We start from the raw sequence: 72,089 nt of genomic DNA, 5'->3' as shown, positions 1-72,089 counted from the left end.
TGGAAAACCTGCTTAATTTCTCTGGTTTATAATTTTCGTATCTGTAAAGTAGTACTTTGTTGTAATTTGAAATTATTAATGGTTACAAAACGCTTAAATGCTCAATTAATACTAGCAAAAATATAAACACAAAAAAACTACCTCCCTTTGAAGATTTGTATTAACAGAAATAACACCTATATATATAAAGTGCCTGCTCAGTGTATGGACTATTAGGCATTCAGAAAATCACAATCTGGGGGAATATTCTGAGATTTACATTTTGTAACATGTAGATGGAAGATTCTAATCAGAATGGATCATCTCCATGTGATGGCACTATCTGGTCTATTTGTCAATTTTCTTAATATCCTGAATATACCAGCGATGTAAACTTTTTGAAGGAAAATATTCAGAACAAACGATTATTTATTCCCCAATCGGGTGTTCCCATAGGTAACTGCCTGTATTTTTGCAGGATGGTTGGCAGGCTAACCATGACAAGTTTTTGAGTATAGGTATTTTATTTCTGTAAAAGTTCTTTATAAAGAATGATAACATTTTACAACCTCATCTAAGGATAGAAATCTTACTAAATTTAAAATAAAATGAACAGACTTACAAAGCTAGTCATTATTGTATCTCTTAAAATGATATTAACTTATCTTGAAAACAGGTTTTCCAAAATATTTATTATGTTAATTTGTTTCATAAAGCTCTAAATAAATACATATCTTAGACTTCCTGTCTAGAAGAAGAAGGGGAAGGAAAAAAAAACTTTAGGTTTACAGGATACTTTATCCTAGAAAATTCCCCCTGCCAATTAGAAACTGATGCATGAAGTAGAACTATATATCATGAATCCCTGGCCATCAGTAAATTAGGATTGTGTCAGCCTGGGATGGAAAGGAAATATCAAAGCCAAGGGCCCTTTCTAGAAAATGCTTTTCATGATTCAGGTCTTAAATCTTGGAACCATTAGCAAGAGTGCTCTGGATGATCAAAATTGTCCATGGGTTACATGGGATTTTATTTATTGTACCATTTTCTACATTGAATTTCAACTCTCAGGAGCATTTTTTCACACTCTCTGATTTTCAGACACTCAGGGAAAAGTAAAATATAGGATCAAAATAAGATTAGTCTCTACGTGGATGAATCAGTCATGCTTCATGGAATGCCTAATGCAGCTTTTGCTTCACTAAATCCCAAGTAACATTTCACAGCTTTATGTGGTGCCTTGAGACTGGGGCCTTATTTGTCAATGGCTGATGTTAAGTCAATGCACATCTGTGTGTGCATCTATGTGCACACACGTATAACATTCCCGTGGTTCACTGAAGCATGCTGCAATTGGAGTCAGTATTAGTGAGACCAAATGTACATGTGACATCATCATTTGAAAGTGATGTATGGATTTACTCCAAAATTTACTCCAAAACTGTGGGTTAACACTATCTCGGCAGCAGACACAGTAGTGCCTGAGGGAACAAGTGTCTCAGGGGGTTATGCCATCTGCACATGCATTCCCACTTCAATCTCTGATAATTCAACATTCTGCTCTGTGCTTAAAAATCAAACACAGGCAATCAGATTCAGAGATAATAAAAACTGTTCTTTCCAAAATCAAATGATCCAGAAGTGGTTAGTCCTTTGAATTATTTTAAGTATATGTCTTTTAAATCAGATTTTCTTGAAATATAAAAGTTGTGCTTATATAATGTGCAAACTTTAAAAATTTTGAAAAAAAAGGTGAACAGTATTCCCTTCTAGATTTTTAAATCTACACTTTATTTACAAATTTGGAATCTATTAGTATACCATTTGTACCCCCCTTTTTATCATATCATAAAAAAGGATAATACATCTCCATGATGTTAAATGGTTTACTAAAACTTGCTTTTAATAAGTACATAGAGATTTCAAAATTTTATCACATGGATCTATTATTCATAGCATTTCACCAAAACCTTGTGTTAACGAGCCTCTGTTACCCAAAGCAAAGCAAAGCAAAGGAAAAAGGCTCCCTTATTTTAAAAGAAAAGTAATTGTCCAAAATAAAAGGTGTTATCCTACTATGTTATCCTTTTCTTAAGAAAAATAATCTCTTTTCTATTAAGTGTAATTCTCAGCTATTTTGAAAACCACACACAACAGTCTCAACCATAATTCTGACATTGTTTAAGCATATTGCTTATTTATCAGACAATTAAGAAGAAACGATATATTGGGTTAAAAGGTGGTGTATGTGTGTGTGTTTAGTTTTTATTTTAATTCCAGTTGATTAACATATGATATTAGTTTCAAGTGTACAATAGAGTAATTTAATACTTTCTACACACCCTGTCTTCATTACAAGTGCACTCCTTAATCCCTATTTAACCTATTTAATCCATTCCCCCTGCCCCACCTCCATCCTGGTAACTATCTGTTCTCTATAGTGAAGAGTCTGTTTATTGAGTTGTCTGTCTCTGTCTCTTATTTTTTTCCCTTTTCCCTTTGCCTGTTTGTTTTGTTAAATTACACATATGAGTGAAATAATATGATGTTTGTCTCTCTCTTAGTTCTCTTAGCATTATATTCATTAACATTATACTCTGTCCATGTCAATGCAAATGGCAAGACTTCATTCTTTTTTATGACTGAATAATATTCCATTGTATGTATATGCCACATCTTCTGTATCCATTATAAATCAATGGGACACTTGGGCTGCTTCTGTATCTTGGCTATTGTAAATAATGCTGCCATAAACATAGGGGTGCATGTAAACCTTTGATTTAGTGTTTTTTATATTTGGGGGGTAAATAGTAGTGCAATTACTGGATCATTGGGTAGTTCTATTTTTCACTTTTTGAGACACCTCCATACTGTTGTCCACAGTGGCCTCACCAGTTTGCATTCCCACCAAGAGTGCAAGAAGGTTTCTTTTTCTCCACATCCTCTTCAACACCTGTTGTTTCTTGTTTTGTTGATTTTAGCCATTCTGACAGGTATGACAGGTATGATTCTGACAGGTGATATCTCATTGTAGTTTTGATTTTCATTTCCCTGATGATAAGTGATGGTGAGCATATTTTCATGTGTCTGTTGGCCATCCGTATGTCTTCTTTGGAAAAATGTCTGTTCGTATCTTGTGCCAAGTTTTATTCAGATTAATTGTTTCCTGGGTGTTGAGTTGTATAAGTTCTTTATATATTTTGGACACTAACCCTTTATCAGATATGTTGTTTGAAAATATCTTCTCCCATGCCATAGGTTGCCTTTTAGTTTTTTGATTATTCCTTTCGCCGTGCAGAAGCTTTTTATTTTGATGTAGTTCTGACAGTTTATTTTTGCTTTTGTTTCCCTTGCCTCCAGAGGCATATCTAGAACAAAGTTGCTATGACCAGTGTCAAAGAACTTACTGCCTGTGGCCTCTTCTAGGATTTTTATGGTTTCAGGTCTCACACTTAGGTCTTTAATCCATTTTGAATTTATTTTTGTGTCTGGTGTACGAACATGTTCCAGTTTCATTCTTTTGCATGGGTCTGTCCATTTTTCCCAGCACTGTTTGTTGAAGAGACTGTCTTTTTCACATTGGGTATTCTCTCCTGCTTTGTCGAAGATTAGTTGTAGGTCAATTTCTGTGTTTTCTGTTCCATTTATCTATGTGTCTGTTTTTGTGCCAGTACCATATTGTCTTGATGACTGCAGCTTTGTAATTTAACTTTAAGCCCAGACTTGTGATACCTTCAGCTTTGCTTTTCTTTCTCAAGATTGCCTTGGCTATTCGGGGTCTTTTGTGGTTCCATACAAATTTTAGGATTGTTCTTCTAGTTCTGTGAAAAATGCTTTTGGTATTTTGAAAGGAATTTCATTAAATGTGTAGGTTACTTTTGGCAGTATAGATATTTTAACACTATTTTTTAGTAGGTTATTCTTAATAGAGAGAGGATGGAACCTAGAAAAAATAATATAAACCATCAAAAAGAACCAATAGTGAATATTATTCTGTTAATATAATTGATGATAGAGAAATTGAGAACAGATATTCTTGTACTTCCAAACAATATTATTGGCTTCAAACTGTTAAGAAAAAGGGACAAAGAGATTTAATGTTTAGCATTCCCAATAATACGCTAGCATGTTTAGGCATAAGTATGGGTAGCTTGCAAAAACAAATTACATAATGATGATGATCAGACACTGCATGGAGAAATATTTAGCAAAACATGGAGTCAACCTCTGTCATCTTCTTCTCTCTCTCTTCTGTCTCTGACTCTGTTTCTCTCTTCCACATAGTGATCGAAGGTTTGAGAAACAAAATCCTTGAGGAATTGCTAATTCTTTTTCTTTAACTTGAAAGGAATAATGAATAGATTCTCAATGAAATATTATTTCATGAGATTTTTTCTGTCAATACTTGAAAAAGAACAGAAAAAAATAAATACCATTTTCATGTCCATGAATAATGATGAGGCCTTCCCATGCTTCACTAAGGGAACTTCATTGTGGTTCCATGACTTACACAAGCGTAACAATCTAAAGATAAATTATGAAAAAATAAAATATACACCAGAAGTTGTGATACTATGTGCTATGACAATAGGTCAGAAAATAGAGTGATAAATGTTGACTTGTTAACGAAAAAGATATAAGGAAAGAGTTGGAGTTTGTGTTAGAGCAGTAGATTTGGGGAAGGTAAAGCAATGAGGATTAATTTTCAGAGATGACCTATGTGTATAGGAAATAACTTTCAAACATTGACTATATAACATTATTTTCTCACCTGAATAGGACTCCCCTAGTGTTTTTGGTTTCTAAATGAAAAATTTTCTGCCTTCTCTGATAATTCAGAAAAATTAGATGAGGAATAGGATTCTAAAGCTGCTGTATTGAAAGTCCTTGGCAGAACAAGAGGCAATTTGACTTTTCTAAGAGCCTTTACATTATACCGAATTCCACTAAACTAGGGGGAAAATATATATGTGAACCTAGGGAAAATTACTCTAACTTCTGAAATTGTTTAGCAAAACTCTGTAGTTTCAGAGCTTTCCTGAACTCAATAAATTGTGTTATAGGACATGTGGAATTCTAGACAGAGAATTATACAACACATTGATCTTAGAATGGCCAATATTTCAAATATTTTTCATCTTTACTCTTTCACTTCACTTCCTCTCTTGCAAATATTATAATTTTAAGGTAATTGTAATTTATTATACATCTATATGATGACATCTTGAAAATCTGTATATCCATTAAAAGTATGTTTTAGTAAAACATTTAATGTCGTAGAAAATGTCTACTCTCTAATTTTGATATTTATGAAGAGTGATATTGGTATATATATTAGGATCTCCACTTTACCTTTTTCTGTTTTTTTTTTTCTTTTTTTTTTAACTGGCATATTCCTTCTTGGACACTTACAGGTTTCTTGAGACTGTGACAAAGACACAAAACCAAACAATACTCAGAAATTGTAAACAAGGTTATGTAGCAGGATAAAAGTAGCATAGAGGATAGTATGGGAGACAATAAGCCCATCAGAATAAATTCCCATTCAGGCTACTTTACTACTTATGAGACCTGTTCAGTTTTTTAAAAAATGATCTTAAAACAGATCAATTTATATTTTCCTATATATACTGTTGTACCTGATCTTTAAACAATTCTGCTTCCCTGCCACTCCACTGAGTGCCCAGTGATCAGTGTCACTAATTCTAAATCAAATGGTCAATTCTCAGATTTATTTGTTTGTTTCTTTGTTTGCTTAGTGCTTCTCTGTTCCATCCCAGTGTCTAGTGATAGAATGTTACCGCTTCTAATGTTGGTTTGCCTCAGGGCTCATCCTCTATTTTCTCTCTTACTTGCATTTGCTCCCTTGGTCATCTCATGTAGTCATGTGACTTTAATTCATTGTGTCTGGTTTAAACTAGATTTGACCTCTTACAAACAAACAAAAAAAATCACCATAAAATATGGCTTAAGCAGGATTAATATTTTTCTCTCCAATTACAAAAAAAAAAAAAAAAAAAAAATTCCCAAAGTGGCCAGTTTAGAGCAGCATGGAAGTTTCACACTTAGCTGTGATCTGGCCTCTAATAGCAGTGCTATCATCCATCCTCACAGTCACAGTTAAGCTGCTGGATCTCCTCATGTCCAGTTGAGGAGAAGATACATGGAAGAGAAAAGCACCAAACAAAAGCGTCCTGCCTAAATTAGTGCTCTTGATGGGTTTCCCTGGAAGCCTGACTTAACAATTTACAGGAACAGCTCAATGAATATCCCAGTCTGCAAAAGAGGTGAGAAAAACATCTTGTTATTCCTGGTAATAATGGGACTCTATTAGTAAGGTAGAATTAGAAATGGGTATCACATAAGCAACCAGCAATTTTGCTATAACATCTTATATGCCAAGAGCTCCAAAATGTCATTCCTCTCATATAAGCCAACTACCTATTGAATACCTCCACTCAGCTGGCTGAGGTTTACTCAACCCTGTCCAAAATTAAAATTGTAACTATTCCCACGGACCTCTTCCTTTTGCGTGTTCCTCATTCATGTTCATTTGCCCACCTTCCTGTCCTTAAACCTCGGAGTCCCTCTTGACTCTTCTCTTTCTGTCATATTCTACATACGGTCTATTAACAAGTCTGTTCCACCTATAAAATAATAACTGAATCTAACCACTCCTCAGCACCACCACTACCAATTTCCTCTTATCTTGACTTCCACCCTTCCCTGCTAGAGTCTATCATACTCTTCTGATTATGCCACCCCATACATATTTAAAATCTCTCAATGGCATTCCAATAGTAGTAATTTCTCAATATAATTTCACTGTGTAGTCTCCCTCCAAGTATTTTTTTCTGACATAATTTATTTCTCTCTGACTCCTCATCCCCAAGCTTCATCCACTCCACCCACACTGACCAACGACATGCCATAGGCAAAGATTCCGCGGAAACCATGTCAACTTTCTACTTGACCTAGTGTGATCCACTGTTGACTCTTTCATCCACCTTGAAGCTGTCTCTTGCCCTTCCTTTGCTGACACCATGTCTACTTGATTTCTGTTCTTCTCTGGCTGTTCTGCATTGTAGTCTTCTTTGTATGGTCCTCTTTTTCATGGTCTCTTATGTGTTGGTTGTTGGTGTTCACCAGAGACATTTTTTTTGGTTTTCTTCTCTTACTGTACATACTGTTTCATGTTTATCAAATTTACTCCTGTGCCTTTAACTATTATTAATATTTGATGCATCAAAATTTTTGTTCATATCTGCTCTTAATTATATATCTTGGTCTATACCTAAATGCATATCTTTTATCTTTATTCTCATCTTTAGTTTCATATATTATCTTTTCCAGAGTTCCAGACCCATATATTCATGAGTTGAATAGAGGGTACAAAACACACAAAAAAATAATTATCAGTTGGTAAATATTTAAACAAAATAAATGTCAGTGCAATGGCATTATATGTAAAAAGCAACATAAATAATATTTTTTAAGCTTTATATACCTCACTGAATTCTCCATTCATATGTAGCAACAACAGTGGATGCTCATCTTATTCACTTTGGCACATCTCTTAGCCCATAGTGGGTGCTTAGGAAATGCTGAGTAGCAGCAAATGCAAAGACAGACTGCATATTTCTGTTCTAATCTATTTTCAAAATGATATGCAAAATCACTTCCACTAAATATTGCTCAAATTGATGATGTAGTCTCAATATTGAATTTTGTAAGATTTCTTCTTATCACAGCAAAATCAAATTTTAATCTTTGGTTTAAACAACTCTTTAGAAGCATGCAGTTCATCAACATCCTATTGGCTAAATATTTGACAAGGCTTAATCACCTGAATTTTTCCATTAAGAGCTATTTATGACTTTGATTTTGGAAGTAGAATCAAAATCTATCTAAGCAAATTGGGTATACAGCATACAGATACACTCTGGCATTTAGCTTACTTGATTCAGTTTGGATCAAAACATACTCCCATGGGAAGCTCTTGTATTATTGATATGAATATCTGAAGAGAAGAATGTCTGTGCATTTTAGAAGATGAATAATTCACACACCAAATTAAAAGATTGAGACAGCACATTTCAATTATTGCAACCAAAATGGAAATCTTTAGCGTAGCCCTCAAAGATGGGGGGAATGGGTAGTATTGAATTTTTTTTGGTATTAGGAAGAGAATATTAAAGATCAATTTAATTAATAATATATCTTTCTATTTCTATGAAATGGATATTGCCAAAGAAGCTAAAATATCTTCTATACTGAAGATTCAGTGTCATAATTCAGTTCATCAGGAGTAATTCAACCTGTAAAATCACAGTATATATTCTGGAAGAAGTTGACGTGAAAGGAGGTTTTATATACAAGATGCATCTGTGGTTTTTTAACATCAAAGACAGTTGTTGAGGATTCCATAAATAGCACAGTTTAAAGGAGACAACTTATAATTAGAATTTTACTTGTTATAAAAATGGATTGAATGTGTAAGAAGATATATAACATTTATTTTGAAATGATCTTTTGAACATCAGTGGTTTCTTTGCCAACCCCACCCCCATTAATCATGTATTTATGTCGAAGAAATTGTATTAAAGTTAGTGACCACTTATAATATTAAAATGTATTCCATTTAGAATACAGAATCATAGTCCCCTTCATGATCGCAACGCTTCCTACATCCGGAGAATGGAGATCTATTTCTGCAGCTCCTGGAGTCTTAGTTGACATTGTGACTAGCTTTGACCTACAGAATGTGTCACAAGAAACATTTCCACATGTGCCAGTTATCAACTGAAGAATGGATAAGGGTTTACCATAAATACATAAAGAGGAAGAGTGCTCCAGGGAGAGTAATACCTGTACAAAGGGCCTGAAGTATTAAACACTGTATGTATGATATATTCAGGAATACAGAACTAGTTCAGATAGACTGAATACTTTTGTTTGAAGGAGAGAAAAACAAGACTGAAACTGAAGAAGTAGACAGATTTCAAGCACATTGCCTGATGACTTTGGACTTTATCTGATATGTTTAAGGAGCTGTTTAAGAATTTCAATTAAACAATAAATTGACAGTATATTCAGTTATGAGAAATAAATTGAGAAAAGTATGAATGTTGGACTTCTGAAAGAAATACTTAGGGAAGCCATAGAGAAGACATGGCAAATGTCCAAGGAAAAGATAATAAAGATAGCAGGGGTGTATAGGAAGAGAATGATACAGATTCTAAACATGATTAGGAAGTACAAATAACAGAACTTAATAATTTATTGGCTATCCATTAGATGGTTTCTAAAATTAATTTAGTCAGATTATTTTATTCTTCTGGCTTCCTAGATTTCAGTGCGGAAGAAGACACAATCCTTCATAATGTGTGGCTAGGAAAATTGGAAACCACCTAAAAGCTTGAGAAAATAATTTTACCAGATTGGTTTGAAATTGTTTTCTCACTTGAAACTGGTGTCATTCTCAGGACTGTTTACTTTTTCTCTTTCTATCTTATCTATTGATGTTCAGTTCCTATAGTTTTACATAATAATACAAACATCCATACAGAGATGAATATTCTCCAATCTAGGGGGCAAGGTGTATTATGTACTCTATTGTAGAAAAAATTATTGGACATTTCCGTCCTGATGTACTTCAAGAGAATTTAAATCATAAAACAGAAAAAATATTAACTGACTAGAGAAAATACACTCATCTGAGGCCCAACACAGTATATTCCAAAAATCATATATTCTTTTTCATTCTGTCCCTAATTTTTGGTTCCAAGATCTGATCTAAAAAATTCTTCTAAAAGGAAATTGGAGACAGGCATTTGGGAAAATGAAAGGATAGTGAAGAGGCCAGATAGTTGGAAAATTAGGAGTAGCTGCCACAAGTTCTAGAAAATCAATCCTAAAATAAAGATATATCATATGGACAATAAACATGCAAGGAAGTTCTTAGCATTTCCATGAAATTATGATTGATCTAGATAAATAAATGCAGCTTGGTATGATACCAAATATATAATCCTTCTTATAGTGCTGACATAGTATGCCTGTAGTATGAATCTAGAACAGTAATTCTCAATGCATGGTCTCCAGACCATCAGTATCAGCATCACCTAAGAACTGGTGAGAAATGCAAACTCTCAGGAGCCAAATCAAGAAGACTTAATGAATCAGAAGTCCTGGAAGTGGAGCTGAACATGCTGTTTTAACAAGCCCCATAGGTGATTCTTATGTGTGCTACATTTGAGAACCACCCTTCTAGAGGCAGCATACTGACTGGATAGTAGAAGATGCATGTTTCTATCAGATAGCTTCCAGTGTTATCCATGTGACTTTGAGCATTTTAACATTTCTGAATTCAGTTTGCTTTATAAAATAAAAAAGTTGGATTAAGTTATCATTAATATCCCTCCAATACAAATATGTTTTGACTGATTTTTATATATTGTCAAACATAGGTACTCAATGAGCTATAAAACCCTATAGGGTCAGGCTTCTCTCCACCAATCCTATTACCTCTCTGAACACACCTCTTAGTGTTTTGTTCATTCATTCTGTTCAGTCACACTGACTCCCTGGCTGCTTTTTAAGTATGTCTGAATATTCCCACCTTAAGGTCTTCACTTTGGGTATCTTTATCTTTCTGGAATACTTTCCTCTCGGAAAAATTGATAACTAAGTCAGATGCTAGCTCCTTAAGAAGATTGCTATGCTGAACCACACATTTCAAACTGTAACCCAAACAACACCATCTATCTTCTCTATCCTGTTCTACTTTATTCTATTTTCCATAGGCCTTATCAATACTAAAATTACTTTATAATTTACATATATATTATATCTACCTTTCTTACCTGTCTCCTTCCCCCAACCTACCTAGAATGTAAATTCCAGGGACCTTTGTTTTATTTTCCCACTGGAGAATCCCAATATCTAAAATAATTCCAAATTTTCAAAAATATTTTTTGAATGAACAAAGGAACAAATGAATGAATAATAAATGAATGAGTGTAGCTCTAATGACAAAAGTGATGTTTATATAATTCAAAATTATGTAAAATGTTGGCAGTTTGGTTAACATAGACAGATTCAAGCTCTCAAACTGGCTCCTTGATGAGTTATTTAATCCAATTCTATCTAGGTCTCTGGGATAGTAGTTTATGCAGTACTTAACTTAATGCAGTATTAACACCCACTGATCTTTCCATTGCTTTGAGCATTTGGTTAATATAGACATATTCAGGGGTATAGGATGATATATTAAATACTAAGGAGTAATGGATGGTGATATATAAATATTGCCAAGGCAAAAAGAATTACTAGTTTTTATATTGTTCCCTTTTCCTTCCTTTGTTCACTCATTTCTCTCTTCCTTCCTTTTCTTCATAAAATATATATTGAGCACATTCTGTGCTATGCCCATAATTGTTTTCAGGAAGTGGTGATTAAACAGACAGACCTGGCTCAAATGCAATTACAGTGTGTAACTGTGTATCCTATACAAATACAATACAGTAATAGAGACACATATTAACAAATGAATATATAAGACATAAATAATTATAATTTGTGACATTTCCAAGGAAAAAAAGTAGAGTACAATGATTAAAACTAAATGGAAGGTAACCATTTAGAAACACTTAACAAGGAAGTCTCTTTAAGGAGATATATTAGTTTATTAAGGCCACCATGACAAAGTACCAAAAAATGAGTAACTTAAATAACAGATTTATTATCTCACAGTTCTGCTGGAGGCTAATAGTCCAAGGTCATGGTGTCAGCAGTGTTATTTCCTTTTGAGGGCTATGAGAGAGAATTTGTTCCATGACTCTCATCTAGCTTCTGGCAGTTTTCTGGTAATCTTTGGCATGCTATGGCCGTTAGAAGCATCACCCCCCAACTCTACCTTCATCTTTGCACTGCTTTCTCTTTGTGTGCGTGTCTGTGCCCCATTAAAGATACCAGTTGGGGTGCCTGGGTGGCCCAGTCGGTTAAGCGGCCGACTTCGGCTCAGGTCATGATTTCACGGTCCGTGAGTTCGAGCCCCGCGTCGGGCTCTGTGCTGACAGCTCAGAGACTGGAGCCTGTTTCAGATTCTGTGTCTCCCTCTCTCTGACCCTCCCCCATTCATGCTCTGTCTCTCTTTGTCTCAAAAATAGATAAACGTTAAAAAAAATTTTTTTAATTAAAAAAAAAGATACCAGTTATATTGGATTAGGGGCCCACGATTCTACAATATGATCTCATATTAACTAATTATATCTACATCTTAACCTCAGCAAGAGAGTCTCTGTTTTGGACCTTGTGCTTTAGTGGGCCCAACTTTGGCCCTTCTCCAGCCTTACCTTTCCCTACAGTGTAAGGAGACCAGGTAGCCAACAGGATATGTGCATCCAGGCATCATGCCATCCTTCTCTGATCACACACCGGTTACCTGGGACTCTGGATTTCTATAGTTATATGGCCCCAGATCTGCTCCAGAACTTGCAGGAAATTCATCTACAAGTTTGATCCTCATGAGAGCAAATCCCACCCTGCTAGGTAGAAGGAATGGATAAACTATGTCCTTCAGGAAGAAAGGGAAGGAGTGAAAACTGAAAGTAGGAATGACATTTATTTAGTCTTTGTACCATCATATCTGAAGTGGAACTTCAAGAAGGTCAAAAATTCTTACTTCAGATTTGGCCTTCAAGGATTTTTTGAAGGTATATTTGTCAAAATTAGAGGACAGTTACTTATTTAACAGGCTTGTCCTTTTTATTAAGCTTGATTTACAGCTTCTAAATATTAGAGAAAGGCTACATGGACATTTTTGTTAAAACTGCCCTTTATGATGGGTAATTTTAGAATAAATTTGAGTTCAGGTAAAAATAACCCAATAGAAGGAGAAATATATCATTTAAGTTAGGGGTCAGGCAACTACTACCCAAGGTCAAGATCCAGACCCTATCTTTCTGGAGTACTTTTCTGTCAGAAAAATTGATAACTAAAACCATCTGTTTTACAAAAACCATCTGCTTTTGTAAATAAACTTTTATTGTAATTGAGCTAAACTAATTTATTTACACATAGTCTGTGGTTGCTTTAATGCCACCTTAGCAGAGTTGGATGGCTGCAACAGAGCTATTGCACCATGTCTGATGGCCCACAAAGCCTACAACATTTATATCTGACCCTCTAAAAAATTGCCCACACTTTATTTAAGAGACAGAGGAGATAATCAAAAATAAATACTGTAAAAAATGAGAAGGGATGGCTTGCAAAACACATCTGGAGCGATAAGACCAGACAGGGCCTGTCATCACTCAGAATAGGAAGGAGGAAAAAGAGTGGGCTGAGACAGACGTATGAATTTAGTGGTGGGAAAATAGTTCTTACCTACATACTGTGTAGTATGCAGACACACACACACACACACACACACACACACACACACACACACACAAAGAGTATCCATCTTGTTTGCAGGGTGGTGGGGTGGGAGAGACATGGGGATGAGAACAATTAAACTTTATGCCTCATTAGTTTATTTTCCTTGAACCCACCTTCCTTTCCCAAATTTTTTAACACAATTATACCTATCTGTATAGTTACTCATCCCCAGGTAGCTATGTAGCAGGATCATCAACAGCTAATCTTAGTATCAAATAGTCTTATGGGCACTATTTATATACATATCTAAGGGTATCATGAAAAGTTTAAACATAGCAGATACAGTGTACTATTTACTTATTTATTTAAATCTTATTTTATTTATTCATTTTATTTTTATGTATGTATGTATGTATGTATGTATGTATGTATGTATGTATTTTTGGTAAATTAACCCATATGATAAATCTCTTATGGCATTTATCACCTAATATTGTGATCACGGGTCTATTTTTCTATGCTTGATACTAGGCTAGAAATTCTATCAGGCAGAGACCTTGATTATATTTACCTCTATTTTTAATGTCTGATATTTTTCAGGTATTTGATGTTCAGTAAATTCCTACTATTCAGTTAGTAATGTTCAAGCAAATAAATGACAATGCTTCCGAGATATAGTTGGTTTTAAACCCACTGTGCAACTTTTCCCAAATTTCCAAAATACCATTTCTGTGGTATTAGCCTAGCCATTCTCTGTATATTATCCTATCAACCAGATGTGAAAGTTTTGGTGTCTGGTCCATCTATCAACAGTTCAGATTTAAGACTGTCACTTTTTTCTGATATCTCTAGTTCATTGACAAATGATAACAGAAAATATGTAGTCTACCAAGAGACAAAACCTATAAAAAGGCAGAAGGAAGAGAGTATAATCTGGTGAACATTTCATTTGCCTTTCAGTACAGATTAACTATTAGCAAAGAAACATTCACGTAGTATATCAGAATATACTGTTAAGAAAAACAAGAAAATACAGTTCTATTTAAAACAAATCTTCAAGATTATAATCATTTACTATTCTTTCTCCTTTTGTTAACTCTTTATTGCTTTTCTGTATGTACATTTTCTTTTAGATTTTACCTATTCCTTCTTTTGAACACGTGTGTTCCCCTGTAATGCAGGCAGTGTGAATTTTACTGAATATACTTCTAACATTTGCATAGTATAGTCCAGTTTATGAAGTTTTTTTTTTTTTACATTTACTGATTCATTTAATCTCATAAATGAGGTGACTATGACCCAGAGATTAAGTAATCTAAGCAATATCATTGAAGACAAAGAACGATTGAATTGTGATTCAATGTTGACAATCCATCCTTCAGCTTCATGGGTCCTTTCAGAATAGTAATCAATTCCAGAAATCTTTGTATGAACATGCCTCTATTAATATCAAAGCTGCTTGCTCATCTCCTTGTGTCATCTAACCTCTACTTGTGTATTGATAAACAAATTTACATTAGTTCTTCCCATTTTCAGAGATGATGAAAGTATTTGTATGTTTTTCATGTGACCAAAACTAATTCAGGCATTGAATTGGGTGATAAAGAAGTAGGCATGTGTAAAACATTATTTTACATAGAAATAAGACCCTGGTGCCATTTATTTGGCAAAAAAAATGATATTTTTAAATTGTCCATATAATGTTTACTTTCATGTCAAACAATTTGCAGATATTTTGTGAATAGACATTGTTATCATGACTTTATAACTGAACTTAAATATAACTTAAGTAACATTAACTTAAAAATATTTAATTCTACTAAGTAAAATTTCTAGAGCGATTACCAAAATATAAAGCCTTATCACTAAATTATATTCAAGGACTTTATATTTAAAGTCAGGACTATAGATGAATTTTGCATGTATTTCTGAAATTTTAAATTTAAACTTTATCCCATTTTGGCCAAATCAAATTTCAATCAATAACTGATCCAGAAACTAATGTCTAATCTCACTATTTTTATTTAAATATTTTGTCAATTTAACAAAAAACAAAACAAAACAAAATCATTATTATATGGAATATTATTCAGGGTAAGTAATCATTGCAACTTAATATCTGAAAAGCATATTACAAACGTTTTCTGTACTTTAGTGACATCTGCATAAGGGCCTTCTGTTGAGGGCATTTTACAAGTTTCTAGATAAAGAGAATGAGCTTTAGAAAAACAATGTGACTTAATCTATTTAGATAGGTTGTATGAATAGTGTGTGGAGACATAAGCTTGTATCATATATTACCAAATCCCGTACTTTAATAACAGCATACAAGTGCTTACAAGTTGGTAAGAGGGATTAAGCAACTTAAAAATGAGTATTTTTCATTAACTAAAGGCCAAAAGAGACATGCAAACAAAATGTAATGAAGAGAGCTCATATCTAGATGGCAATAATAGAAAATACCTTGTTTTGGTGAAAAGGATCAATTTTGTGCTTCCAACACAATTAAAATCCTTCAATCTTGAAATTTTAATCACAGCTAATGTTAGCATGCCTATTTGCACAGTGCCTATGCTAGGAATCATGTGAATCAAAATGGAATCTTAGAGTTCAGATGTCTTTGAGGCATCAGATATATATTGAAACTCCTTTTTTATATATGATCTGGGGGTCTTGTAGAATACATGCAACCTGTTGAAGCAGCAGAAACCTTATGAAGGATACATTGTCACTAAACACCAATCTATAAACTCTTCAGGAGAACTCAGTACTCACATCCATTGACCTAGATGATCGCAAGTCAGTTTACTCTTCTAGATCTCAGTTCTTCATCTGCAAATAATTGAAGTTTGAGACAGATCAGGGTTTTAAATTTTGATTGATAAAACTTACAGAAAACTCAAATATGTAAAATATTTTGCTCTAGTTAAAGTACAGATGAAGGCTATCACGGAAACCTCTTAAGCACTAACTCAGACCTTCTTGGGTTCAACTGTGTTGATTCACAGTTATTCTAGTGACTACTTTTATATAGTTCCCACTGTCCTCATGCAGATGCACATGACACAGTCTTGCCTCACACCCTTGTGAACCTCTCGTCTCCTGTTCTAGAGCTTCCCTGTTAACACCAAATCAACCTTGGGGCAAAACTTTGCCCAGTTGAATATGGAAGCCACTGGACCCATTCTTCCTCCTTTCTTCTCTTTCTCCTGGACAGGAGGGACTGTCCAGTTAACAGTCATTTAAATAGCCTCTTAGAAGATGATTTCATGAGAGGGAGAAATCCATTGTTCTTGATATCACACAATAGCCAGTCAAGAAATGTACCCCCACATTAGGTTTCTCTTTCCTTCCCTAATTCATTCTGATGTTCTCTCTTCTCCTCCCAAGAATTACACTTTCTTGGTTAGTGCACATTAGTGCACATAAGCCTTGCTTCAGACTCTATTTGCAGGAGAACCCAAGCTAAGGAAAGACCCTGGGCCATTTTTAAAATCCAAGCCATAGCTCTTTAGCAATTCTTATAAGAGCAAACAATTTCTGGATCTGCCTTCACTAAAATTCCATTATTAACAGCATACTAACAAACTAACATACTATAATTAACTTACATATTTCCTTCCACTAGAAGGCAAACTGTATGAAGCCAGAGAAGTATGTCTATTTTGTTTACTATTGTACTTTCAGTGCTATTAACAATTCTCATTCTCACGTGTTGACTGTGGATTTGATTAGGATCAATGAGAACATAGCATATATTCTCTTGCTACAAATTTCATTGCTAAATATGTGATCCAATCAAGGGAGAAATCCAAGTGCAAATGTTAGGTATCACAGACATCTATATCAGTGAACAAAAAATGATTAGAACATGTCATCAGAACTGGTCACCCCCAAGCTAATAACTAAATGTTATTTTAAACACTTCATTATTTTCAATCCTGAGGAAGGAATGCTTCTCATTTCTTTTCTTTTTGTTTTTCAATTAAAACATAAAAATGAAAAATGTTCAGACTTACAAATAGATTTTTTTGTGCTATCAAGCAACTGATTCATAAGCTGTTAGTTACAATAGGACATGTGAAAAATAAATTAGTTTAACTGTGGATTCCCCCTGAGTGTTTCTAAAATGGCAATATTATGTTTACAGGTCAAAATATTAGATAAGGTGTTTTGGTCATATTTGTGAGGTTATAATAATTAGTAACCAAAAATATCATTGGATTTCTTAACAAACTATTTTAAAGGTACTTGATTCAATGCAGACTGCTTTGGATTTTGTAATTAATCCTAACAGAATATGTTATCTGGAGGACATGCTGCAGATATATGAACTAAGTAAAATGCTAACAGTTTGTCCTCGTCCAGATGATTTTTAGGTTTCCAGTTAGAGTTTCACTTGATGCTTTTGAGTAATTAAATCCTAAATCTCCCTTAATAAAAATATGTTGATTGATAGAGCCATTCAGTAAATTCTTTATGGAATCCCTACTATGTGTCATTGAGTCTCTTTCTTCAAGAAACCCAGTCTAAAGAAACAGGCACCTTCAGCTAATGAATACCCAAAGTATTAGGTGTAAAAAGGAAAGGGAAATATATAGGGAAAAAGTTTCTCACTGCTGCTCAAAAATCTCATGGGTGTACTTTTCAGTCTTTTTCAGAGTAAAAGCCAATGTCCTTTAATGGCCTACATGATGGTATATCATCTGGATCCTCTTTCATTCATGGATCTTATTTCCTGTCTGTATCCTTGTTTGTTTGTTCTACTCTAATGGTACTGATCTTCCTATTGTTCTTCAAACTAGGCTTCCTCCCATGAGAGACCTTTTCTGCATTGCCTCTTCCATCTACCCCAAAGGCTTGTCCCTGAAGTGCTACTTCAGCTTCAAGTTATTCCCACTCCCCCTCACCTCTCCTCTCACCTCACCACACACCTCTCCTCTCACCTCGCCACACACGCACACACGCGCACACACACACACACACACACACACACACACACCCTGCTTGTACTTGCTGAAATGTTAGATTCTTAGGGAAGCTTATCCTAACCACTTTATTTAAAATTAAATCAACCCTTTATACACTTTCTGGTACTTTCTAGTCCCTTCCCTTGCCTTTCATCTACATAACATATTACCTTGTACTATATGATGTATGTCACTTATGTATTTTATACATTAACTCTATGAAGCCAGAGGATTTTTCCCTTTTGTTCCCTGATATATCCCTAGTGTTTTGAAAAGTATCTGGCACAAAAGAGATGTTTAATGAACATTCATTGATTGAATAAATGCATAAATGTACATAATATAAATTCAGAATTTTTGGCTGAATAAATAATGAGTAAAAGAACACAAAGATTTCTGAATTGGGTTTGGAGTAAAAGTTTTCTAACAGCAAGGAAATAAAAGCCTAAGTGAAGTTGGAGAGATAAGAGATAAGCAGAGTTTTGATGAGTAGTTGCCTTACAGATAATAACCACCCTAGTTAAGTGGGAGAGTTAAATGATTAGGTCTTTCCTCATAACTTTGCTGCAGTGTAAAGACTGAATCTGAGGGGAAGAAGTCTAGAGGCAGGAAGACCAGCTACATCACAGAGTGAGGTGTGAGGTCCTGAAACAATGGGGAGGTGCAGCAGGGGAGATTTGAACATTTCCGCAGAGTAACTGACAATTGAAATCCTCTGGGTGAAGCCATGATGACAGACACTTAACTTAGGGAGAACTTGATCCGTTTTTGCAGCCCATTATGCTAAGACTTTGAGGAGTGCTGGACAGCCTTATAGCCCAGGAAGCAGAACTCTGTGGAATGCCAGACTCCTTTGTGATGAAAATAATCTTGGAATAGGCAGAAATTAATATTAATGCTTTAGCAACTCCATAGATTCTGATGCATTGCCCTAATAGAGCAATTTTAGCACCATGAATAGAGTTCATACTTGGGAAGGAAGTCTTTATTTACTAATTACCAGTGAAGGCCAGCTGTTTCCTCTTTCAATATCATGGAAACTTTGCAAAGCAGGGCCAGAGATATTGTAGCATCTTAACACATAGTTTCACCCACTCATACCCTTGCCTTTCCTCCAGGATGAGAGAAAGCATAGGAGATTAGGAAAATGCCAAGCAATAAAAATATAAGACATAAACAAATAGTTCCTCTGAAAAGCTTTATTTGGGCATTGCATGTTCTGAGGTTAGACCAATGATGATTCACAAGCTCTGCAAAAGAAAATACTGTATTTTTTGTCCAGAAGCTAATACAATATAGTCAAAATATTGAGTGCTCTTTCTAGTTGTAGGTATCACTGAGGAAGAATATCAATTGTGACTGGATATTTTCAGTCATGATTTAAGACTAGGAAAGGACAAAATTGCATATTTTAATAACTTGTAAATTAAGAAATTGAAGGAGTTAGGCTTTCTATGTCTACAAAACACAAGAATATAGGCAGAAACTGAGTGATCCAGATTTCCGGAGCCCCGTTGGAATTTTGGAGTCTGGACAAATGACTGAAATCCCGTGGTGAGAGTTCTTAGGACACAGCAAATCATTAAATGAGGACTTTCTCAAAATATGTTCTATAGTCAACTAAACTTGGAAAAAAAATTCCATGTTCCATCTCCAAATCTGGAGATTTATAATTTAAGGTAAAAATTAAAGATTCTGAGAAATTATATGAGAGAAACCAAACAATAAACAAAGAAACCTTACTTTCTGAATATGTGTTTAAGGTTTTTCAGATTCACTTGACAGTGGAACCCTTTTTGTCAGGTCACATGTTGCATCCCTCAAGAAACAATTTAAAATTATATCCTGGATCAATATCCTGAACCCAAATTGCATTTTCTTTATCTTTGCACTTATAACATTGCCTTAGTCCTTTTGGACTGCTGTAGGAAAATACTGTAGACTGGGAGGTTAATAAACACCAGACGTTTATTTCTCCCAGTTCTGGAAGCTGGAATGGGGAGGTCAGGGTATCATCGCGGTCAGATGAGGGCCCTCTTTTAGTTTGCAATCCTCTCAATGTGTCCCTACATGGTGGAAGGGGCAAGCTAGCTCTCTGGAGTCTCTCTCTCTCTCTCTCTCTCTCTTTTTTTTTTTTTTTTTAAGGGCACTAATTCTATTCATGTGGCTTTCCTTCATGATCCAATCACCTCATGGAGGCCTTACCTATGATGCCATCCCCCTTGGACATTAGGTTTTCAACATCTGAATTTTGGGTGAACACAGATATTCAGACCATAGCAAGCATCTTTCACATTTGTGGTATGAATACACATGGTCTTCAAATATCTAATACTAATTAGTAAAATTAGTAATGTGTACAATGGGTAATAGGCAAACATTGTCTCAAGATATTTTCTGTTTTCTTCTATATTCTTTCTTTCATCCTGTTATGCCATTTCTGTGCCTTTTTAATTTTTTTTTATTTTTATTTATTTTTTTTAATTTTTTTTAACATTTATTTATTTTTGAGACAGAGAGAGACAGAGCATGAACGGGGGAGGGTCAGAGAGAGAGAGAGACACAGAATCTGAAACAGGCTCCAGGCTCTGAGCTGTCAGCACAGAGCCTGATGTGGGGCTCGAACTCACGGACCGCGAGATCATGACCTGAGCTGAAGTCGGACGCTTAACTGACCGAGCCACCCAGGCGCCCCATCTGTGCCTTTTTTAAAAATGGCTACCAATTTTCAAGAATTCCCATCATAAAAAAAATCAGTACTTTTTGTTTCATGGGGTAGAGTTATACCTAATAATCTTGAAGAATTTAGAAGAAAAGTGGTAGAAAATTGCTAGTAATTTAGGAATGATATTACAGAATATCAGCACTAAGACAAAATTCTACCCTCCTAGTATTTACAATTAAATAATAAAATAATAATAGAATATAATATAGTTTAGATACAAATATATATATATACATTTATATATATATATATATATATAAACACTATATATGTATATACACTATATGTGTATATTGTATATGTACCTATATATAGAAACATTATTTCTCTTTACTGTCTATGTGTCCAGTTTAAACAATAACTTAGTCAAGCCATACATAATGAATATTCCATTGAGTATAAGAAGAGAACCATTACATATTGCAAGGAGAAATTATTCTAAGACTGCAGAGGGATTCCTTTCTAATCCTCTCATAATCTGAGGAAACATGCTGTGTTTGGTCAAAAAACAATTTCAACTCTAGATATACATTGGAGAACCATGGGATCCTCTAACTTACTGTTACCTGATTTAGAAGTAATCTTCACCCCCAATATTCATGCTGAGATTATGTGTGTGTGTGTGTGTGTGTGTGTATGTGTATTTGTAAATGTACACACACCTGTCACATAGCATTCTCTTTCAAATGTTTATCTGAAACTTGGTCATTATGTTAAGGGGAAGCAATGAGATGATTTTTGCCTTCTCTTTTGAGAAGACATTACTGCAAAGTAAGACAATTTTCTTGTAAATAAAAACTTGGTTTCAGATACTTCAGATAATTTCTTTCATTAAAATAAAATAATGATTAATTCTGTATCTTCTCAGAGTGTAGGAAAAAATGTTTTTGAACTGTGTACTTCTTTAAAATACCCTGTGGAGGGACTCTGGGTGGCTTTGTCGGATAAGCATCTGACTTAGTCTCAGGTCATGAGCTTGCGGTCATTGAGTTCAAGCCCTGCGTCAGGCTCTGTGCTGACAGCTCACAGCCTGGAGCCTGCTTCAGATTCTGTGTCTCCCTCTCTCTCTGTCCCCTTCCCCCCACACTTGTGCCCTGTCTCTCTCAAAAATAAATAGATGTTAAAAAATAAAAAATAAAATAAAATACCCTGTGGATATTAGCTTTACAGAAGAACTTTCTCAGGACAAGTGTAAATTAATGCCTAACTAGAAGTGAATGTTTTCATTTGTTTAATTATTTGCTCTTTCTAGGGAATGTTGAAGGTAACATATCTGAATGGGAAATTTCATTGTAAATATCCATTAATACTTGCTCAAATGCACTAGCTGGATTATGTGAAATATATGTGTTTAAATAGGTAAAAAGCCACTAATAGGTACATGCAAGCTGCACGAGATGTGGCTTTTAACCAGTCATGCCTACCCCCCCTACCAACAGTAACTTTACCTCTTTAGAACTATACACCTTAGAAGTATAATCAATTCTGCAACAATTCCCTCACCTTCTCTTCCAACTGGATGGAGCCCACTCCAATTGGTTTCCTGTTCCCATCACTTTCCTAAATCAAGTCTCACTAAAAATTCCAATAACTTTCACATCATTACATTAATCAGAAGTATATTAATTCCCATGTGACTTTCAGTCTCTGTAGCATTCAGTGCAAACATTTACTTCTTAAAACACCCTTCCTTCCTTTCTGTGTTGCACTCTTCTTATTTCCTCTCTGCTCTGGAAGTTCCTTCTGTATCTTTTTTAAATTTTTCACTACTATTGTTGTCTTATATTATTTGACCCAAGCTTATATTGTGAGCATAGTCCTTAGGTCATTTTATATACTCCAAGGGTTCAAATATTATCAATAAGCAAATGACTCCTAACGTTATATCTCTAACTTATTTTAATGCAACACACATTTTTTGAATATCCATTGTTTTCCAAGTATACTGTGGTAAGCAAGACAGTATGAATTCATGCTCTCCTAGAAGAAATGCAATAAATCAAGAAACTGCACAAATAAAATTAAAATATACCCATAATTATGATAAGGCCTCTCAATAAGAATTATAGTATGATTAACATGTTGAAATCTTAGGACTTTAAATGAGAACTGTTCTTTTGAACCAGATGTGGTCTTTTGGCCAATTTGCAAATGGGCTAATAGGGACTTTAACAAAAATATTCTTAAAATGGGCCGTGCTTATTATATGACTGCATATTAGTCACCATTAAAGCAACAGTGAAAACCCACTTTCAATCTCATGTGTTTTGTAAGAATGAATGAAAAGTACTGCAATTAGACCAAAAAAAAAAAGCCAATTAAGGGGAAAAAAAAGAACCGAATCTGGTTTGTCAGAGAAAATAATGACAAAAGCAAAGTCTATTATAGGAAAAGCTTTAGAATGGAATCCATGAAAATATCTAGAGGAACAAGGGGAACAATAATCTGGGAGGGAAAACTGGAACAATTGGATGATTTTGGAGGCTCAGGAAAAAATTACAAGGCCAGTTCTTACATAATGACAGTAAATACTTCATAGTTGAGAAGTCCTATAGCACTCTTCTTTTCAACAAGGTCATGTGTAATAATAAAACAATTCATGAGAAGCTTATATGTATTTGCTGAAACCCCAGGAGAGAAATTTTTTCCCCCTAATATCCTAACATCTCTGCCTACATAATATGTTGAGGCAACTGCAAAAAGAATTATATTTTAAATGTGACAATTTCCAGCTCAGATAGCTTTCATTTAGCATGTGACCTGCTGAAATTAGCCTTTTGGTAGACACAGGGATGTGTCACCATAGCCTTTTAAGGAAGGTGTTAGCTGCTCAGTTCTGGAGTGAGGTCAAGGGACAGATTCTGGCTGTCAGCTAAGGGTTTGCCTCAGCAGCAAAGGGCCAACTCACCCAACAGTTGACTGAGTAAGGCAGGGGAACAAAGGAGGGTTTTGTAAACTTTTTCTATAAAGAGGCATGTAGTGAATGTTTTAGGTTGTGTAGGCTATAGAGTCTCTGTCACAACCATTCAATTTTGCTGTTATAGCTCCCATGCACCCAGGGTTAAAAAATTAGGGATGAATATGGCTGTATCCCAATAAAATTGTATTTGTGGACATTGAAATCTGAATTGAATATATTTTACATGTCACAAAATGTTATTATTCTTTTGATTTTTTTCAAAAATTTCAAAATACAAAAACCATTTTTAGCTTACAGGCCACACATAAATAGATGGCAGGTTGGTCACAGGTTGCTGACCCCTGGCATAAAGACCCCATCCATTTCACCCTAATGTGGGACAATCTCCCAGGTGATTCGTGTTTCAGAGTTCCTCCCCATGTTCTCTGAAAAGTTATTGGACATACGGTGCACTCTGACTTTTTTCTCTGCTCGATCCACTTGCTCACCTTCTGCTGGCAGCTGTTGATTCCTAAGAAACATCGTGCATTCCAGACTCTGTCCCAGCATCTGCTTCTCTGGAACCCAACATGAAACACACTTGAATTAATGCTTCTAGCTGTTTTCTTCTCTGAAGATGGGCAGTTTTGATATCCTATTTTTCATGACAATCATTGAATCAGACAGAAATAAAGGAAGGAAGAATCATTCTCCTTCTACCCACAGACAGAGCAGCTGTGTGCGTGAAGTCTAGGGAAAAAGGAGAAATGGTGTATATATAAAGAAGGGGGCTGGTAAGCTCCAAATCCTAGACTAGGTTTTACATATTGTGATTTACCCACCTTAATGTACCCTGTTCATATTCCCTGTAGATTCACCTTGTGGGACCCATGAATAATCAACTGTATATTCTAGCAGACTGTCCTTTATATCTGCCTTCATCAATCATCCATTTCAGGTCACCTGTTATTAGACTAAGCAATCTCAGTTATTGCTAGCTATAATAAAGTTTATTTTCCGTTCATAAAACTTTCTTCTCTTTCCATTATCCTCATTTATACAGTTAGGTCCCCATCCTATCCTGGCGTATTTCCTTAATCCCACCCTTGGCATCACGTGGAAGCATTTCTGGATCTCTCCACATGTTGTCTATCAATACTTTATCTATTGTAAATTGTATTCCAAGTCACTTCTTGCTCTTGACTATCTGCCATTTGGAAAGTATCTGATGTGATTTAATAATGTGTTAAATATGGACAGAAGTTTTATATTTGCCCTCTTCCTTATATTAGTGTTTGAATACTTAACTCCATAGGAAAGAATTTCTGCTAATAGAATCTTAGTTTATTTGGAAGCTACGAAGAGGGGTAATTTTGACTATAGAAAGCTACCTGGTGACCCCCATTCAGATGACATAGAGTACTAGCCAACAAGAAAGAATATTTGTGGCAGCACATAGTATCTATTCGTAATTTATTGACTCTGAGCTCTGGATATGGCAATAATTTCATTCAAATTAGACAAATACCTGAAAATGTGGTTCACTGTCAGTGTGCCAAAACCATTTTTAATCAAACAAGCACAAGTTCAATTGATTGTTACTTTTATATCAGTTTTCTTCATTCATTGATTCTAAAGAATGAATGTAAATGGTTCCCAAAGCATTGTTTGCTTTTGTTACCATCACTCATTGTATAACAATGTTTGCATTTGTCCATTGCTTCATGGTACCTGTTATTAAGCAAGTGTTTATCGCTTCTTCAGTCTGTCAATAATCTACCTCTTTTTTTCATTCTACTTAGTTAATAACATGAGCATATTCAAAGTATGTGCTTACCTACTCATCGGCTTTTGTGCATCATCTCATCTACATTTGTAGTTATATTTTTTCCATTCATTTTCTGTAAAAGCCCCATTCCTACAGTAAATAATGTTACCTTCCTCAGGTGAATACAAAGAAAGTTTGATCAACAAGTGTGGCAGGAAGCCATTTATAGAGTCAAGTAGAGTCAAGTGAAACAAAAAATGAGAAGCAACAACTTCCTATCTCCTCAGCATCTATGGTTCCCAGTTAGCCAGGAAATTGTTAGTGTATGTGAAGATCACTGTTGAATTCTAGCAATTTCTAAACTGTGATATGATCTATGAAATTCTGCCTAGGTACAGATGCAAATGCAAGCAATACTAACAAATTTACAATACTTCCACAGTTGAGATTTTGAGAATGAAAAAGAAACCAAAAATTGTTATAAGGAAAACTCAGGGTTTTAATAATATTTATATTATTTGTTTTTAATGCAATACCTATTTATTCCAGAAATTGAAAACATAGCAAAGTCCAATGAAGAAAAAATATATATCCATAACCCCATAATAAAACGCATACTTTATGAGTATGTATATGTGTGTATACATATGTGTATTTGCAGTTATATATACAGGATGAAAATCACTAAGGGTATTCATTTTTCAGATTATCATCTGGTCTACTCTGAGAAACTGAGTGGTGAACTTATTCATGGGTTATATCTTGACAACCAATTAGAAGAAATAAGCCTATATATTGGGTGGATAAATTCTTTATAATACTTTTTTTCACTGTTTTAGGTCTATATTAACCAATCATAACATGTCTATCATCTACTTTATGTAAATGGAAAGTATGCTTCATTAGGGCAAGGCCAGCAATATACGGGATCACCACCTTTGCCAAGAATGCCAGGCACAAATCAGGTGTTTTATGACTATTTGTGAGTGAATATGGATGAGTTATTGCAGTGTACTATCAGTTCCTTAAGGTACCAGGAGCTGATACAGACTTTATGGAACCTGAAATTTATACAATTGGAGATCTGCTTTAAGGAAAGGAATTAACATATAAGTGAGTATAAAGACACAAATACAAAATTACAAAACATTTCTCAAAGCCTAGAAAAGAACCTTGGCAATAGAGGATCCTTGAAGCTGAGGTGTTATTAGCTCCTTGATAAATTCATCCCTGCCTCCAATTGTACTTAGCATACTAGTTTTTAATATTTTTGTCTTGATACAATCTATCCTGGTCGATTTTTTGTCTTTGCCTCTGAATTTTCTAGCTATAAGATGCAGAGTTCTACTGAATCTCCTTGTTACTTAATGCAGGGATTTTATTTCATAAGAGGACATTTGATTTGGTCCTTCCCCATATTTTCCTCTTTTTAATCACTGTATATTTTCATATGTTTCATGATTACGCTGTTTTATCATACTTACATAGGGAGTTATATACTCATATGGTAGTAGAAATTGAGATTAAATCTCTCAGAAATTCTGTTGTTTTCTGTCCTGAATCTTTAACACCCGTGTAAGGTTTGAAACTCACATATAACAATATTACTTTGCCAGCATCCCATGCTACTTTGTTTTCTGCATCATTAGTACGTTTTTGACACTGTCTTGGATACCATGTCCTCACTTCCCGCTTTCTGCGTGACATTGTTTTCCTGTGACAAGCTAATTAAAATCATGACATTATGTCTTTTTGTTTTCTTAGAGAAGCACTGCCCAGCAGGAGCATAATGTGAACACTAAGAGAGAGCCACCCCTGTAATTTTAAGTTGTCTAGTAGTTACTTTTAAAAAAGTAAGAAGAAACCAATGAAATTATTTTAATGATATATATTCCCTAACTTAATATAACCAAAATGTTATTATTTCAAAATGTAATCCATATAAAAATCTTTAAAAAATTTTTAATGTTTATTCAGTTTTGAGAGAAAGAGAAAGAGAGAGAGAGAGAGAGAGAGAGAGAGAGAGAGAGAGAGAGAGAGAGAATGAGTGGGAGAGGGGCAGAGAGAGAGGGAGACACAGAATCTGAAGTGGGCTCCAGGCTGCGAGCTGTCAGCACACAGCCTGATGTGGGGCTCGAACCCGCAGGCCGTGAGATCATGACCTGAATCAAAGTCAGACACTTAACCAACTGAACTGCCCAGGTTCCCCATTCCTATAAAAATTATTAATGGAATACCTTAAATTCATTTATACACTGTTTCTTTTTTCTTTCTTTCTTTCTTTCTTTCTTTCTTTCTTTTCTTTCTTTCTTTCTTTCTTTCTTCCTTCCTTCCTTCCTTCCTTCCTTCCTTCCTTCCTTCCTTCCTTCCTTTCTTTCTTTCTTTCTTTCTTTCTTTCTTTCTTTCTTTCTTTCTTTCTTTCTTTCTTTCTCTTTCGAAACACGCCAGAGAGTCCACGACTCACCCAGAGTTGAGCCTTGTTGCTAACATCACTTTATACTTGTGCTGTCCAATTTCATACCCACAGACCACTTGTGGCTATTGAGCACTTAAAAGTGACTAGTTAAAATATACCAGATAGAAAGGAAGGAAGGAAGGAAGGAAGGAAGGAAGGAAGGAAGGAAGGAAGGAAAGGAAGAAAGAAAGAAAGAAAGAAAGAAAGAAAGAAAGAAAGAAAGAAAGAAAAGAAGAAAGAAAGAAAGAAAGAAAGAAAGAAAGAAAGAAAGAAAGAAAGAAGAAAGAAAGAAAGAAAGAAAGAAAGAAAGAAAGAAAGAAAGAAAGAAAGAAAGAAAGAAAGAAAGAAAGAAGAAGGAAAGAAAGAAAGACACTCTGGGGTAACATAGTTGGTAAAACCTGCCTTCCCTATATGCAACCCATGGCTTTTCCCTAATTGAGAATGTTAGTGAGTTTCTTCTATCATATTGTTTGCTTACCTCCCCATATAACATCCATTCTGGGGGCGCCTGGGTGGCTCAATCGGTTGGGCGGCCGACTTCGGCTCAGGTCATGATCTCGCGGTCTGTGAGTTCGAGCCCCGCGTCGGGCTCTGTGGTGACAGCTCGGAGCCTGAGGCCTGTTTTAGATTCTGTGTCTCCCTCTCTCTGCTCCTCCCCCGTTCATGCTCTGTCTCTCTCTGTCTCAAAAATAAATAAATGTTAAAAAAAGAAAAAAAGAAAAACATCCATTCTGTTTATCATAGTAAGTTAAAATTCTGCTTAGCCCTTTCTTTAATCTGATGATAGTTTAATACATTGGTACTATTGTGTTTTTTTTAAGTATCTATCAAAAACTGCCATTCTTTCTTAGTTTCAAGAACAGATGCCAGCTTTTCTACTATTTCTATGTAATTTATTACACTTTTTATTTTTCAGTTCCAATAAGATCCAGATTTTAAAAGGTTAAACACTTGCATGCAATTTTCATTTTAGCCAGTAAACCATTTGAAATTATTTTAGAGACTCAAAAAGATAATCCGAATATATTATAGAAAAATATTTCTTCTTGAAAATTAGTTATTTATAGTGAAACGAGGTGCCACTACAGAAAAAGAATCAATGTGTGCCAGGCACGGCAGCCTGTAGTATAAAGAAAAATAACAAACAAGGTGATAATTCCTACTATAAAAAGAAATTCAAACATACTTTTCTTTTGATGATGTAAAAATATCTAGATTTCTTAACCAGCTTGAACTTACCTTTATTATAGTACATTTTGTTTAACCACTCTTTGACTTGATGTATTTTTAAGAAACATAGAGTAATACTTTTCTTCAAAACTTACATTGTATGTGTGTGTGTGCTTTATAATATTGAAAAATCTGTATTTACTAACTGACTTTGAAAGTAAATGTGTATTCAGTGCTTGGAAAATATACTTGAAATTGTTGGATATCAACCATCCAATAACATAACCAAAAGGTTCATGGGAAATTATCTAAAAAATACATTGAATAGCTATAAGTCTGTATGTAGTTATAAAATGAAAAATATTATTGATAGGTTAATATTTTGTGGCTATTTATTCAGCTCATTCTATATGTGTAGAATATTTTAAAAGTCATCATGTGTAACCCACACAATAGCAGTGTGACTTAGCTATCATCCCTATTTTACAAATAAAATTAAAGGTTGCAAAGAACAAGTATCTTGTTCAAAAATACAAAACTCATTAATTTCACTTTTACACCTAAGCCCAGGGCTCTTTATAATACTCATTTTTTTCTGAGTTTGTAATTTTCTTTCTTCCTTTTTTTTTTTTTTTTGAATAGTTGCAATGATAATAGGAAAGAAGACATACACTACTTTCTATTGTCCTTATTTACAAATTGGCTGAAATTATGGTGTAGAAAAATGTGTAAATGAAGCATGGTTAAAAGAGAAAAACACACATCTAGCTATAAAGAAGGGGCATATTAATAATAATATTAATGACAAAACCATGAATTTATGTTACTTCTTACATTTGAATAAGATTTTGAAACATTTTCACGGAAAGTTTTTTAGAGGAAGAAGGGCACATTGATTTTAGGTAGTTATTTTTAAGAAACATTAGAGTCTCTAACAACCAGGTGGCTTATAAATCTGCTTCACCATTTTCTTTCTCCGTGTCCATCCTGTGCTTGATATATATATTATTCACTTAGGGTCAATATTTATTTAACTGTCCTTGATTTTTATAATAAGTCAGAATCACAAAGTAGCATATCTTAAAAACCACCCACTGATGTTACTTAGTGAAGAATATAGAGTGTTTTTTTTAAGTTTATTTATTTTGGGGGTGGGGGGCTGAAGGAGAGGGAGAGAGAGAGAATCCCAAGCAGGCTCTGCACCATCAGCATGGATCCCGATGTGGGGCTTGAACCTACAAACCGTGAGATCATGACCTGAGCCAAAACCAAGAGCCAGACGTTCAACCAACTGAGCCACCCAGGTGCCCCAAGAAATGTAGAAATTTGAGTGAGGAAAGGAATTGGAAATAAAGAAGAAGTTAGAAAAGAAGGAGGTAGGGCAGGAAAATAAAAGGAAAGAAAAAGAAAAGGGTGGGGGGAACCTAATAACAAAATAATAGAAAATGACCCAAACTCTGAAATTTGGGAAAGTGAAAAATAATCAGATTAAATTTTGTCTCAAGACATCACTTACTGTTACAGAAATGTTTACATCTCCTTCCAGTCACTGTGTATTTTCATGCTTCTGTCCTTTACCACTTTAATTTTACAAGTCAGTGGGCCAACAATTACTTTAGCTGCTTTAATATAGATTGTTTGATGTTCTTGGTGTTACTCTTGGGTAATAGCTAGGCTGATGACAAGTTCTCAATTTGTTTTGATTCCTGCATTGACACAGGGATTACTGCCTAGGCTGCTATATGGCCTTTCCCTTCCTCACAAAGAGTAAGGTCATCCATGATGACCATTTCTTCTTAGGTAACTAGAGGCAGAGAGAACTACAGGCAACCTGGCAGTGAACTTTTCATTTAGTAACCAGGTATCAGCATAAAAGTACTCTTCTTTTTCTGCAATATAACAAAGCAGTAGTTTTAAATTACTGATTGCCTCTTTGTACCTCAAAATGTTACCTGACCTGTATTTTCCGCACAAAAATTTCATCAGTTTGTATAATAACAGCTCCAGTCTCTAGCAGAAAATTATAGAAACTCTTAATGGAATTTGGGTACTAATCTATGTTCAACTGTGAAAAAATTCTTTTGGAATTGAAAATTACAGCCATATTAATACCTTTCTCTTGTGCTGTGAACAATAAATGCCAAGAGGCTTTTTCCCCTTTAATGATTAACTGCTTTTTCAAAAGTACTGCCATTTACCACATGCAAATTTCTTGCTTTGTAGATCAGATGTGACTAAGAACACTAGGTGGTTGCCTTTTGCGAATAGATTTAGAAAGTACTAATTATAAGACTAACATACCACAATCATGCTTAATTTGTGTAACTCCCTTAATGCCAGATAAGTGAACTCTGTGAAGCAAATTGGGATGGCAACAATAAGATTTTTACCTTTTGTCTATTTACTTTCTTACACGAAAGGATTGACAGCAGGGAATGAGAATTCTTTGTCTATATAACCTTTAAAAAAAGTTATTTGTTAAACTCAAGCAGTTAGAATTTAGATTTTTTTGTATATCTTAAATTAAAATAGCTTTTTAATTTAATATTGTGTTTTGAAAAGTACCTAGACTATAGTTAGTGTGGATAATTAGAATTGTTACTTCTATCATGTAATTTGATCTCATGTCCCTTTTTAAAGGCCGTAATACCAAATAGATAAGTATTTTATGTTAAAATTAATAAAATACATGCTAGAAATTAAGTATTTCTGAATGGAATATTAAGTGGAAATGTTATGGATTTTTTGTTAGAATTTGAGTAATTATTTAATAACATCAGTTAAAAGAGGGAAATGAGGGAATAAAAAAATAAATGTTCTGAATTGTTCCATCAATGCAATTTCTTTTTTTTTAATTTTTTTTAATGTTTATTTATTATTATTAAGAGACAGAGAGAGACAGAGCACGAGCAGGGGAGGGGCAGAGAGAGGAGGAGGAGACACAGAATCTGAATAAGGCTCCAGGCTGTGAGCTGTCAGCACAGAGCCTGATGCGGGGCTCAAACCCCACAAACTGGGGGATCATGACCTGAGCCAAAGTCAGACGCTCAACCGACTGAGCCACCCAGGTGCCCCGCATCAATGCAATTTCTTATTTGAAGAATAGAAAACAACAACTACGAAAATCAATTAAGTCAGAACTTAAAATTTGAAAGAAAGACAAATCTGCTGAAACTAATTGATTGTAGGAATGAAAAAATTTGACTTATTTAAATTAAATCAAGGTATTGGGGAAGGTTTCCTTTGGCTGTTCAGTTTCCATTATCTTGTGTTAAATGAACACACCAGTCAGGTATTATATATCCTTGTGGAGCAGAACTGAAGTGTTCTGGGCAGGACCAACTGACATCCTCATGCTGCCATACCTGGTGAAGCCATCGTCCCTGCGCTGCCTTGCAGCACTCAGCCAGTCACAGCTAGACAGAAAATGAGCACAGGCTCCCCTGCAGGAGATGTGGAAGAGGAACAAGCTATTAAAGTCTAGAAATACTGAGGAGATGGTTGAATTATGCATTCTGCTTCAGAGCAAGAATGCTGGAGCAGTGATTGGAAAAGGAAACAAGAATATTAAGAAGGCTCAATGGGCTCCTGAGTGCCTCCGTCGGGTAAGCATCTGACTCTTGATTTGGGCTCAGGTCATGATCTCCTGATGATGGAATCTTGCCCCATGTCAGGCACTGCACTGGGCCTGAAGTCTGCTTAAGATTCTCTCTCTCTCTCTCTCTCTCTCTCTCTCTCTCTCTCCCCCCCCAATAAATAAATAAATAAATAAATAAATAATCACTCACTCACTTACTCCCCGTACAGACTACAATGTCAGTGTTTCAGTCACAGATAGCAGTGACTTAGAGAACATATTGAGTATCAGTGCTGATATTGAAACAATTGGAGAAATTCTGAAGAAAATCATCTCTACCTTGGAAAAGGGCCTGCAGGTGCCATCACCCACTGCAACCATCCAGCTCCCACCTGAATCTGATGCTGTAGAATGCTTAAATTACCCACACTATAAAGGAAGTGACTTTGCGATTTGGAACTGTTGATTCATCAGAGTCTGCGGGGGGAATTATTGGGGTCAAAGGTGATAAAATCAAAGAACTTCAGGAGAACATACAGACAATATTCACGTTTTTCCTGGAATGCTGTCCTCATTCCTCATAGAGTCATTCTTATTAGAGGAAAACCTGATAGGGTTGTCGAGTGCATCAAGATCATCCTTGATCTTACTTTGGAGTCTCCCATCAAAGGATGTGCACAGACTTATGATCCCAATTTTTATGATGAAACTTACAATTATGGTGGTTTTATGATGATGTTTTATGACCGCCATGGACATCCTGTGGGATTTCCCATATGGGGCCAGTTTTGACACAGTGCTTCCTGGTGGGGTGGGCATCCTATGCCTCCATCTAGAAGAGATTATCATGATATGACCCTTTGTCTAGGACCTCCCCCACCTCCTCCTAGATGAGGTGGCTGGGGTGGTAGCAGGGCTCAGAATCTTCCTCCACCACCACCACCTAGAGGAGGAGATCTAAGGGGCTATGACAGAAGAAGCCCCAGAGACCACTAATATGGCATGGTTGGTTTTCATGAAATTTGGGACTCTCCAATAGATACATGGAGCCCATCCAAATGTCAGATGGCTTATGAACGACAGGATGGCTCTGGATATGATTATTCCTATGCAGGGGGTCATGGCTCATATGGTGATCTTGATGGACTACACAAGTAACTATTCCCAAAGATTTGGCTGGATCTATTATTGGCAAAGGTGGTCAGCAGATTAAACAAATCCGTCATGAGTCAGGAACTTCAGTAAAAATTGACAAACCTTTAGAAGGGTCTGAAGATCTGATCATTACCATTACAGGAACACAGGACCAGGTACAGAATGCATAATATTTGCTGCAGAAAACTGTAACAGAATTCTGTAAAGTTTTTCTAAGACTAGTGAAGAACTGAAGGAGTCTTACATCTTGTTTTTTTGTTTGTTTGTTTGTTTTTAATCTGCTTCTGTTTAAAAAGCCAACATTCCTCTGATCATAGGTGTTCTGCATTTGAGGTGTAGTGAAATCTTTGCTGCTTACCAGATGTAATGTTTTAGTTCCTTACAAATGGGCAGGGAACGGCATGTTAAAATTAACATTGAAATTTTGAAACATCAGCAGAGTGAATGAGTGTTAGTTTTTGTTCATTGTTGGTGATTTAATCTAAAAACAAGAAAAAAATTATTTCCCATATGATTATTGTGAAAACTTTGCTTTGTGGTCACCATAACATTTTGGGATGTGGGACAGAGAGGAAAAGTATGATAATCCACATGTCCCTGGCATATATACCTAGAGCCTTGCGCAGAATGTAATACTCTTTTGTTTTATGATTTTTAAAATAAATTTAGTGAACCTGTTTTTAGTGGCCATTATTTTAAAGTCATTTTTCAAATGGCTAGATTGCCCAACCTACCCCAAACTAAATATTAAGTTTGATTTTTAGCTCCTCTGTTGGATATAAATAAATGGATCTCTTCTTGGACACAGGCATAGTACCTTGGCAAATTCCATTCTGGTGATTTCTTGATGATTTGAAAGACCATTTCTTGGGAAGAAATTCTGTCATATACAGTCATGGTTATAATAAGCTGGGGATTTTTTTGTTTGCTTTTGCAAATACTTACCCCTGCTCTGTAGCAGTTTTCTGTTAGTAATTATGAAGGGGAACAAAGGTGGGAAGCAATACTACAAATTCAGTAATGGTATAAGTATATGCCAGAAGCCTAATGGCAGCAAATTTTATTAATCAGAATAATACTTAGTTATGCAAGTGACTGATGCTAAATGGATTCTTATTATTTTTATAGGATAATTTCTCACTTACAAACTGTCAGCCTGCTAGTTTCTATTCATTAAACTTTGTAAATATATATATATATATATATATATATATATATATATATATATATATGTATACTCTTGTTTTTCCACAGTATGCAAATTGAAAGAAAAAGATGTACCATTTCTCTGTTCTATGTTGGATAATGTAGGCAACGTTTGTGAACAATTAAAAAAAAAGATGAAAAAAGTCTCTGTGGATGTTTTGTATAGTATCTTGGCATTTGTATTAATAGTTAAAAGTTCACTTCCAAATAAATAAAACTCCCATAATGCTAGATTTGATGTGTGTCCAATTTGAACAAGAGTTGATTGACTACCTGTAAAATTTGTTCAAACGTTCTTCTTGTAAGGAAATATAGTAATCTTAAATTACAAAAACATAAATAATAAAATTAAATCAAGGTATAGATTTTCATTTTATGGTAAAATTCAGATAAGCACATAAAATTGTGAATGCATGTTTTAACAGAACTAAAGCTCCAAGCATGGACAAATGCCAAACAGGCTTTTAAAAGCAATAAAAAGGCAGCTGAGCAGTTAGCCAAAGCAAACATACAATGAGATGGTCCCAAAAACTAACTTAAAAAATTAACATTTAGGTCACATGATAAAAATGATATTTAGTGATTTCCAAATAAGCAATGGCTAAAAATAATAATATTTAAACCACATCACATAATATTGTGTGCAAATGGAACACATAGACATGTATTTACAGTACATTTTCCTGTGGAGTTTATTACCTTTTGAGAAAAGAATTCAACTCTGTTGGAATTCTTTTCACGACAAGCAATTACATAATGGGATGTCTAATCAGACTACTACACTGTTATAATGCAAATACTTTTTAAACAATGTTCCTGTTCTTAAAGACCGCCAACAGGTCATTTTTTGCTTAGGATTCATCACAAAAAGATATTGCCATATAAAAGAGCTATTTTTAGAAATTATGTAAGCTTGCTTGTTGGGAGAAATATTTTAAAGACATATCCATTTACTCAGTATACATGATATCAGTGACTTAGTACCTTTTAGGTACTATGCTGGAGACTGAGTGCAAGAAAGAACTAAAACAATGAACAGTAGATAAAATGCATTAGGTATGAAATATGTTGTCAACTTCAAACCAAGAAACAAGTTCAAGTGGCAAAGTGTTTTTGGGGGGATCAAGTTATTACATTTTGGAGTACAGAAATTTAGGTTGAAACTGATATTTCATGTGTTGATTATAGGAGGTGGACTCAGGATTTTCATGGGGGAGAGGAAGAAAAGATTAGATAAGCTGTTTTAAGAAGAGTTCATTGGTGCTGAAAAACAGAATTAAATTTGTACTTTATTGATTGGTCAGGCTAGTGGTCAGTAGGCAAAAGTTCACTTTGTTTTTTTAAATTTTTTTAATGTTTATTTTTTTTTAACAGAGAGAGAGAGAGAGAGAGAGAGAGAGAGAGAGAGAGCATGAGCAGGGGAGGGGCAGAGAGAGAGGGAGACACAGAATCTGAAGCAGGCCCCAGGCTCTGAGCTGACAGCACAGAGCCTGACGCGGGACTCGAACTCACAGACCCGTGAGATCATGACCTGAGCCGAAGTCGGTCACTCAACCGACTGAGCCACCCAGGCGCCCCAAAAGTTCACTTTTGTCAGTCTTTTAAAACAGAATTTTCTTGTTCTTGCTGATTTACTGAAATGTTGGTGGTTTGGTCCAGTTAAAAGTTTAGAAAACAGGATGTGCAAGGCAGTTCCTCTGAAATGGCTTTTCTGGTTCTGTTTAAAAATGGCTCTACTTACATCATTTTTCACAATGTGCCAGCCATTATGCTAAGAACTTTATACATTTATTTCATTAAATTCATTACATCTTCACAGCAATTCTATATGTAGAAGGTGTAATCGTGCTCACATTAAAGACTAGAAATTTAAGACTGAGAGGAGTTAATAACTTTCCCAAGAGAGGCATCAAGAATAGTCCAAGATAGAAAATGTAGGGTCTAGAAATATGGTTTATAATTCCAAGGCAGAAAGTTTAGGAAATCGAGGATCCAGATAAATCTTTTGAATGCCCAGCTATGAGTTTAAAAGTATAAATCAAGAACATTATTAAATTCTATGAAAATTAAATTCCTTTGGCAATATCATTATAAACTTGTCACTAGGAAAAGGTCAATTTGAATGTTTCAAGAATTTTTTTTTCTCAGTCCACTAGAGGGACTAATACCCTTAGACAATGTGCTATCTCGACAAGCTTTTCCTCTGGTAGTCTGCAAAAAGTCCATCTAGTTTCCAGGAAATAATTAATGCCAGGTACCATCTCTCTCTTACAGGTTGCACGTGTAATGTCAAGGCTCTTTCATTCTGTTTTAAAGATGGAGGGGTGGAGGGGTGCCTGGGTGGCTCCGTGGGTTAAGCCTCCAACTACGGCGCACGTCATGATCTCAAGGTTCAAGAGTTCAAGCCCTGCATCGGGCTCTGTGCTGACAGATCAGAGCCTGGAGCCTGCTTTGAATTCTGTGTCTCCCTCTCTCTCTGCCACTTCCCCAGTCAAACTCTGTCTCTCTCTCTCTATCTCAAAAAATAAATAAACATTAAAAATTAAAATTAATAAAGATGTAAGGGGAAGAAGGACAAATGATTACTGACTCTAGGTCCTATGAAAGGACACATACACAAATTCACTTCTTGTGGAATCCACCAGCCAGCTTGCTACAGAATCACTGTACCTTTAAAACTTCATCTCAAATATTTTATTATACTGGCCCACCCTGGTTCATTCCTTAGTCATCCTAGAATTTGAGAAATAATGTAAGAACTTATTGGTAAAATATTTTCTCCAACCTGTTCTAACCACTTTCTCTTTCCATCTGGCCTCACATTTCCAACAGTAGATTAAGTTCTTCAGTTAGAGCGTAAGGATAGGAGCATTCATTGCCTCTAAAGGTGTTGATTAAAATGGACACACTTTGACAGTTGGGGAGAAAGCCCATAATGGTAAGCTTTTGCTCCTGTTTCAGAGTATCTATGGAATTTTGAAAAAAGTATTTGATTTCTCAATTTCACTTCTCTCCACCCCAATGAAATAATAGGAGAAGGTGATCTCTTAAGGTATTTTAGAGCTGATACAGTAGGAATCTGTAAAGCTAGAGAGTAATAAACATAAAGGATCCAGGAGTCACCATTTATATACTAAAAAATGGATTAAAACAGAGTCTCTTTATATTTTGTCAGGGAAATACATAGCACAAATGTTGATGGATGTTATGGATAGCACAAATGTTGATGTCCTGGCTCGATTTATATTGGTAACATATAGAATGGGAGGAATCAAGCATAATGACTTTTGTTTCTTTTAGGTATTAGATTCTTAAAGATATAAATGGAAAAAAGTGGAATCCTTCATGTAATAATACAGGATGTGTTTGCTGCTTCTCCCTTGGGGAAAGGGTTTTATTTATTCACTTGCAAGACTTGAATAACTTTAGGAGTGCCTGAGACATCATGAAGATGAAATATTATGGGCAGTAATATATATATTTTTGTTTTTGTGGGCCATAATTTTGAAATAATTATTAGTGAACAACATGAAACTTGAATGTGCAGGAATTGTACCCAGAATTTGGACTTAAAGAGCAGAAGTTACAAACAATTGCAATTTTTTACATAGGTTCTGTGGTAGTCCTTCTCATAGAATTCCATGCTGGACCATCCCATTTCTGTAACTGTTAACATTTGGGCACACTACTTTTAGGAAACATGCCAGTAATTAGTTATGCTTTCTTTTACTCAATATTATTTCTATTATTCATATTCTGAAAATGTGCCATTTACTTAGAGACATTCAAGTCCTTCCACTTGTTTCTCTGCTTCCTTATAGTTCGATTTTATCTCTTCCCTCTTTACTTTTTTTTCCTCTCCATTTTTCTGCATCTTCCTTCTCCTTTATGCCTGTAAATAAAACTACTTCTTGTATTCATGAATAACTCATATTTAGAGGTAGAGTTAAACTTTCTTAGTAGACCTCAATCAGGTGATGTTATACTGGGTGTGCCTCTGTAAATATCATTCTTTTTATTTTTTCCAAAACTAAGTTATGGGTTGACTGTCATTATTGTTTTTATTATATAAAAATAGTAAATTATTCACTTTCTATAGTTTTATTGCCTCTCAGGCCGATCTAGTTTTATTTACTTTATAAATAAATGAAATAGTTCATGTATTCCACCCACTATTTACATAGAAATATTTTGTCCCTTTTTTCAGTTTTTTTTTTTTTTAATTAGGGCATAATTTATAACGGTAAAGTCCACCCCTTTTTAGTGTATAGTTTTGAGAGTATCACCAAATTTGAGTTTGTGATTACCACTGTAACAAAATACACAATAGTTCCACCGACTGCAAAATTCTCTATACCACCATACACTCAGTCATTCATCCTATCCCCAGCCTCTGGAGCTACTGATCCCTACAGTTTTGCCTTTGCAAAATGCCATCAAATGGAATCTTACAGCATCTAAACTTTAAAAAACGGCTTCTGATACTTAGCATAATTCATTTAAATTGTATTCATACTGTTGCACGGGTCAATAGATTGCTACTTTTTTTTTTTTTTAATTTCTAAGTGGAATTCTTTGTATTGATGTACCTTAGTTTATCTTTTCCTTAATTAGGGACATGTGGGTGGTTTCCAGTTTGGGATGATGATGACTAAAGCCTCAATAAGCATTTGTATGCCAGTTTTTGAAAGATGTAAATTTTGTTTGGGTAACTTCCTGTGAGTCAGATTTTGCTTCATATGGCAAGTGTTTAACTTTCTGAGAAACTCCCAACCTGTTTTTCAAAGTGGTTATACCAGTTTTCATTGCAGGAAAGTTCTGGCTATTCTACATCCTTGGCAGTACTTCTTGTCACCGATTTGTTTTGATTTTAGTCATTTTAACAGTTATGGAATGATAGCTCACTGTGGTTTTTATTTCCGTTTCCATAATGACTAATGATATTGAGAATATTTTAATATGTTTAGTTGCAATCTGTACTCTTTCTTGTGTAAAGAATCTGTTCCAGTCTTTTGACTTTTTAAACATGGGATTGTTCATTTTCTTATTAAAGTACTTTTTAAATGTATTCTGGAAAAAGTAGAATATATTCTAGGACAAAACATTGGATATGTAACATGCAGGTTTTCTACCAGCCTATGACTTGCCTTTGTATCCTCTAAACAATAATTTTCATGAAGAAGAAAAATTAATTCTGACAAAGTTAATATATACATATATTTTTTTCTTTCATCAATTTTGCATTTGCTATTGTGTGCAACAAATTATCACCAATCTGAAATGACACAGATTTTCTTATATATTTTCTACTAGAAGACTTCAGTTTTACATGAGAGATGTGTATTGAGATTTGTTTGTTGATTGCATGTGGACATGAAATTCTTCCAACAACATTTGTCAAAGACTGTTTTCTCTCATTGAATTGCTTTAAATATTTGTGAAAAATCAGTTCACTGTATTTGTTTGAGAATTTTTTTATGAATAGTCCATTCTTTTTCATTGATCTTTGTCCTTTTGCTAATATCACACTGCTTATCACTATAGCTTTATAGTAAGTCTTTAAATCTTGTACTGTGAGCCTTTGAACTTTGTCCTTCAGAATTTAACTGTCCTAGAGTTTTGACCTGTGCCCTTAGCTGTCTTGGGATTATGAGAAAATTGTGAATTTTTAGATTATCTGGTATATTTTTGTAATGTGAATGGGAATGAAACTTTACTTAGACTTTATCCTAAGTGAAGGCCAGAAGTCCTTAATTTAGTTTGATTATCATGTAATTAAATAGACACATTCTGTTTGCTGTTCTCTATAGGTCATCAATTTTTTTCTTCTGAAATGTTGGTATAAGTGAAACAAATATAGTTACTTCCGTTTTCACATTTTGTTATTTATTTATTTATTTATTTATTTATTGAGAGAGGGAGAGAGAGAGAGAGAGAGAGAGAGAGATAGAGAATCCTAAGCAGGCTCTTCACTGTCAGCACAGAGTTGGACCCAAGGTTTAATCCCACAAACCTGTGAGACCATGACCTGGGCTAAAATCAAGAGTGAGTCACTGACTGACTGAGCCACCCAGGCAACCCTCCTTTATCACTTTGAAGTAAGATTTATACTTGAGGTATAACCTTTCTCTCAATAAAATTAATTCTTTATATTTTTGTCATTGTTAGGAAGATTCGATAAATTTACTTTATTAATAAAGGCTATTTGCATTATGTTTTTACTTACATTTCCTTTTTTCAACACACTAAGCATTGTTGTGAAGTAGATGTTGTGGTTTCCTTTTGTAACTGAGGAAACTAAAGCCTTTCAAGATTGTATAAATTGGCAAAAGATCACATTGTGTTAAAACCAAGGTATTAACCAAATATCTCTACTACTTCATCATTCATGTGGTCTAAGATCTAAAGTTGATTACTAATTTTAAATATAATCCTAAATTGCTGTGAAGTGTTAGAGAAGTAGTATCGTATGGTTTTCGGGATGTGTATTTCAAATGGTGACTCTGAAAATTCCCGTAATTTTCTAATGTTACAAGTTGGAAGATCATACAGTTCTTCATTTTCTGTAGTTCTGGTATTTGGAAATGATGCTTCATAGATTGAACCTGAGTTGGAAAGTAATTAGAAGTTAGGACAGTAGAAAATGAAGACCTTTCAAATTGCTTTCAGACACTTCCTTTTAAAAAACTTTTTAATTTAAAATTTTATTTAAATTTTATTTATTTTTGAAAGAGGAAGAGTGAGCAGGGGAGTTGCAGAGAGAGGGGGAGACAGAGGATCCGAAGCAGGTCCCGTGCTGAAAGCAGAGAGCCCAACGTGGGGCCTGAACTCACAAACCGAGAGATCATGACCAGCGCCTAAGTCAGACATTTAACCACCTGAGCCACCCAAGCACTCCTGGAGCACATCCAGTGTTGGTTCTTAGAGACAGGAGCTAGGTAATTTAAATTATTCATGTAATTTAAGACATACTCATTTTCTAGCATTTAAATGAATATAATGTATCTTTCAATGTTCCTATATAGAGAAAGTAAGTGTTTCATTTATACTCATAGCTCTGAATTCCAAGGAAATATTAGACATTAATATTCATTGTACTGGTAGATGTCTTTTTTGGTAAATAAAATAATAAGCTCTATTTTTTTCATTCATGTTGTATAGATTTCCAAAAATATACCAAAATAGATTATTTTGTTTAGAAATTTCTTTAAAAATTAGTTTTTTTCATAAATGGGTTATGTCATGATTTTTCTCCTATGTAAATATTGAAAGTTAATATAACGTTTATTTTTACAATATATACATACATATAGATACTTCTACCTAGAAATTTCTTGTTCCATGAAGTTTTCATCAAATAATAATACACACCCATCATATATTATCTTGAAGTAGTTATAAAAGGATTTAATTGGATTGACTATTAAAATAACTCATTTAATATTTGGACAGGAGATAAAAAAGAATGTTGTATACAAATTACAAAACAACAACAAAGTAAAAACTTGGCTATGTCAGCAATTGTCCTAGACCAATCATATGGCATATTTGGTTGAATCTTTTTCCTTTGGGATGCCAGGGGAGGATTTTAAGGAGAACTTGGTTTAAGAAAAGTGGATTCGATATAGAGGAAAAGTTGAAGTACTTTGTCTTTATGTAAGATGTGATGTAGCACATGGGCTCAAGATGAGCTATGGAGAAAAAAATGAACAGGAGAGTGAGAAAGTGACCATTGCTTTGTAGGTATAGATTTTCATGTTTTATAAAGGCTAAAATTTGTACTTGATACAAGAGAAAGCAGGAACATTTGTGATATTTTATACAAGAAAAGTGATAATGAGTTTTGAAGTGAGAATTTTCCAAAAATCACAAGCTTTCAAAAACCTTGAATATTTTAGAGAACATATAGACTTGAAACTGAACAGATATAAGAAAGAGTAAAGAAAGTGTCCTCCTATTCTTGGCATGGTAAAAATGCAACCAAACCACACTAAGTACCAATCTGATGCATTTAGGACTATTTGTGTTTATGTTCCCCTCCCCCATGTTCTAAGTGCAAGCTCTCAAATACACATGGCAGCTGCCATTGTCTGTGTTTATGAAGAAAAGTGGTAGGTGTTCTTAAATCACAGCTACAAGAACTTGTTTACATTCTATACTAGAACAGTATATCATGACAGGTTTAGTGGCTCGTAGTTGTATAACAGAATATCAAAATGAAATTCACCCTGCCTATCATATGTTTTCCTAAGAAATGAACAAAGGATAACTCTCCATCCCTTCCATTTACTGTTGAACGTTTTCTGCTATGTTTTCTTCACAATTCTCTACCTTTTATGATACTTACTTAACTCACATTGTCTCCTTTCTCTCCCCAAATCTACCCCCCTACTCTCTAAAACTCTCATACTCTAATTAGTGAAATCACATATATCCTTGACATCTCTCAGAGAGTGTTTCTACCTCTTTGCCAGAGACAAAATTTACATTTACCTCAAAGACTATTTCTTGGACAACTCAATGAAAATCAGGTTGGTTTATTTTTGTGTTCTCATGTCTCAGAGCTGAGACTGATGATTTAATTGCTTGTTGATGCCACACTGTTCCATTGAGTTATTGGAAAATGCTTTTATCTCAGTTTTTATCTCTACCTCAACTTCACTCTTTATTCTTGAAGGTTTCATCCTCGACATGGCCCACTTAGCACACACACTGGAGCTCAGTTCCATGACCTCCTGATCACCAATGTTATACCACAGCTACCTGCTTTTAATAGAGCTCCCTAATTTCATGAGCTCTAATATCCCACTCTTACCACATTTCTCTTTCCTGCTTGTTTGCCCAAGAAACCTGATTACAACTGTTTCATAACATCACTAAGACATAAGGTCATCTTGTCTTAACACCCCCATTCCATCCCCAATACATGATCTCAATTCTAATGCTGCACAGTTCAGAGTTGCTTCTTCTGTGTTTTCTTTTTAACCATGTATCCAAAACCCAATTGTGACTACACTCCAATGCTTGTCACCTTGTTTTTTTTTTCCCTTCATACTACCAAAAATGAGTGATACTTTAAAAAATTATTTATACCATGGGACAGATTGCTAACACTCCATATTCATTCTTCACCTTATGCAATAGTATATTAAACCTTCTCATGTTTCTCATACACCCAACTCTTTCCCATTTCTCACTGAGCAAAAGATACTGTGTTCAGAAATAATGGAAGCTGCCAGATGGGAACCCTTTCAGCTTCCTATCAAGAGTTCTGCCTCCACCCCTCACTTATTCAGTCATCCATAAACTATTTATTGCTTGGCAACAAAAACCTTTAAAACAGATTAGATCCTCACACTTATATTTTTTACTGGAGAAAAGAGATATTAATCAAATGGAGAAAAATATATGCACTTTTCATTATAAGTGCAATGTATAAAAATATATATAGCATCCTTTTTAGATTGGACAATGTTCTGTATGTTTTCTAGGGTGCCATTTAAATTTAGTCCTGAAGGATGAGTAAACATGATCATGTGGACAGTGGGAGGAAAAGCATACCAGAAGATGAAAAGGCATGTGGGAAGGCTTGAAAAGGAAAGGAGTTTGATACATTGTAGAAATATTTAAAATACCAGTGTGGTTAGAGCATAGGGAGTACTGGGAGAAACCTATAGAGAATTATGCTGAACAACAGCCTGGGTGAAAGATGTAGATTAATATTGTCAGTTCTGGAATTAGACAGTCTGTGTTTGAATTCTGACTGTACCAGCCATTGGTTGTGTGGGCAAATGTTTAATCTTCTTGTGCCTATTTCTCACATTTATGAACTAATAATAGAAATAATGGCATCTAAATAATATTAGGCATTAGGTCATTTTGAAATATGAATCTTTTTGTAAATGTAGAGTACTTAGAAAAGTTTCTGGCTTTAGACAAAAGTGGAATAAGTGGTAGTTTTTGCTGTTGTTTTTGTTGTTATTTTAGTTCATATTGAAGAATTCAGTTTTTCCTTTTTAAAAATTTTTTAATGTTTATTTATTTTTGAGAGAGAGAGAGAAACAAGAGTGTGAGCAGGGGAGGGGCAGAGAGAAGGGGGGTCACAGAATCCAAAGCAGGCTCCAGGCTCTAAGCTGTCCGCACAGAGCCTGAGGTAGGGCTCTAATTTACAAACCTCGAGGTCATGACCTGAGCTGAAGTCGGACATGTAACCAACTGAGCCCCCCAGGTGCCCCACGGTTTTTATTTTCAAGAGTATTGATAGCCATCAAAGAGTTTAAAGTTCTAAAGTGGTATAATATTATTGACGTTTTCAAATATTGTTTGGACTGATTATAAAGACTGGACTGAAAAAAGCAATGATTAAATCAGGGAGGATATCAGGAAACCAATGCAATAATCCAGGAGGGAAATGATAGTAAATTAACTAAGGCTAATAATTTAGGGTTGGTATAGGATACGTACAGTTAGAAATGAATTGACTTGAGATATGTTTTTGTGCTAATAGGCACCAGACTTGGTGAATTATTGGATATAGTGACTTCAGAAGCAATGTTGGAAAAAAAAAGCAAGAAAGAGTGTCAGTTGTCTGGTAACTGGAGATATATTTCTATATATATAGAAAAGAATGAGGTAACTCTGAAGTTACTTTTCTTATAGAAATACCTCTTTAAAAATTGAAAACATAAAGTTTATTTCTTGTTCTTCATGTTTGTTTCCAGTTGTGAGCTCTTCAAGGCCTATTTCTAGTTACGAGCTGATCTATTAGTCTACCACTTCTGATAATTCTGTTTATCTACTTATTATAATATGATGTCCTCTCTAATTAGTGAATGATTACTGTTCTTTATCTTTTCGCTTTTGTTCCAAATGTATTAAAAATAAAAATCAGGAAAATAATATGTGCCAAAACAATAGCCACATGACTCCACTTGTATTTTTAAAGCATTTGTGTAACCCTGATTGTTTTAGGTAGTGATTTTTGTTTCTTGCTGCCTGTATCCACCCGCCTTACCTGGAACCAAGATGACCAGAAGCCTAGAGAAATATATATAGGGATGGGCATAGAGGAAGCATCTGAAACTTTCCTGATACTAGATGGTATCTTTCAGTATCCCAACTCTATCACCAGAAAACTTCTCTCACAAACATATATGCTTCCAGAGTATTTCAATGGCATTGGATTAGTTGGGTTTAATCAGGAGACAGAAACCACACAGTAATGTGTATAGGAAAAGCTTAATATAATAAATTATTAAGTCAGACAAGGGATTTGATTAATGAAGAATCGGTTCATCAGAGTTCTCTAGGGAAACAGAATAAATAATATATAGAGAGAAAGACACTGAAAGATTTATTTTGAGGAATCAGTGCATCAGAGAGTGGGGGCTGCCAAATCTGAAATCTGTAGGCAAGCCTGTGATCTGAAAATCCAGGTCAGAGTTGATGTTGCACTTTTGATCCAAAGACTGAAAACTCAGGCAGAATTCCTTCCTCTTCAGGAAACCTCAGTCTTCTCTTAAAAACTTCAACTTGGGGTACCTGGGTGGCTCAGTCGGTTAAGCTTCCACCTTCAGCTCAGGTCATGATCTCATGGTTCACGAGTTCGAGACCCACGTCAGGCTCTGTGCGGACAGCTCGGAGCCTGGACCCTGCTTCAGATTCTGTCTCCCTCTCTCTCTGCCCCTCCCCTGCTCATGCTCTGTCTCTCTGTCTCTCTCCAGAATAAATAAGCATTAAAAAAAAAATTAAACAAAAAAAGACCTTCAACTGATTGGATGAGGCCCACCCACATTATGGAGAGCAATCTGCTTTACCTAAGGTCAACTAAATGTGCATATTAATTAAATCTAAAAATAATTTTATAAAAACATCTGGAGCAGCATTTGCCCAACCAACTGCTTAGCATAATCTGACACACAAAATTAACCAGTATGGCTAGGAAGAAATGATAAGCACTCTAAAGAATTTAAGAATAATGGATGTAAGGAGTAGCCAACTCCTTAAGGTAAGACAGAGCACCTTAAAGAAGAGACCTCGTGACCCCCCGGGGCTGAGTTTCAGACCTAGCCCACAAATGGCTGTTCCTAACTGAATGGCGGGGATGTAGCTATGTTCCTGCACAGTGGAATTTATTGAAATTTATCCTCTAGGTCGCCATAGAAAATAATGTCACATTAGAATCATTCTGTGAGACTGCTGAGGTGGTGATCCAAGGAAGTTCCCAGTCACTGCATGCATCTGCCTGCTGTGTACTACAGACACTGAGCACGGAAGACACTGCCTGTGCTGCAGAGCCAGGCAGTAGGAAACTGTCCACACAGTAGGAGTGGACCCTGATAAAGCCTAATGTGCTACAGGAGCTTGCCAAAAAACATCAGAACCACAAAATCAAGTCTCTGTTTCTTGTATTTATCTCTATCACCCTGTACTGACAAAGCTTTCCACCTTGCCAGCTGAAAAAGGAAAAGCTTTTAAAAGCTTTAGATCCCTTTTTGCAATGATAAGTGGATTTGGAGCTGAGATGCAATAAATTAAAAACTATCACAAGCACCGTGTGTGATGACTTGTGGAAGCTCCTTCCTGCAACAGGACCTACAACTGCAGAAGCAGATTTAATAAGGGGCCACAATGGAATTGGGTAAGCAAATGTGTGCCTTGTAGTTCTGTTCTATGTCCATATGATATATGGGAGAGCTGGCTATGGGAAAAATAGCAAAGACCATCAGCAATGAGAGTGTCACTGACAATATTTTCAATTTGAAAATATTGCTACAGGAAGATACAAAGAACCAAGATTATTAAGCTGAGAGAACTAATTGTATTTCAGAAGTAAAGAGTCTATTAGAGTTGGAAAATGCATGGTAAATACTTCTCTCCAAGTCACTCATTCTGAGTCAGGACATGGCATTGAACCTCTTCTTAACACAGGATGCAAGAGAGCTGCGTTAAATGTACTGCAGCTAAAGAGGACTCCCTACGCGTCAGGCTCTGGGCTGATGGCTCGGAGCCTGGAGCCTGTTTCCGATTCTGTGTCTCCCTCTCTCTCTGCCCCTCCCCCGTTCATGCTCTGTCTCTCTCTGTCCCAAAAATAAATAAAAAACATTGAAAAAAAATTAAAAAAAAAAAAAAAAAAAGGACTCCCTAATATCAGTGGGGGATTTTTCTCAAGGAAGCAAGCAAATTGAGGGAGGTTAAAGAGAAAGGGGGCATTCCCACAAGACTAGGTCCAGAGCATCTTTTGAAGTACCCCTTTGGCATAGCCTCATTTTCCTCAACAAGCAGTGGGTGCACCTGCAGCATTTTGAGCAAAAGGACCACAGGAATATAACCCAAATATTCACCATTGAAAATACCCGAACTTGCAGCCACAGTATTGCACTGGAAAGTCTTACAGACAGTGTCATTTTTTTCTTTCCTTTGGTAACCATCCTGGTATAACAACACTGGGTATATAGAGCTAATGCAGAAAATATTCACACAATGGGATTTTTAAGAGGTATTTTTAAATCCCACTCATCCACAAGCATTGGATTTTGTTTCTTACTTTCTTCTAAGAGAATCGGATATATTTAGCATTTCCTATGATTAATATTGGTGTGTGCACAGCTTGTCACATCAGGAACCTCCAGTTCCTGACCCCTGAGGACTAGCAGCACCATTAGCAGTGACATTACCTCATAGACTGTTAGAGGAACAGTATAAAATTGTGCACTGTAATAGTATTTTATTTGCTCCTGCACAATACTGCACTTCCTCTTACTACAAAACTAAATGTCAGTCCAGGATTTCTTGCCTTGCGGAATTAAGAAACTTTATTAAACGGAACATGAATAAAGTCATCTATATTTTAGTTTACATTGGTTTCTGGATGAGAAATGCTAGCATTTTAAATAGTATTTGGCAGACTTTCCTTGAAGTGGATCATAGGTTTTCTTTCTTTCTGTTTTTTTTTTTCTCGTTAGACTATCATTTTATTCATCAAAACACTCTAGTTGTAACAGATCTGAAATTATGCTCATTGAAGTTACACGGAATGCAGTGGGGAAATGGGTTGTGAAATCACTCAGCAGCACATAGTAGAATAGGGTGCAGATAAAGCTGTGTAACAATGGAAGCAGTTTTTAAGGCCAGATCTTAAGGGTCTATTTTCCTTTAACCTAGATTTTGGTTACAATAAGAGTTTACATCTGTGTGTGTGTGTGTGTGTGTGTGTGTGTGTGTGTGTGTGTGTGTGTGTTGTGTGTATGAGTGTGTGTGTGTTTGGTCTAATATTTCAGAATATGTTTTTGATGATTAAATGATTAAATATTATTACTCTAGTATAAAGGTTGAAGAACAGAGGCACTAAGGAATTAGTGACCTCTAATAAATTACACTGCTTTTTGATATTTAGTTTATGGGATAGCACAAAAAAATAAAGAAACAAAGATGTTAATTCTTCCCTAGTGAAGGTGGACTACAAGGCAGCAGGAAGAAACATCATCATTTTGATGAATGGAGCTCTCTGTATTATCAAAATTATTATTAGTTTCATACCCACAGCTCTTACTGTCAAGAGACTGGAAGGTCTTCTCTCTAGTCTTCGTACAGTCACAGTATTCTCTTGTTCTCTCTAGACCTAGCTATTACTTTACTGTATGTATGAGAATTTTCTAGAAATAAATAGTATACATACATGGAACAAAAGAGTCTACACTCAGTTCAAGAGAAAAGAAAAGTTACTGAAAGTTTTCAGAAAGATTCATTGCTCTGGAATATTTTGTTGATTTTCCTAAATTGCATAATTTCTAACCTAATACTTCTCTGCCTATATTTTAGGGATCTTCCTCCCTTCCTCCCTCCCTCCCTCCCTTCCTTCCTCCTTTGCTTCCTGTCTGTTTTTAGTCTTATTTAATCTAGTCCTTTTTAAAACTCTGTTTCTAAGCTCTTGATTCATGAACAGCCTTGCTCCTCCCCCCAACAATTTTTTTTTCCCTCCTGCAAGTTTTGTCAAAATTCAGATTAAGAAACATTAAGATTAAAAGACTTTTCATTCCTGTGTCTCACAGCCCACTGCTCTTTTCTGGTGGAACTCTGGCACCCAGCGTTCTTTTCTGAAATTTCCAATTCACATAATGTATGAATCTTACACAATTGTTCCCTTTTCAAAAATATAACTTGATACGAAGGATATAATTTAACACAAAATATGCACTGTTCACAAAACAGAGAACAAAAATTTAAAAAGACAATAACTGTCTTCTTAGTCACTTTACTTATGATGCCTAACTCAATGTTCCCCAAAGATTTTTCAACAAATTAATTCCTGAAATACTCTGTGAAGATTAAGTTCTATGGATAAATGATTTTGGAGAAAAAATTCTGCCACATCCTCCCTTGGAGATTTATAATGCATATTAAAGCATCTGATAAATACTGAAATAAAGACAGTTTGTCTCCAGCATATTTGCTTGTGGAACACTTTTATTGTTAATGCATATAAATAATTTACATGTTACTTCTTGAAATTTATTGTATTTGATTCTTATCAAATATGACTAATATTGCAACCAATTTATAGATAGAAAGTAGGATTATTAGGTATTTCAAAACTATTTTCAAGGTGAATTCTAGTTAGTGAAATAGGTAGGATTTAAAGACTTGTATGTGTGACTTTTATTTCTCACTTTGTCTCCATAGCACCAAAAGCTGCAACAATTAAGTGGAACTAAAATGTAAGATATTTTTTACTTTTTGTATGATTATGTTCTACATAAACTAACAGTTGGCCTATCCATGTAGCTGGTTAAGGAAGAAGCCAGAGTCTGCTCTATAGACTCAGCCACCTCAAGCTGAAGAGGTACCCTTATGGTGTGAACCTGGCAAGACTAAAAAGAGAAGTCCTATACTGGGGCACAATGGACTGCTTGCACAGGTGTTCATAAATAATATTTCATTACCTTTTGTCTGTGCTTATTTTCTGAATAACCACATTCTGGAAGGGCTTGTAGGGTATGAGGATCAAATTCATACTTTGAAACTGTATTGTTAAACAAAATCAATTCAAGCACGTCCTTGCAGGCAAGTAGCCTAAGAGATGACAGAATGGAAATTATAGTCATCACCATTAATAATGAATAGTAACTATCTGCTTACCATGTATGAGGCAGCATGGTAGATAATGTAAACAAATTATATCCATTTAAATCAGAGGCTCTTAGCTCTGTTTATCAGGATCACCAGGAGAGTTTGTAGAATATGCTTGGACCCAGCTACTGTGAGTTTAAAAATGATGTCTTATGCTAAAAAATTGCATTTAAGATAGCTATCAATTCAAATTCACTTACAAATAACTCCGGTAATCTTGCTTAGAGAATATGAATATATGTCCAACCCATCATCACTGAAGAAAACTAGTTATATTCCCTAGTATAGTAAACACAAAATTGTTTTATATAGCTTTATTTATAGTTACATATATATTTTCCTTATGGATAACTATCATTGATGTCATTAGTAATTTGATCACTGCTGTCCTGGGTGATGTTTGAAACACTGCTGAGGAGCTGGCTTATATTTTCCAATTATAAAATCTCTGAGCTTCAGAGTCCCTCATCAAGCAACTTTCAATAACTAGAATTTTACAATCCACAGAAAAGTTGACATGGTTTTATTTGTTCTGTTACTTACAAAGTGCCAGGAGGGTTTCAAAGTCATAATAATTATTATTGTGAAACAGAATACGCAATAAAATAAGGTTTTATTACTGCAGAAAAAACAAACAAACAATCCTACCTTCTGTAAACATCACAAAAATCCTACTATTATTGCCACAAAAATGAAAAACAAAAAGCTACTGCCTCTGAGAAATAAAAAGGTAGACATATTGTATTCTTGAGACCCCACATTTACGTAATATATTTCAGTATACAAGCATCAAAATAACAAGTACTTTACTTTTATGTGGATGGTTTTCTTCAAAAATGTGAAGGTGCTTTATATGCATTATTTCTGTAGCCTCTTACATTCCATCTAAATGAAGTCTCATTATTAAAAAAAAAGATCCAGTTAAAGTAGTCACCAGTATGTTCACATAAGAAATTGATAAATTAGAAATAAATTAATTTTTAAAATGTACTTATGAAACTGAAAAATAGAAAAAATTATATCAATGCAAGTGTATATCGAGTCAGTGATATTCACAATTTACTAACATTAAACTCATTGTTAACCAAGAACAGTGAATATTAAACTATTAATTATTTTCAAGAACCAAAATCATGCTCACATCATCTTCAGTAGACCCACTTAAAAGTATGTCTATTTTGGAAATACAAACATTTAATATATTTATAGCACTATTACTGTTGCATTTTATGAAAACATCAACACTTGATTTCAACATTATACATTCTAAGTAAGATTTTCAACTTAGGAAATCATTATCATGTAAGCAATGCATTATCCATGCATGTTTATTTTATTGATAAATCCATCAATAAATTGAGAAGCATTTTGTTTGTCTAGTATCCTTATTTATCAAGCCAGTAGCTTATACTAAATTTCTAAAGTCTAATCCATTGCTAGAAATTATATGATTACAATGATATGATTTGTGCTGAAAATTGAGTTTAATAACCATAATACTGCAACACATACAACTTGTGAAAACCTCAAATAGTGAAACCCTTCCTGATTCCACACTATCCTGTTATGCTCGCATTCTAAGTCTTGTGTTTTCCTTTCATATAATATTTACATCCATTCTTAGGGAGGAACGCAAACATTAAGCAAAGTAATAAATTAAGTATTTAAAGTTTGTCAATTGTTTTGAAGCAAAAGTTGATCTGAGAATGTATAACAGGGAGCTTTAAGTTTAGTAAAGATTAGGGGAATTTATAGTTAAACATCAGCCCCATTTATGAACTGAAGTTAGCTAGATAAAGCAGGTTGAGAGAAAAGTTTCTAATCAGAAAAGAGTAAGTTCAAAGATCTTAAACTTAGAGGGAGAAGAGGAGAAAAGATGGAGGTGAGAGAGAACATACTAGACTGGAGTAGGTTTTGAGGGATTATGATAATAGAGCATTGGTTATAAGGTTAGAAATTTAGGAATGACAAGCAAATAATAAAAGGATGGATGATAGAAACATTGGACAAGGATGCATGGTTTTTGTATAGCTAATTAATTGGACAGGGATGCATGGTTTGTGTATAGCTAATTTAGTGGTTAATTAAATTTCATAATTAAAACAAATGAAATATTATTCTCATTAATGTAGAACTCTAACCAATGAATGAACTTTTAGAAAATTTCATGATAGAATATTCTTTTAAGTAGACACTGCATAGTTAGGTCATTCATGAACGTGAATATTTATGGATAAATGTCCTATAAAATAATACATTTTAACAGTGCAGTTATATATTATTTGCAGATATGTAAAGTCTTAAAGTTTTTAGAAAGTATTACATACCACTAAACTGTCTTCTATGATTTTTATCACATGGGAATAACTGTTCACTTAATTTTTATGACTCATTTTCCCTTCAGTTTTATAATCTTTCTTCCTTCCCAGTTTTCCCTCTGATGTATACACATACATATTTTCACATAGCAAAAGTTTTCCTTGATCTTTCCTGCTAAAATTTTCTGTTATTGGTTGTTGTACAGTATACTTAAACATTGGAGAAATTATCATGGAAACTGATTTAGAAAGAATTTAAATTCCTTAAATAGGAGTGGTAAATGAGTAACACAAGCAAATGCTAATGAGATCTCTACTTAATAAGTAGAGAAAAAGGCATTTTTATTTTTTTAATGCTTATTTTATTTATTTTTGAGACAAAAGAGAGTGTGAGCAGAGGGAGAAGCAGAAAGAGATGAGAGAGAGAATCCCAAGCAGGCTCCACACATGTGAAGCTGGTTGCAGGGCTCAGTCCCCCAAAATCAAGAGTTGGACACTCAACCAACTGAGCCACGGGGAGCCCCAGCATTTTATTTTAAATACTTTTTAGGGGTACCTGGGTAGCTCAGTCACTTGAGTGAACAACTCTTGATTTGGCTCAGGTCATGATTTCAAAGTTCGGGGAATTGAGCTCTGATTCCTGATTCCAGCTCCAAGCTGAACATGAAGCCTGCCTGGGATTCTCTCTCTCCTCTCTCTCTCTCTGCCCCTCCTCTGCTCATTCTCTCTCTCTCTCTCTCTCTCTCTCTCTCTGTCTCTCTCTGTCTCAAATTAAATAAGTAAACCTTTTTTAAATTGGGACTTCTAATGTTGTTTGAATAGATATTTTTAAATAAATAGATGCCAGATCCCAAAGATAAATAAAAGGTAAAATATAAGTGTGGAATTTTAACTTGCTATCAGTTTTATCAAATGAGCACAAAATCAGTTTTATTTACCTTTGTTTTTTAAATGTTTATTTATTTTGAGAGAGACACAGAGAGCGCACACATGCACACGTGGTGAGGGGCAGAAAATAAAGGAGGAAAAGAGAATCCCAAGCAGGCTTCGTGCTTACAGAGCAAAGCCCAATGCAGGGTTCGAACTCATGTACTGTGAGATCATGACCTGAATGAAATCAAGAGTTGGACACCTAACCGACTAAGCCACCCAGGAGCTCCTACCTCCAACTATTTTTTTCTAAATTTGCAGTCACAAAAGTTAAGTGAGAGTAAAAAAAAATAAATAGCAAGTAGAAAGAAAATACTATGTATTTATACAATTATTTAAATTATTTAAAGGGTTAAAATTCAATCTTGTGTTAGATATTTTAAGTAAAGAAACTGACTTTGAAGGTAGGTGACATAGTCCATAAGAATTTCTTAAAGTGTCATGGAAAAAATGGAAGAGCAAATATTGTTATGCCTCAGCAAAATATATTATTAAATATTTTCATGAAAATAAGATTTATATTAAAGCAATATTGCATTTCTGCCAAGTTGATATAATTTTCCAAATGTGGTATTCAAATCCACAGCAGGAATATGTCCCTAAATTGGTCAGAAATTTTGAGATAAGGATAATCATATTGTTTGAAACTATAGGTTATATTAAATTTCATCAAGGAATAATCCTATGCCATGTAGCCTAGAGTAACAATGATGAAAAAAGAGAACATCCATATCGGTTCTGAAGTTTGCTGCTGAAGTTTTCTATTTCTTTTAGACTTTTTATACAGAATAATGTTTAATTTTACTGATTTTTAAAATATATTAACCAGGTGGTCATATAATTGCTTATATTTATTAATTTGATTAATTATATAAATAGATTTCATTCTACTGAATCATTCTTACCTTCCACTTTATACTATATGTATATATATATATATACATATATATATATATATATATATATATGTATATATATATTTTCTGTTGAATAATACTCTATTTAGGATTTTAGCTTCATTACCCATAAGTGAGATGCCTGAAGTTTTGGGGAGGCTACTATATTCTCAAAGTTTAGGCATTGATGGTTTGTTCTCATCAATACTAGAATTTAGAAATTTTAAAAAGCATTCTATGATCTGCAAAAGTTTAAATACTTGGAAATACTGGTCCTTTGGGCACTCCAATTATAAGTGTCTTAGATCTCTGACCATGCTCAGTGCATATACATTTATTTCTAAATTTTTGCTTTTTTAATTTTTTTTTTAAATTTATTCATTTTTTGAGAGACAGAGAAAGACAGAGCACAAGCGGGGGAGGAGCAGAGAGAGAGGGAGACACAGAATGAGAAGCAGGCTTCAGGCTCTGAGCTGTCAGCACAGAACCCAATGCGGGGCTCAAACTCATGAGCTGTGAGATCATGACCTGAGCCGAAGTCGGACGCCTAACCGACTGAGCCACCCAGGCGCCCCTAAATTTTTACTTTTTATTTATAATGCTTTCATTTTATCATCTTCATCTTGATTTAGTTTGTACTTCTACAAAAGCAAACTTCGTGACAAAAATTTAGGTGCAAGTAGTATATTTGAGAGATAATCTCAGAAAATATAGCAAAAGAAGTATTGAAGTGAGGTAAGGAAGGAAGAAAAGTAAGAGAGAGTGTGCTAATGAGTGAGTTTCTATCATAGGCAACTGGAGCTCATATTTTGCTGAATCCTATGAGAGTCTTTGCAGAATATACCTTAATTCGAGTCAATGTGAGCGGGAACAACCTGAGATATTTCTCCGCCTTCCCTTATCTTTAATTGCTTAAGGATATTTCCCGAGTTATTAACACTCTGGCCAGCGTGCCACGTCCATAATCCAGGCAGAACATGTTTCTGTGGCCTAGGAAAGCCTCAGCAGAGAGTAGAAAGTGCTGGAAATCTGAAGCTATCAGCCTACGATGGATCTGTTGGTCTGCTAACAGCTTGTAGGCCAAGAGGGGCGGGGGTGGGGCGGGGCAGTTTTGGGGGGTGTGCTTCCTGCCTCTTCATTTGTTTTCAGCAGCCTCTTCTCCTTTGGCTCCCCCTACTTCTTCCAATGACATGATTATCTTATGATTTTCTTTCCTATTATTCATACACACCTATTTCACTGTTATTGATGAAACTAACCTCAATGTCTTTGGTCAACTTTAAAGAAACCATGACTGATGCCTCGTGGGGTGAAACAATCATTTCTTCTTTCTAGGTACACATTTTTTACCTTAGTTCCAGGAAAACAAGTTCTTCTCAATACTTCCTACTCCACTGGAGCTATTTCTATTCCCCTTTGCTGTCTCCTTCTTTCCTTGGCTTTTAAATATTGGAAATTTTGGAAATATTAGAATATTGGAAATATTGGAAAATTCAGGACTCTGACCTTTGTCCTCCTGTACCTAAAATTACTCAAGGGACGCCAAAGTGGCTCAGCTGGTTAAGTGTCCAACTTCTGCTCAGGTCATGGTCTCCTGGTTTGTGAGTTCAAGCTGGACATCCGGCTCTGTGCTGACAGCTTGGAGCCTGGAGCCTGCTTTGGATTCTGTGTCTCCCTCTCTCTCTGTCCCTCCCCTACTCACAATCTGTCTTTCTCATGAATAAATAAACATTAAAAAAAATTTTAAATCACTCAGTATGTTCTTTCTATAGAAATTATTGAGACCTCAGCTAACTCCTAAACCCCCTTACTTCATGTCTCTCCTATCTAGCAGCTTATTTTTTTTAATTAAATATTTACCCTTCTTCGGTTCTAATCATCCACCTCTAGAGTATATTATGAATACAGTTTTCCCTCACTTGCACTACTGTCACCCTGGGCCAATACCATCATTGTTTTCCTCATTTCCATAGTTTCCTGACTAGTTTCTCTTCTTTCATACTGGTCTTTTCTGGAGTATATTTCAACACAGCAATTAAGGAATACTATCAATCTTCTACTCAAACTACTCCAGATCCCCATCATACTGAATAATATCCAAACCATGAAACATGAACTACCAGTCTATAAACACCATTCTGCTCCTGGTACACCCCGACATTCTCATGGTTTGTTCTGTGTCATTGGAATAAATTATGTTATCCTGTGTCTCTACTTATAAAATAATTTACAATACATCCATGTGAAATGTCACTGAAACCAATGTATGTCATTCTGAGATTTAAGAGCCGACATGTGGTTCATGCTCAATCCTGTCTTTTTTGTTTTCCTGCAATCATAACCAATAATGCTTCACCTAAAGGCTGCTAACTTAGCCTCAGTCAAGAATTAAAAGATAATTGGGCAGAGGTACACCTAACACATGAAGCATCAATAGTATATAAATATGAAATAAATTCCTATCCTTGTTATCCAGCATAAACTGGTATATAATGACTGAAAAACATACCAACTGCCTGGAACCATCTTCTTCTAGCAGAACCATCTTCTGCTCCTTATGGTTTACTTCCTCAGTTAATTTTATTTCTGTTCAAATGTCAACTCTTTAGAAAGGTCTTTTTTTACTTCCTTGTATAAGATAATAAACTTCATCTTAATGTCTTTTATAGCATTTACTAATTAAATAAAATTATATTACCTCTCAATATATTATAAGCTAAATGAAGGCATAAATGTTGTCTATCCTATTCACTGTGGTGTGTGCATTAACCTATACATTTCTAGCACTTCACAGAGACATTTACTGAATGGGAGACTCTGACAAATACTTATTGGATGAATGAGTGGATTATTAATTGTTAATATATGGAAGTTTATCTTGTATTCTATGAAAAAAGCAATACAGAATTATTAACATCAAGGTAACTTATTAAACTGGAAATGTAAAGAGTTGTTTAGATGACTGGACAGAATGTGTGATGATTAAAAAACATTGAGTTGCCCTCTGACTTCACCACAGTAACATTCTAAGTCAAGAGACTATGATCAGTATCTTTAGGGTTCTGAGAGTGAATAAAGTGTAGTTCCACGGTATTCATCCAACAAAAATTCCATTCAAATATTGACAACTAATATACTGAAACATAGAAGAACGCAAAAAGCATGGTGTCCTTAGGTCTCCAAAATAAAAATGCTAAACATTGAATCAAGGTGATTTAGATATAAATTTAAATGAAAAAAATATACATATGAGCAGAGGAGCCTGAGAAAATGACCTATGAATGGCATTTTCTCTCTTTAATATAAAATCAACACTAAGCAATTGTACTTTTGATTATAGGACACAGCATATAATATTCTAAGTATTTACAGTATAAAAAAATAATAATTGCCAAAATTAAGAAGTGGTTAAAAGGAAGTGGAAGGAAATGAGAAAGTGCTAAATAAATTATTTTTCATCTCAAAGTATCAGTTGTTTCTGAGTTTGGAGTATATTATCTAGAAAAATAATGACTCCGTGGTTTAACTTACTATTACTATTCTCTTTAACACAAAGAAATTTTAGGAAGTAACATCTATCCTTTGAGATGAAGTTACAGCTATCTTTAGTTGAAGGATTCTTAACATCAGTTTCTTTTTTCTTTTGATTTAAAAATTTTAAAGTTTTAAGAAATATGGCATGATGATATTTATCTATGAGCACATCTTTATATCTTTCCTTTCTCTGTCATACTATCCACCTCTTCCCAAATATAGACATGATATATAGATGGATATGTAATTAGGTTCAGAGTGGATTGGGAATCTTTTGGGTTTTGTTTTCTGTGTAAATTCCTTATAATTAGTGTGCTTCCTATTTATAACAACACTGTAGTGATTTTTTTTAATTGGAATGAAATAGAAAAGAATGAGAGAATCATGTGAGTTAAATCCTCATCTTTCATTATGGTTAACAGAATCTGTATAAAGTTATTAAATATTATTTAGAAATAGAAATATTACCACCAGCATGTCTCTTAAAAGAAGATGCATATTGATGACAGGGAGTGAGATAATGGGTTTTTCTTCTTTGTAATTACTACTGTAGTATTTTATTTTTCCCCCATGTCCAACTTACTGATTTCTTTGTAAACACCTCTTTCTACTAAGAAATTGAACATATAAACTTTCAGCCTATCACAGTAATTGTACATGGAAAATAAGTTCATTTGGTGAAACTATGAAAGGGATTAAATGCCAATGCTTCACCAAATACTTTGTCTAAATCTGGAGGGAAAAAATCATATTATTTCTCTGGTATGAACAGGTTTGGTATTGAGCATTTTGTATGTCTATACATGCTCAAATATCTCATACATGAGCCCTTCTAGGTTTGAGATTAGCAAGATTAGCAAGATTGGCTTGGGCCATGATCTCATAGTTGTGAGATCGAGCCCCCTGTCAGGCTCTGCACTGAGCTTGGAGCCTGCTTGGGATTCTACCTCTCCCTCTCTCTCTGCCCCTCCCCCACTCGTGCATGTATTCTCTCTCTCTCTCTCTCTCTTTCTTTTTCTGTTACTTTCTCTCTCTCTCAGTAAATAAACATTAAAAAATAATAAATAGGGACTCCTGGGTGGCTCAGTCAGTTAAGCATCCGACTTCAGCTCAGGTCATGATCTCATAATTCATGAGTTCCAGCCCACACTGGGCTCTGTGCTGATAGCTCAGAGCCTGGAGTCTGCTTCAAACTCTGCGTCTCCCTCTCTCTCTGCCCCTCCCCTGCTCGTACTCTGTCTCTCTCCCTCTCTCTCTCAAAAATGAATAAATATTAAATTAAAAAATATATATATAGGAAATATGAATTAAATAAATATATAAAATTATAGACATGTAGGATATATATAAAGAGAGTATATATAGTTGTCTTATAGTAGGGTATTTATCTAAGAGTGTGTATATACATGTATATATTCAAATATACACTCATGAATTTTAGGGCAATATGTGAAAGGATGCCAATATTGAAATTAGCAGCCATTCTTTTTAATATTATTCATATATGAGTTTAGTTTAATATTATTCATATATAAGTTTATACCTTATATTTAATAACTCAAATTCCTACAGCATGTATTACAATTTGCCTTTTGACTAATGATTTCTTTGTACTAATTTTTGCTGAATTTGATTTAGATGGTTTTCAAAAAGAAGTACAGATGCAGAACTATCTTCACATGGCCTATACTCTGTGAGGGAAAGTCTGAAAGGGAGACACCAAGTCGTGATGTTCAGGAGCGGTAGAGGGTCAAGAAAAGCAATCTCACCTACAACCAACAGCAGTATAGGGGCAGTCTCAAGGAGTGCAATATCCTAATAGCTGTTATTATTGCAACATAATGTTTTCCCACTAACCACCATTCTGATGCAGTTTCATCCATTTGTCACAGGTAAGAATGACATAAATGTCCACATGCTCCTGACTTTAGGGTAACTCATGGGCATGCCCTATTTCCTTACTAGTTCACAAGCCTTGGAAAGGACAATTAGTAAGATCTTTCTCCTAGAATTGTAGACTGAAATAGGGGTTTTAAAGTATGGTGGTGGTATTAAGGGCTTCTGTTTAGGATGGAAGATGAGGTCACTGAGAAATTCAGCAGTGATTCTGACTGCCTTTTGCCCTTATCTAGCTTATGAGGACAAGGTAATCAGTGTTACAGTCTTCTGCCTGTTAGTATGAATTTTTCCTGATTAATTCTATAAACTAAGAAATTCTTTCCTTTTTTCTTCTTTCTTTTCATTTCTTTTCTACTTTAAGACATACACCATGCTTTAATATCTATTATTTAATTTTTGTATTGTCCTATCCACCTGTCTTAATCTGAAATTATTCTTGCCCCACACTTTATCTACATAACTATCTATACTATCTACATAGTTTATGTGAATAAAATATATTGCTAAACCTGACCACTGCTTACTGCTCTCCAGGGGAGAGAATCTGACTCACTCATGGATATGAGAGTCCTTTTCTGTGATATTTGTAAATATAATCTAAAAAGAAAAGTCCATCTCTCTCTCTGAATGAATGGACTGTTAAATTTCTCTGTGGGAATTGTTGGCAACTATGTTTTCCATATAGCTTCAAGAAAAAATCAATAAGTGAATAGAAGCAGTCTCATAGAACTGGTAAAGACTGAAAGAAAGGTATGGTGATTGTTAACTCCTAATAACCATTTTTCCTGACTTAACTCCATTACAGTTCTCTTTATAAAACATTTTCCAATTTCTTTAAGCTATTTCAGGTCAGGTCTTAGTTATTTGTAATTGAAAGAATCCTTATCAATATGTTAGATATATGCAGAGTTATGTATACAATAAGCTTTTAGAAGATAATTAAGACATTTCCAGCTAAGTGTTTAAAACCATGCTTTACCCTCTGAGGTGAAGAAATCCTTAGTCACATGAGGAAAATAATGGTAAAGAAAATCACTGCAGCTATTAAGGAACACCTAGGTGTCATAGGTCAGATTCCCAGAAAACAGCGCCTGACATATAGGTTTGTGTGCAGTGTTCATTGGGGATTATCCCAAGGAATGCTATTATGAGAGAAGTACATTGGGATAAAGGAAAAGTGCTTAAGGTGCAGTTGATAGCCCATGGGAAGCTGTCAAGTTGGATGACCTTCAAAGATGTCTCTGTGGCTAGGACTTACACTCAAGTCAACTAGGTATTGAATGCAGGTACTGACTTTTAGTTGAGGTCATTCCTGAAAAAAGATTCAACTATGAGTTATTAGTAGGCAAAATTAGCAGGCTGATGAGGAAATTAGTACCTAGGCCCCAAAGCAGGGAGTTTTGGGCAGCATAAAACAGGACCCACTACATTAGCTACCTATTTAGCTAATGTAATGTTAGTTAGCAATACATATGCCCTGTATGACTTCTAGCTCAATATAGTAAAATGTGAAGGGAGGGAGGTAGACTACCAACAATCAAGCAAAAAAGAAATCATTCTTTCTGATGGATACTTTGACTTTTTCATCTGATATTCATGGTTGAACTGTATAGAGAGAGTAATGTGTGAGGGTTGGAAAATACTTGGTATTTCAGCATTTAAATTGATATCATCTGAACCTAGGATGAGTTAATTCCTCAAGAGCTAAAGAGACTTATAATTTTAAATAAGAGAGATTCATAAGTATGGACTTTCATTGTTATTTATTTGAGTGTGATGGCATTCATTGTCAGGTTTATGTACAGAGAGAGGTAAAAACCAGAATGGAAGTTAAATGTTATCCAAATGTTCCACAATATCCTCTATACTCACTTCATCAACCACTATAATCCTATGATACAGGAAAAATAAGATGCACAGACAATGATTTTTCATGTTTTGTAGCAAATGTACATGTTCTGTAATGGGGAAATTATTATAGTTTCAATTATAATAACTTCCTTGATTATTTGCTGTGTTTCTTCACCAGACATTATTCACTTATATTCTCACTAAGTACCATTACTTTAAAATTCCAGATTATTCAAAAACCAAATGGCATAGAAACACTTCTTCAAAACCACAGGTCACTGTGTAAGAAATTTGCTCACTAGCATATTGGCAATGTTGGCAGCAAAGTAAAGGAAAACAGCATTTGCAAGCATTAGAATGTAGTAAAAGAGCTCCAGCCCACAATCCATGCACCTCTAAGCTTTGCAAAATTAGTCATAAAGGTCTGAACTATTCTTAATGTTTTTGTAAACTAAATTAAATTACATTTTTTTAGTATTTTGTAATCTAGACGTGCATTTTCTTTTCAAAACAGAAATTAACTGATTTTACTATCTAATTTTCTCTGCTGATAAAATGTCTTATCAAGCATTGTTGTTGTTGTGAACCATAAGGCAAGAACAGGTTTGTTGTTGTTAGTTAAAAATCACTTTGTTTTATAGAAATGATATTTTGAAAGTTAAGACCTGTGGGAAAAATAATAAAAGCCACTTTATTTAGCAAGTTTGAAAATTGTTGATGTAAACAAAGGGACTTTGGAGTATAAAATTTAGAGTTATAATTCTATTTCTGTTACTAAATATCTATGGTTTGGAATTTCACTTAAAATGCCTACTCCTCTGTTAGAGGAGATAATAGGAAAAGTCAACTTGAAAAATCTCTTTAAACTCTACTGTTCTGTCATTTTTCAATTTCTTTGATATTCCATTGTCTTTCTACACTCCAGTTCCTCTCTCTGACCCCAGGTAAAGGAGGGAGGAGGAGATCATTTGGAACATTTCTGCTCTTTTGCACATTTCAACAGGATGATTATCTTCACAAGATTCAACAAATGTCCATTTCCCATCCATTCAGATTCATTTATTAATATAGCAAATGTTTCTTCAGTACCTTCTAATTATCATTTTATCTGCTAGATACCAGAAATGAGACAAAATGTATTCTTAAGGTGCTTATAGTCAAGTAGGAGAATCAAATGTGCATTTATAAGTTATAGCACTGGGTACTGTATTGTAATTTGCAGGAACGGAAGCTTGTTCAGTGTTGATAAAAGCACAGGGGAAGAGCCGACAAACTACAGAGGAGATATTTTGGGATTATTGGTCAAGGAGTAGTGTATAGCTGTCTGGAGTGTAATATTTGCCTAAAGTCCTATTGACATTTTTTCCCCCTGAAGGAATATGAGATTCCTGAGTTGAGTTTCCAACACCAACTTAATCTCCTGCTCTTACAGATTATCCACAGTAGAATTTCAAATATTTGTTTATTTTTGTCCTTTGCATTTCAATCATATTTGTGACAGAATCCAGTCACAAATAAGAAAGAAAAATGAACTTGATTTTAAATTATGATAATTAGTTCTCGAGTTGTTTCCTTTAAGCTTGTGAAAAGTAATTTCAGATAATTTCTTTATGAAGAGAGTTGAAGTATTTTGAGAAAAACATGGAGCATGGTGTTGGGCATTCCAATCTGCTTTTGTTAACTCTTTTTTTTTTTTCTTTCTTACAATGATTCTTTGTATAAACTCTTATCCATTTCCTCCTCAAAACAAAAGCTTCAGTGTATATCAACTCTGACAAAAGTCCTGAAATTTCTGTAGATATCTGTGTTCTGGAATCTGTGTAGTATTCAGTCATTTAACTAAACCACATGTTGGGAGTCCATCCTGAACACTGTGCTAAGTTCTTTTAAACAGTGTCTATAAATACAAAATACAAAACAATGGCAACAGTAAAGTACTATTTTACTTTTAAGAAACACTTAGATGTTAAGCATGGAGATGAAAGCCAAGTTTATTATGCAGTAGTCCTTGAAGAAATTATAATTTTTATAAAGATACTGTATCTTCATAAGTGTCAGTCCAACAAATTCAAATCTGGTGCATATTTATATTTGAGCCTTTTTTTTTAATTCCAAGCACTCTTCTTGGTGTTTCAAAAGGAAAAATGTTATTCTTTATCTGAAAATTATATATGTTTTTACAATTAAACTCTGATTTCATGTAAAACTTTGAAATTTGACATCCAATCTCTAGTGTATGTTTAAACTTTATGGAATGTATCCTAGAATCTAGAGATGTCTTCTCACTTCATATTCTCCCTGAAGTCATCCAATTGCATGACTTCCCTTTCCATCTGTAAACAGATAACTTCCAAGTCTTTATCTCTAATACAGAACTGTATTTAAAAAAAAATCACTGCAATATGGATAACTGTCTACTTCACATCTTCACTTGTATGTCTAAGAGACACACAAAAGCTTGATTTATCAAAACATGAATTCCTGGTAACTACATGCAAATGCATACAAAGAAATATACACACCTGCATAAAAACATACACACATGTAAGAAATCTTCAGCTACAAGCTGAACGTTGTACAACAATATTCCTTTCATTAGTAAGTACGATGCCCATTAAAACATGGTGATTATAAAATAAATGAACGTTTGAGGAAAATTGCAAAATTTAGAAAAGTACAAAACCAATAATTTCACCTGCCATCCAGCAATCTAATACTTATGGAATTTTCAGGGATATCCTTTAGTACATTCATTGTCAAACAGCTCTTTCTTGGGCATTCACTCATAATCATGGCATTTTTTTATTCTTTAGATGCAATATATTTCAAATTTTTCCAAATGTGTTAATTAAATTATGTGTTTTAATTTAATCTTTTTTTACATTTATATATTTTTTTCTTTTTTACTTTCTACATTTTCCTTAAAGTGTCTGATAACCTCTGTCTATAATTTCATACTTAAACACAAGATGAAGGAATGAATGAGTGTAATCTCCATTAATGGCTACTAGGCCATAAATTGCTTTTGATAAAATTTTAAAATGACAATCTTTTCTCTGGGAAGATGCAGCCCTAGCCCATGGCTTGGGGATTATGGGATCCTTAAATTCTAGATTAATAAGGTGCCAACATTCACTTTAGCTGTTCCCCCCCTCTAAAAAATTTAGTTAAATATCCTTACTCAAGAAGCCTCTGAATTATTTCCTATGATGAAGACTTGAGTACCATCATTCTATACTTAGGAGTAAAGGGAAGTGGAAAAGTAAAGTAATTCATAAAAGAAACATTACTTTGTCTTTCATTTTCATCCACGTGTCTTCTATCTCCATGTGTGACACCTGTGGCCATCAGGATCTGGAGGCTCAACAGGGTTCTATCTGTTCTATTCTATTTTGGAATGCACCTCCAAGAGTTGCTTTCTTCACTTTCCTTCATCTGTCACTTTTCCTTCCTAATTTCCATCTTCCATAAATGAATGAAATAACCTTTATTGATACTGTCTCTTTTCTGTTGATATTTCCATTCCTCTATTATCATTTTAATGAAGTTTTAGGAAAAAAGAGACGATAAAGTATTTTGCTCAAATCACTTCTTCAACCAGAAGCCCACTCAGCATTTAAAAATGTAGTCATAAGGGCATCTGGGCGGGTCAGTTGGTTAAGCATCCAACTCTTGATTTCTGCTCAGGTCATGATCTCATGGTTAGTGAGTTCGAGCCCCGCATCTGGCTCCACAATGGCAGTGCAGAGAATGCTTGGGATTCTCTCTGTCTCTCCTTCTCTCTGTGCCCCCCCCCACCACCAATTGTGCTCTCTCTCTCTCTAAAATAAATAAATTTAAACATAATTTTAATTAAAAAATAATAATGTAGTCATAAACATGTTTCCACAAATGAGCCATTCATAATTGTCTTAAGTGTAATATTTTTATTCACTTATTAAAGAGACATTGCATAACTACCATTTTTTATTTACTTTATTGACTAAATTTTAAAGAGTTTAAGGCTTTCCTTTGGTAACAGGATGATTTTACTTTCTTGGGCTCCTCCCATGTTTGTTGATTAGAATCTTCTGAGTCTTTTAACAGGTTGTTCACCACCTCATTCTTAAATATTCAGAAATTAGTTATCTTTTCCTGCCATCTTCTGCCATCGTTTCTGTTATCTATCACTGTGTCAGCAAACCATCCTGCAACTTCAGCAATCATGTTATCATTTCTTGTGAGTCTGTGATTTGGCAAGAGCTCAGCTGAAAGCTTCTCCTAGACTCTTTTCTCATGCACCTGCTCTTGAAGGTAGTCAGGCTGGTTTATCCAAAATGGGTTTACTTATATATCTAGCATCTTGGTTTGGGGATAGCTCAAAAGCTGAAACCTTATTCAGTCTTGTGTGGTCTTTCTAAGGGTCAAGTTTACATTTCTTTGCTTCATGGAAGCTGGCTTCAAAAATGAATGTTGCAAGAAGTCAGGCCCCAATTTGTAAACATGTAATAGGTCTTTGTTTACATCTAGATTGCTATTGTCATGTCCCAGAGACCATGACAGTTAAATGACCAAGCCAGAATTAATGTAGGTGAGACTAAAAAAGGGCATAACTATTAGGAGTGTGGTTCATCAGGGGTCATAATGGTTAACAGTCTACCCCAGCCAGCTACTACCAACAAAGGTGTTCTTCTGGTCATCTGACTATTTGAAGAAGAATTTATTACTAACTAATTTTCATCGCTCCATGATTTATGTTCAGGAGCAATGAATGAAACATCTTGATATAAAATAAATAAATAAATAGACAAAAATAAATTCACTATTCTTCCTATGCTTCTTGTCTTTGCTGCTTCCTAGTAGTGAGCTCACTTCCCTCTTTTGTATTTATGCCCTTATTGTGTTGAATTACTGCAAGCTAGATTTCATAGCAGGTGCTATAGAACATAATCCCCATAGCCTGTCCCTACTCTATGCAACATTTATGTCAGCTATACTTTTGTATTTGTTTTACTTCATGTTCCATGCTTTCCGCCTTATTCAGAGTGCCTAACCCTAATTAATTATGGGAGTCCATTCATTCAGAGTTCTGTTTAGATTCTTCTTTATTTTGTAAGATTTCCTTCGATTGATTGACCTGATAAGAAGTCATCGCTATCTTTTCTCGTCTTTGATCTACGATTCTAATATTTGTAACTCCGATAACTTTATCAACTGTCAGACTCTAAATAAATATATATTGAAAATTGAAATCAAAGTGCAATGGCTGTATCTTATTTACATTCATAGAAGGTCACTGGTAAAATACCCTGTAAATACAGACTCTAAATTCATATTTATTGAATATCTATAGTAGTAATTATGGTTATTTAATTTTGAACACATATTGTGTCAGGTACTTTTCTAAGTGTTTTACATGTCTTAAGTCAGTTAATTCACTCTCTTTTTCTCTCTTTCTCACACACACATACAGACACACATAAAGAGGAAGTACTTTTTCTTATCCCAATTAAACATATAAGGTAAATCAAGTTAATAATATTTCATGAAGTCTCATTGTTAAGTCAAAATTGGGATGAGAATTTAAAGTCAGTTCTTCTGTAGTTAGAGCTCATGATCTCAGTCATCTTGTTCAACTGGATCATTATTAATTGGCTTGAGTTTCTCAAGGAAAATGTGTGTTTTTTTTTAAATAAAATTATGGGTTTGCAATTAATCTTTTCTTTTTTGTATCTATTAATGTTGCATAGAATCATAGAAACACAAAGATAAGACTTTACTGTTCACCTTGTATTACAGCCTCATTTTAAAGAAGAGGTAGCATTAATGATTTACTCAAGAAAGATCCAAGACTTGAGCAGTGATAATCTAACTCCCTGACTAGCTTTTATATCTTACCACCCAGATTTAATATTACAAAGTCCCATTTATGTAGCAGTGATAAGTGTTGGGTAGAAGAAGAAAAATAATTTGAGAGTATTGGAAATAGTGGTTTGGAATAAGTTTAAAGAGGGGAAAAAAACATGCTCAGGAGAGTTTGTAGCAAGTTCAAAAGGTATATATATATATTTTGGCACTCAGTGTCTTTTAAAAAATACAACAGTAACTAATTAGTGGCAATCAGAATGTTACAAAAACAAAAGCAACTGCAACAACAACAATAACAACAAAAAAATATATAGCACATTAGAAGTCAACTATATACATAGTGACTGATTTGAAAATGAAAACACATCCAAAAAGATCACATTTACTTTTGGGGATGAGTGTGTGGATGTAGAACACACCCCAAGTTCCTAGAATTTCAGAATGCATATATTTTTGATGATATTAGAACTCTGGAAATATGAAAGTGGTAGGAGAAAAAGCCTGTGGAAAATAGGCACCATATTAGAAAAGTAGTGAACAGATTGTCAATAAAAAGAATTTTTCAGCCTTATCTGAGATTTTCTTTAATTGAGTTTTTTAAACCAAAATAAGGCTTAATTTTAATTAGAAAACTCCTCACAAACCATTCCATCTAATAAAAGCAAAATTTTATCATTGTTCTAAATGTCTCTGAGGATTTCCCCCCATTGTTAAAGGGATGTAATTATCCCCAATTTCCATCTTCGACTGACTTCCAAAATAAATCACAATAAGAAAATTCAATTGTTTTGCCACTGGAAAGTTCATGAAAGCAACTTACTAATTTCAGAACTCTCTTAATGGAAAAACATGAACAAATTTTATTTTTCATATACTTAACCTCCCCTTTTTCTTCATAAATGGTAACACTGAAATAGACTTTAGCTGAAAGACCCCCTAAGGGATTCAGAAATGACTTCTGGGAAATTTTAGTTATTATAACTTCTATTTAAAACCTCAACATAAAACACAGTTATTTTGTTGTTGTTGTTGTTGTTGAATAGAGTAATTCAGTAATTTCTTATTCTGCAAGCTACAAAGTAAAAGTACAGTAAGATTGCTTTTATTTTAAGATGCTCATTTTTCTTCCACTCAGTGTGGTTTTTTTTTTTTTTTTTTTTTTTTTTTTGCCTTGAGAACATTGTGCAATAATGTGTTATTCTAAATCACCTGGTTTTTTAAAAACAAAATTTCATGACTTACTTGGATTAGCCTATGTATTAATCAGGATCCAGTCAGTAAAGCAGAAATCAATCTAGTTTTCAAAAAGTAGAGAAAAATGGGGGGGGGGGGTTAATACAGGGAATTGGTTAAACAGACTTGGGTGAAACTGAGAAGACAAGCAAGAAACAGTGAGATGTTCCAGATAGTGTAAGGATAGGAAGCCATTGATTTGCAGAGTTGAGAGACAAAGATGGAGGTGCTGCTACTAAGACCGAGAAGCTGGGGCCATGGAGAGGGAGCTAGAATCTTAGCAGGTGACCTCTAGCCCAAGATAGAAGATGGAGACCATGCAGGGAGAAGCCAAGTGGGGAAGCCAGAGGAAGAGGGGAGATGCAGCCACTGCAAGGCATGCAGTCCATTTTGTGTGTTCATGTGGCTCAGCTGTGGTCTCCAGTTATTCAGTCAAATACTATTCTCCCTTCATGTGGTGAAGGAGTTTATACATGTTAATCACCTCTAAAATCGGTGGAATTTAAGTAAAGAATACTAATTTTTGGGTTTTTTTGTTTTTTGTTTTTTGAGAGAGAGAGAGAGTGCATGAACAAGGGTGAGGGCCAAAGGGAGAGACAGAGAATCTTAAGAAAGCTCCATGCTTAGAGTGCAGCCTGACATAGAGCTCCATTACATGACCCTGGGATCATGACTTGAGAAAAGTCAGCTGCTCAGCTGACTGAGCTACCCAGGCACCCCAAGAATATTATCTGTGATAATCACAGTGGGCTTAATCCAATTAGTTGAAGGGCTTTAAGAGCAGAACTGAAGTTTACTAGAGTAAGAATAAAATTATACCTGTGCACTATCGTGTCAGCTCCTTCCCAAAGTCTAGCCTGCCCTCCTGACAGCCTACCTGTGGATTTTGGACTTGCCTGGTGAGCCCTCACAGTACAAGCCAATTCCTTTACATGTGTTATATATTTTTACTACTTAATTATCTTTCTGTAGTGGAACCCTGATTTTGTACATATTAATATCATTAATATTTATATAAATTAGTATGATAATTATAAACTCATATATGTTTCCTGAAAGTGAGTGTTTTTAGTTCAATGATCTTCTTTTTGCTTATTGGATACTTATTTCATAGAACGCAATCCTTGATACTCCATCTAAATATGTTTCTCTTTTTGTTGTCTCCAGCATTATTCTTTATGATTCTACCTTTGTCTTCTTTTCTAATTTTGGCTGTAATCATTCAAACACATTTTTATCACTCCTTTGTTCAAAACCTTTCAAATCTGCCCTATTATATTTAAAACAAAATTTAATACCCAACAAATGGCCCACAGGGCCCCCCATTACCTGGCCCTTTCCCCCTTCTGCAGCCACATCACTTGTTTTGCTTGCTCTCTTGTCTCTTGCTCTCATTGTTTCAACTACTCCTGTGTTTTTCAATAGCTTGTGCTGCACCTACTTACGTGACTACCTCTTGATAATTCTTCAATTTTTTGTTCATATATTAGTTCATTAAAGAGGCTTTCCTGGAACTCCATCTTATTTATTTTTAAATGTTTGTTTATTTGTTTGTTTGTTATTTAGAGGCAGAGAGAGAATCCCAAGCAGTCTCCACACTGTCAGCTCAGAGCCCAATGTGGGTTTCCTTCTCACATACCACTGTGAGATCATGACCTGAGCCGAAATCAAGAATCAGACACCCAACCAACTGAGCCAATCAGGCACCCCAACTTCATCTTATTAATATCCTCATAGGATTTTATTCTTTCCTTCACAACCTCATCACTATTTTAATAGTTTACATTTTCAAGTGATTATCAGCTTTATATATGTCTCCTCAATGAGAAAACCTGCAGTGTGGGTAGAGGCCATATCTATTTTATTCATTCCTTTAGACTAGATTTCCTTAAAAATAAACCTTAAATAAAAAGTTTGTGTGCCAATAATCTTAAAAATAAAGAACAAACTGAGGGTTGCTAGAGGGGAGGTAGGCAGGTGGATGGGTTAAACACGTGATGGATATTAAGAAGGGCACTTGTTACGATGAACATTGGGTGTTATATGTAAGTGATAGATGACTGAATTCTACTGAAACCAATATTACATCATATGTTAGCTAACTAGAATTTAAATGAAAATTTGAAAAAACAGAGTGAGTTCTTTGAGCAAGTGGAAAAGACAGAG

The 72,089-nt window shown here is 34.7% G+C and overlaps 1 pseudogene; it reads left to right on the top strand.

The window, feature by feature from the left end:
* The first annotated feature begins 32,776 nt into the window (after positions 1 to 32,776).
* Positions 32,777 to 34,314, top strand: LOC109266219 (heterogeneous nuclear ribonucleoprotein K-like; annotated as a pseudogene).
* Positions 34,315 to 72,089: the final 37,775 nt, after the last annotated feature.

Source organism: Panthera pardus, unplaced genomic scaffold (genome assembly GCF_024362965.1).
Source record: "Panthera pardus isolate Hobbes unplaced genomic scaffold, ASM2436296v1 HiC_scaffold_16, whole genome shotgun sequence".
Taxonomy (NCBI): domain Eukaryota; kingdom Metazoa; phylum Chordata; class Mammalia; order Carnivora; family Felidae; genus Panthera; species Panthera pardus.
The sequence above is the reverse complement of the archived record's forward strand: the minus strand, read 5'-3'. Positions and strand labels throughout refer to the sequence as shown.